Source organism: Nymphaea colorata, chromosome 11 (assembly GCF_008831285.2).
Source record: "Nymphaea colorata isolate Beijing-Zhang1983 chromosome 11, ASM883128v2, whole genome shotgun sequence".
NCBI lineage: Eukaryota > Viridiplantae > Streptophyta > Magnoliopsida > Nymphaeales > Nymphaeaceae > Nymphaea > Nymphaea colorata.
This window is the reverse complement of record NC_045148.1, coordinates 2745936-2818024: the sequence shown is the minus strand read 5'-3', so window position 1 is coordinate 2818024 and position 72089 is coordinate 2745936. Positions and strand designations below refer to the sequence as shown.

Here is a 72089-nt window from a genome sequence, read left to right as displayed (position 1 = left end):
TAATATTTTGTAACTAGGTTCAGGTACAGTAGAATTAGACATTCTAAGTATGTTGCCAGAATTCGGCTGGCATGCATCAAAATTTGGCAAGGACAATAATTGGGAAAAAATTGAGGGTTTTGTGTTTGTGAGGATATTTCATGTAATTAATATATCAATCAAAAGTATTAAGCTCAACAAACATCATTAGAAAGTGTCACAGCCAAATACTACTGAAAATGTACACTAAAAAATTTGGGTATGTACCCTAAAAGAATGTCGTAATCTAAAATCATTCACAAATAAAGAAAATAAACGTTAAGATTGAAGAACCTACCTTTTTTGTTGTTCAGAGGTCCAACATCAATGAAGAATGCTAGAGTCATTGAAAAATGCAGTGACCACCAATGGGAAGAAAAGGGAGGAGAAAGGAAAAGAGGAAAAAAGAAGAAGGAGAAGAAGGGCTCAAGCGGGCTTAAAAGTCAGGGAAGCCTTTACAAACACTAAGAAATGTTGGTAAATGTTCTACTTAAAAATGTCAAAGAAAATATTGCAATAACTTTTACTGATGTGTAATGGATATTGGTAAAAGACTTCGACGTTATAAGAAAATGCAACGATGAATGTGAAGCTTATACCAATGAGGCATATGGACATCAGTAATTATTCATTGGAAAACACTTTCACCTATGCAAGCATGAATAAGTGTCGGTGAAAAGTAAACTTTTACCAATGTTCATACATTGGCCATCAATAAAAGCTAATTTTCATTGACATTTTCTCATTACACGCCGTTAAAGATTCATTTGTAGTGACATTTGCCTTCAGACATCGGTAAAATGCCTTGTTCACCAACAAGGCTACCTGAACATCGGTAAAAATAAGATTTCACTGACATGTCAGTGAATCTAATGTTCTTTTTAGTGCATGTTTACTGTGGAAGAAAAATTGATCGATTGCCCTAGTAGAAAGTCAGCCTCAACCTTCATTGGTGAAAAGAAGACATAGTTTGAAGAAGACCTCAAACCATCTACTCATCTTCGTCTTCAGCAATCACAATGGTAGGTAGTTATGAAAAGGATGATAATAGTACCATAGGATGTCAAGTTGAAAATAAGGACAAAAAAAAAAAAGAAACTAAAAGAGCCATTGCAAAGTCATGAGTCAATAAGAAGCATTGAGTGGGTCTCCAAATTGTTGTATTATTTACAATGTCGTACTATTATTGCATATTTAGAATTTTATTTTGATACTTGGAATTCAAAAACATTCAATGAACATTTCCATTTATCAACATACTCTCTTGGTAATGGACACAACAAGGGAAAGCTACAACAATGGGTTTGCTCCAGTCATATCGTGTAATTTAACTTAGATCCCACATTAAAGTAAATTCACCTACTTGGTTTCACCCACCAATCTTGAAAGCTTGTTTTCACTAAGTCATGCCCTTTGCTTCACCTATGCAGTTAGATAACTTGCTAAAACTAAACTGCATATTCTTTTTCACTAACATCACAAATTATGACTAAACCATCTATTGAAGATTGAATTGGTAATTGAAAATGAATCACCTATTATTCTTTGATTGAATTGCTCATGAAACCAAATCAACTTTTGGCATCTATTTCAAACAAAATATCACATTTATTTTTTACTATAACTAATGAAACAACCCCTCCATGGAACTAAAATGCCAACACTTTTTTGTGTTCATTTAAGTCAGTTACAAACTAAATTGTCTATCTATTTTCTTTCACCTTTTTCTTTTTTACCATCTGGCTTAAGCTAATTCTACCAATATTCTAAATTGCCCATGTGTTGGCCATCAACCAATGATGATTTGTTGCATGTAAAATTGAATGAATAAAAACTAAGACAAGCGTATACTGGTGGCCACAAATTTATATGCACAAAATCAGGTAACCAAAATAAGAATTCATGTCAGTTGTGTACATTATCACAAACAACATAGATGGCAAAGAAATGTACACAAGGCCACCACAAATGTATACACAAATTGTGTAACAAAAGTAAGAATCAAGGTCAGTTGTGTACATTAGCACAAACATCACAACTCCAAAAGAAAAAACATAACTCTGTCTAAAAGAGATTCAATGCACGACCAGTGCTTGATATTCTCCCTACTCACCATGATGATGCAAAAACTAACCAAAAACTCACAACTTTCTCAAGCACCATAGGTTACAAAGAAGATTATCTAGAAAAACTATCTTAGTCCTCTCATTTACATCCATTTACATTAAAAGTTCATCGATTTTTAGGGCTGCACAACGAGTCGAGCCAACTCGGGCTCGACTCGAACTCGCTCGAAAAAGCTCGGCTCGAGCTCGACTCATTTATAAACGAGTCGAGTTCGAGCTGAAAGTTAAACTCAAATCAATAAACGAGTCGAGTTCGAGTTGCAAGAACTCGACTTGACTCAATCGATAAACTGGTTTGAGAAACCGGTTCACCGGTTTAGGGTAAAATTTTTTCTCTTCCCATTCCGTCTTCACTTTTCCTTCTTCCCGTTCACTCTTCCTTCTTCCTGTCTGCTCTCTCTCTTGCTGTCTTCCCTCTTCCGTCGACCACGACGGCCAGACCACATCGACCAGACCTGAGGGCACTTGCTGCCTTCTCTCACCGACCGCCACTGCTGCCTCATATGCATCCATCGCCTTTCCCCTTTTCTCGCTGCTGCTGCCTCAGATGCATCTGTCGTCCCTCTTGCTCTTGCTGCAGCTCCTTCTTCCGCCTTCACACAAGGTACGCCTTTGGCCTTCCTTTCTTCTTCTCCTTCTTGTTCTTATTCTTCCTCCTCCTACAGAGAAGGAATAGTTCTGGATTGAACCTTGGCAGGAAAGGTCATGGGAAGCAGGGCAAATGCTTCTTGGAGGGCTGCCTTGGCGATGGAGGAAGAAGTTGAAGAAAACGATTCAAAATTACCCAAGGAAAGGAATGGCATATTCTGTTGTGCAGGCTGCCATGGACAGACTTAGGTTCAGTAACCCTAGATCTTCTAGGGAAGCTCTTAATCTCACATTTCTAATTCGGATACTTTAGCCTGACCTCTTAGGCTTCTGTTGAGCCTTCTTTTGCTTTGGTGTTCCTTGTTTTTTTTCTTTTTCTATTCTGATGTTTCTCGACAGTTCCATTCTTTATTCTTTGCTTGGGAGCCACCTCCCAGCAGATTTGCAATATAAATGAACAATCTGCTTTGCATCCCAAATGAACAAAGGACATCCCCAACGCCAAGGTTTCTCGCTCAATAGTAGGTTGCTGGTTCAGTGGTAATTGAAAAACACGCAGATGCAAGGAACAAGTTAATCGAGTTAAAAGAATGAGCAAGAAGAGTTTTGTGGCGCAGATGCAGTAAACGAGTTGATCGAGTTAATTGAGTCGAGCTCGAACTCGACTTTGTATAATCGAGTCAAGCTCGAGTGTGTTAGGCAGCTCGACTCGAGTTCCAGTCGAGCTCAAGCTGGGCAAGCTCGAGCTCGACTCGGCTCGTGTGCAGCCTATCGATTTTCCTAAACTTAACAGTTTTTACTACCTACATCCAAGGATGGGTATATATTGATGGAGTAGAGTGAAAATCAGTTCAATGTTCTTCAATCCCTAAACTAATATTTGCCTTCTAGACAACTACATGAGATGAACCACAAACATCCACCACTTTATCTAATGCTCCATCTCTATGAGGGACGGACGAAGGGGGCTTTGTGAACAAACTCCAATTGGGTGACATTCAGAAGTCTTGATGAATTGGAGTATTGTGAATGTTGCTCGTTATAGCATTCATGCAGATTCAATATGAAAGTCCTTCATAGTAGAACCAATTCAAAGTCCTTCATTGCAACCACATGCCTATTTGGTGGGCCCCTGATATTAGATCCACAAGCCCAATTGGGTAAGGAAGAAGAAGGCTGACTAGCAGCCTATTCCCACAGAAAATATGCAATAATTATTGTTGAAATTAAGATGCAGAAAATGAAATAGGGAAACAAAATGGATTGTGTGAAATGCTATGCATGAAACTTTGGACTAGAAAATTACCACTCTTCTTATCTTTCCATAAGCAAAACCATCTGGCCATGCAAAGAAGTTAGACATGAGTTATCATGGTTACTCATTGGTTCTCCTATAATGAAATGGATCAAACATCAGAATTAGCACCAAAAGAAAGAAAGGTTGTCCTAAATTAGCTCAACCTAAAAAACTAGATTGTGGCAAAAACAATTACTAAGAGAAAGAGAAAACAAATACTGGGCATGGATGGAAAAATTATGGGTTTTGTGTTTGTGCTGATATTTTGTGCAATTAATATATCAGATCAATAATCCTAAGCTCAACAAATGTTGTTAGAATTTTTTATGGTCAAATACTACTGGAAGATGGCAAAACCTTGCCAGAAAAACATGGGTACATACCATGGAACAATATCATAACCTAAAATCATTCACAAATAAAAAAAACTTAACATTAAGTTCGAGTAACATATCTTTTTATCACTTAGAAGTCAAAAATTGATGAAGAATACCTGGAATCGCCCGAAAACTTTGGTAAACATTGGTCAAAAGAAGAGGAAGGAGAAAAGACAAGAGGGAAGAAGAATAAAAGAGAAGAAGGGTTCATGCGGAGTTATAAAGTTAGAGAATCCTTTATTGACATGTGGGAGATGTTAGTAATGGCCATACTTAAAAGCGTTGGTGAAAGCTACTTTAGCGACGTCCCAAGCAAACACATTGATAAAGGTGAAGTTATACTGACATATGGGCAGACGTTGGTAATTCTTTGTTGGAAAACAATTACATCAATGCAAGCATGACCATGTCAGTAAAACTAACTTCTTTTTTATCGATATATGCAAAATGGATATTGGTAAAAGGGTTTTTACCAACATTCTCTTCTGGATATTTGTAAAGGTGACATGTTTAGCAATATTTTCGAGCTAGATGTCAATAAAAGCCCAACTTCAACGACATCCTAGAAGCATGCATCGGGGAAGGCTACTTTGCATTGACATCTTGTTCTAGCCGTCAGTAAAATTAACATGTTTAGTGATGTTTGCTCACTAGATGTTAGTAAAAGCTCAACTTCAATGACATCCTAGCAGCAAGGGGCGAGAAAGACTACTTTCGCTGATGTCTTGTTCTGGACATCAGCAAATATTAATCTTCACCGACAATTAAAGCCAAATGTTAGTAAAAGTAGCCTTTCACCGCTGTCCTGTTTTCCCATGCTTCAGTGAATCTGTCTTTTTTTGTAGTGCAACCTTGAACTACAATATTTGAAGGATGACCCTATCCTTCTCAAGCAAAACCTTCTCAAGGTTGATTATGTTCCCAACCAAAACCAACCAAGGTATTACAAGTATTGAAGGATGATTCTACTCTTGACCTTTTGAATCATTGCAACTCTTATGTTTCCTACCTCACTTAGACAAGATGTAAAACACCACTAGCATGTAGAACACCACTAGCAATGAGACAAGCATACTATAAGTAATGAAAAGAGTTTCTAGTATACACAATGAAGAGGAGTTACTGATGAATATAATGAAGATGCTTCTATTGATAACTACGTGAGGTTTTCCTTTCATCTACTCACATACATTGTTGATTTCTTAGGTTGCTTGTTCAATGTGGCGATGAGAACGAGAGTAAAAGGTATTTTGAGGCAGGCCAAAGCAAAGAAAAAACTTTCAAAATCAAAATTGAAGAGGAAACTAAAAAAGGTGGAAAATGTTGGCATGGTTGATGAATAGGATGGCTATAGGTTTGATGATATTACAAAAAAAGCTATCATACAAGTTAGGTACTATTACCCCTATTAGATATGATAGGCATGTTGTTGGTGACTGAGGCATCCACATCTTCTTATGTAGATAAAAATCAACAGTTGCTGTCGTTTCTCATTCCTCAACCAAGGAGGTAAAGTGCATTGTGGTAAGCGATGAAAATGCTACTACAGATGTGTTGATGGCAAAGCAGATATATGAGGAAATGTGTGCCACAAATCTTGTTAGTGGGGGGTCGAGAAGCTGGTAAAAGAGAAGGCATTTGTTAAAAACATTGTTAATAAGGCTCGAAAGCTTCCATAAGTGTACAAGTATTCATTGAATCTTGTTGATAAGGCTTAGAAGTAGGCAAAGGAGCATAGGTGCCCCTCATCACCAATGGTTATAAACTCAGCTATCAACTGAGTAGGAGAACAATTGCAACTAGAAATAGCTATGAAGCCCCTACCCATTGAATCTATGGTGACACATGTAAAAAATTTTGTGATAGAGGATGGAAGTTTGGAGGAGAAAAATGCTCTATGTAGGTAACAAGTAGGAAGTTGAAATTCCATGAGCAAGACATATGGTTGGACACTAACATACAGCTGGTGGATGCTTGATGTTAGAAGGTGTCAGCCACGTCTGGTATTGGCAAGCAAAAATCAAAGTCACCATTTGCGGTGAAAAACTTTCAACGAGTTGTGGAATTAGTGAAGAGAGCTACAACAACAAGAAAGCTCTATGTGAAAAAAAAAACAAAACAAAGGTTATAGGAATAGAAAGTTCTATGAATTTATGATTTCAAAAGAGGATAGTAGGAAGAGTCATGAGGTCAGCAGCAGTCACAGGTGAGAACAATAGGAGGAAAAACATGTATAAGATTGTGGTTGTTGTCTCAAACAATTTTCACCAACATAAGTCATTGGCAAATACAAGGTATTGTTATCAGCGTGTTATATGTCTATTTTTTCTACTGAAATCATCTATTTGTAAGAATTCAACAATACATTCTCTTCACTATCTTGTGGCTGCAGTTGTAGGTCCCTTTTCGTTATCTAATGTAGCTGGCCGACAATCGATCAGTGCTATTCAAAACTATGGAGTTCTATAAGTTATAGTTGAGAGTCATGCATTTTGGCTGTGCTTTCAATAAATACCAATAATTGCATTGCTATGTACTTTTTGAATACTAGAATTTATACACTAATACAATCTAATTCGGTGACTTTGAAATGACGATCATGTTGAAGGGTATGTAATGTATCATTGGACTGACGTGTCATGGACCACCTTTGGTTAGGAGAATGCAGTATGATCATATGACCCATACACCAAATGTTTTAGGTGTTCAAGAGGAAGAATAGACAATGCTGTGAAAGGAAACACTACCAACAACATTAACATTTGGTTATTAAGAAGTTTTTGTTCCAAATTCCACAACAAACTTAAAGTAAAGTGGTCGATAAGAAGTTATATTATTGTATGATGTTCTTTTTTGGTCATTATCTATTTAGTAACATTTCTAGAGGGATGATATGTCTATGGATTATGCAATCCTTAAATATCTTGAAGTAGTGGACAATTATATATGCTGCATGACTGTATTAGTTAATCTTTATTACCAAATGAATGGCATAGAACAACAGAATCACATGTCGATTCTAGCCAACTATGCAGATAAACTGCTATTTGCATTGTTTTGTTTTTTGTTTGATTTGGTGCTACTTTGTTAAGTTGTCATTGGTGTAGATTTAAATGTAAGAGCACATCTGTTATCACCCCAAATTTTTTTTAAAAAAGATTATTATTTTATTATTTAGATTTAAATTTTAGACTCAAAACAAATTTGCAACTATTCGATCTAAAATGAATTTCTTAATAGTTATCCAAACCCAAACACAAAATTCAAATTCAAAACCCAACCTTAGACATGAGATTCAAATCCAAAATCTAATTATCAGATCTGAATTAGATCCAAAATATGAGTTTAGATCCAAATTGAGAATTCCAAACTCAAATTCCAAGGCCGAAATCAAAACAACAAAATTTGAATTTATGAGCACCGCGCGTGCTTGCACGGGCCTTCCCTTTGTTTTATGTTTCGTTCTCGCGCCAAGATGCGATTTGAGCCTAAATCGCTCGATAGAATGCGTTGACGACCAATTGAACTCAATCCGAATTTAAAACAAACCCAGAGTCACTCAAAACGGAGTCAGCCCACCCATTTGTAACAACAAACATTTTTTTTATACACATTTTAAATAAACAATAGTTTTATACTAAAAAACCCTTTTTATTTTTAAATTTTGAATTTTAGCTCCAAAACTCTTATATCTTGAATTTAAATTTTGGATTTTGACTCCAAAACTCTCTATAAATACCCCACAATCTTTCCTCTTGGGCATGAGTCAACCATGGAGGAACCTCTCATGCTTCCTCACTTAAATTTGTGATTTTTCCTTAGCTATCTCTTTCCATTTCCATCTTCTTCTGCAACCTTGGGAGCAATCCTCACCAAGCCCAAACTCTTCAAGAGAACACAAGAGGATCTCTTGGAGGATCATTTTCATCATCTTGGAGTTTCATCCGAAGTGATCATAAGATCACTTAAAGGAGGAGGCTCATCTATATTCGAGGTATTTAATCTTCCATTTTAATTCTCATTTCCTCTTGCCACCTTCCCATGGCCGTGCAAGAAACATCAAATGTTTTTCTATCTGGAATCGAGAGCTATGTCTTGAGTGCACCAATAAGATGAACAATGTGAAACAAATGCAATTTCTTCATTTATTCCTCAAAAATATGCTTGCTATGATGCTTTATTTATTGTTTATGGTTGAAATGATGTTTATGTATGGTGGATTACTTTTCATTCAATTAATGAGCAAATGCACTGTGAGAATGAGTATTTGGTTTGGGATTTCCTCGTTTTTATGTTGATTTTTGAGGTTGGGACTTGTCCAACCCGAGAAAGCCCCTCACGAGTTTGTACTTGTTAATATGTATTTTCATGTCATTCTCACGTTTATTTTATTTTTTAATCACTCGATTAGGGGTCCAAATGAGTGTTTTCTTACGTTGCTTTTCATTTCATGAATGTTTGATTTTCTTCCATACCCAATGGTAGGAGAACTAAATTTTCTTGTGATAAACATAATTTTATGTTCACACATCAAATATTTGAAATCATATTTTGCAAAAGATTTTCAAAAGCAAATAGAAATAGCCTCTTTAATGCGGCTTTGGAGACTTAGCCTAGGCTCTTGCATGAGTCAAAGTTCATCTTCGGCGTACATAAAAGTTGAAGTCGGATATTATTAAATCATCTCTTGATTTCATTTTTATGAAGACAAATACGTGTATACATGTTATATATGTATACATGTACATGAGTACCTTTCTCTTTATGATTTAACATGTTCTTTTTCAATTTCTTATGCACATGCATATATAAATGAATACATGTATGTGTGTTCCATTTTCTCTTTTTGTTTTTCTCTTTAAAACCTCTCTCTTTCTCTCTCTCTCCTTCTAAAATCTCATTCTCTTTCTCTATTCGATTTAAACTTCATATATATATATATATATATATATATATATATATATATATATATATATATATATATATATATATATATATATATATATATATATATATATATATATATATATATATATATATATATATATATATATATGTATGTTTGTGTATACGTATCTTTCTTTCTTTTAAATCCTTTGTTTTGTGATTTTCAAAATTTTCTTCTCTCTCTTTTTCTCCACATTCCTCTTATATTCAAGTCTTTCTTCTTTTTCATTCTCTTGAATATTTTCTTTCAAGATCTTTTTATTTACTGACTTCACCAACACCAAAACTGAAGTAATGACTCAATATTGGATTCATGCTTGATGGTCTACAACCTCATTCCATTTTGAAAAACTTTCCTTGTTTCGTAAAAAAAAAATTATGACAATTATAAAAACTTAAATGTATATGGTGGTAGGAAAGCTTTTAGATGCATGTCATGGTAGGAATGAATGATTTCATATTAATCATGTGGGATCAATGCATTTATACATTCACATTCACTTAATATCATAAATGATCACAAGCACATCTTTAAAGGAACTTAAGCAAGATGAGATAAAGCTCTAATTAAGTAATAACTAAATTAGAGCAAAACCTCAAACCTACTTAAAGTCTTAAGAGAACGCCAAAGTGATTTCTAAAAGATGATTTTCAAATGTTTCCAAAAAATATTTGTAAATATTTCTCAATTCAAAATTTCTCAAATCAAAATGTTTTACACTCCCAAGTGATTCTTCAAAAACTTTCTCAAAGATTTGAAATATCAAATTTTCAATATTTTGTCAAATACTACACCTCATTTAGAGTAAAAGATGTTTAAGCCAAAATGAAAGACATCAAAGATAAGCATAGCCCTTGAATTGATTACCCTTGTTAAAGGTGGCGGGAACAGTCGATCCTCGTACCGACGAGCGAGTCTCTTTCTCTCTCATTTTCAAATAAAATCTCTTTTTTTTGGTGCACTCTAAAAACTAAAAATAAATAAATTTTTGGAGATGCGAACAACATCCCAACACTTTGCTTGCAGCATATGTCTGCCATTGGTGCATGCAAAGCTTGCAAATGGGAAGCAATGAAAAAAAAAAAAGCTATGTAAAGCACATCCTAAAAAGGGGGATTCTTTGTAGATCATAAGTTAACGAGGTACATTTGGTTTGTTGTCCTATTCTTTTATCTTGTTGTTTTATTATTATGTTGTTGTAAGATATGTTGATACTATTGTTTTATCATGTATGTCACTCCCAAAGTCTTTTATCTAAAAATTCTGCTTTTACGTTGCCATCAAATTTATTGATCATTTTTTAAACTGATATTTAGAATCATAAGTTTACATATGTGGCTTAAGTATCCACCTTTTCATTCTACACGAATGCACAAACGATACCATTGCTTGAAGGACTAATATAAATAGCAAAACTACAATTACCAAAAGTGCAATCATCGACCTGTTCTTCAATTTTTGAACAGTGCACACACTTAAGCCAAACATGCTTCATGTCCTTCTATAGCTATCTATCATCCCTTATGTAGCCATCTATCATTGGCTTCGCAAGAATTATAGTCTCCTAAAATATCTCGCTTGACCCAAAGAAGTACAATTCTTGAACTTAATCTTCCACACTTCCACCTCAATTGATCCATGAACACTCATTTTGTAGAAATAATATACCATGTAAACATCACCTGGTCCAACTAGCACTCACAGCAAGGAACTTGGCATAAAATTGATGCAATAAAAGATTGTCAAGCACCATGGTCCACAGACGCAACTTTGTGTCGTCTAAATCTTGAGAATAAATCAAGATTTCATCAATAAAGGTAGTTACAAAGAATAGGGTTAAAAATCTCTTTTCATTCAGGAACTTGACACAGAACTGATGTCCTAAAAGATTCTCAAGCTTAATAATCCACATATGCAACTTTTGTTCATCTACATCTTGAGAATAAATGATGATGTTACTAAATAAAGGCAGTCACAAGGACAATAAACGAGGGATCTAGCGTTATGGTGAAAGAAAATCCCTCCCACCCTATGCTTCTTTCTCGGCCTCTTTCCCAATCTATGTATAGCCGATTGAAAGAGGATTCTAGAAGGCATTGGAGGAACCCCCTTTGGTGAAAGGAAGGGGCGTCTCAGTTTCCAACTTCTGTCGAGGTGCAGGTTCAGAACATTCACCATTGTGTTAGCGGTACCCATCCCGCTCTTTCTCAATTCAACATTGCCTGTCCCGATTTCTCAAATTGCCAAATGACCCAACTCTAGAGCACTCCCCTTTCTCAATTCAACATTGCCTGTCCCGGTTTCTCAAATTGCCAAATGACCCAACTCTAGAGCACTCCCCTCCATCCTGGATCTTTTCCAAGCGGAGAGTGCAGAGAAAAGGGTCAAAGCTTTTCATACATTTTTGACATTCTTCGAAACCAGAAGGAGTAAAGTCGAAAAGAGGTACTGTTCCCTCCCGAGGATTCTATTGATACAAACAAAGAATAAGAAATCAATGTTTGATATATATTTGATTGCTTGACGGGAAGTCCTATAACACTGGTGGCTGGAGTAGCAAACTCGGATTCAGCAAGAATCTCATTTGTGGATGACTTTTCATTTCTCCTTTTTTTACCAAGATGGATCTGTTTTTTATTAGGTAGCTGAGAACCTTTTTTTATTTAATGAATACACCCGATCTGCCGTACCCTCAAGTGTGACTCCACTCCTCTAATGATGAGGAGGTGGCGCTTTGTGTTCAATTAAACTCTTTTGTGAATGCATGCAATGTGAGTTCATTTTAGAGAGAGACTGACATAATGGGATCTATTTCCATCGGTTGTATCCGTTCTTCATCGCTGGTGGGGTGTTGAGGAGAAAGCTGTATATTCTAAGCTCTGAGGTGGATACGTATATCTCTCGAGATTAACTATGCTTATAGGGGCTTCTAGACATCAAACAGGTACCATTTTGAGCTCGGAGGTTTATAGACTGACAATGTTTCTGGGGGCCTTTAGACATCAAACGGGTATAATTATGAGCTTCATGTTGTTGTCCTGCCCCTTGATTTTAGATCTATAGAGATATAGGTATATTCAGTATGTGCTTGCTGCAATAAGCCGCCTCTCCGCTATGTTTTTTTCTTCCATGCTACTTTGTTCGCGAGCACCTTTGTTGCTGCTACGAGTCAGGGCATAAACACGAGAGCACCTTTGTTGCTGCTGAATATTCCATTTGATAACTTGCTACTAATTCCGCCTCGAGTTCTGTTAAATCAAAGGGCAATCTCTCACATTTTGCTAGTGAAAAAATGAGAAAAACTATAATAGAAGGGTCCAGTTCTTGAGGTCTCTTCCATCCTACAGGCCTTCCGAAAAGCGCTCGCCTCAGCCTCTCTCAAACTTGTTCTTGCTGCTCGGGTATAGCAAGGTCTGGCTTGTAGTGCACGGCTTACGAAAAGGAATGGCCTGAAGTGCATGGTTAGGAAAAGGCCAATGAATCCCAAAATCTGCATTTCCTTAGAACCATTAATTAAACCATGGTACGTTCTGTTTTGGACTTCTTCCCGAATGGGAATATGAATGCTCTCGCAGGAAGCTCTAGCATAATCAATCCTGCTATCCCAATAGGCTGAGTATCCTGCTGGAGGGGAATCTTGCCTATTGAATAAATGATTGAAGACTTTTCCATTTTCATTTTTCCACATGCCTTTTAGCTTGTAGTGCAGTAAACCATATCGCTCTGAGTCATTAAGAATGGGGGCATTTCTTATCGATTGGATCGGGTCCTTCGTGCAAGCAAGCAACCTACGCTGGCTGAGAGATTCGCTATCGCGAAGCTTCATAGCTCGACAAGTCACTTCTAGTCTTTAGGCATTCTGGGCGAAAGCCCACCAAGGTCACCTAGTGAATTGTGTATTTTGTCTTCATAATGTCATTCAATTCCAGTTTTGGTAAGCACTCTTAATGATTTGTCTGATATGACATGACCTTTAGTATCAATAACCATTCAATAAAAATTCGAATACCATGGTGTTTAGTGAAACGCCCCAGCCCATTGCCCTTTTTCGGTGGGACAAATCTCAAAATTCTTCGATTCTAGTTAAGTTAGTAAGAAGGATTAATAACTAAGAAATATACCAACATCTTGAGAAACTATAAGCTTAAAAAAGGGTGTATGATAAACATTCATGGTAAAGTAGATGTTACTACACATATAAACACAAAGCACTTGCAAAGCATAGAGCTTATCAAGACAAAATTCACTTTATAGCTGTAAAGACCTAACCTACTCTTGAACTCGGATCTCTGGTTAGATAGATCCCAATCCGTTCCCTAGTAGTTTCGGTTCCAACCTAAAAAAGGTTAGGAATCAACTATTAATAACCCTCTTTATAAACCCTTAAAGATTATTCACAATTTTCAATACAATACTAAATTTTTAGGGTGCTACAATCTATCCCCTTTAAGGCACACATTTGCACGTGTGGGACCCTATATTCAATTGTTGAATCGTGCTCTAATACCACTATAAGGACTCGACCCACTCCTGAACTGAGCCCCTGGTTCGGTGAATCCCAACTTATCCCCTAGTTGTTTCAGTTCTAACTCAAAAGAAGCTAAGAACCATGTCAACTAACTACTTAACATTCCCTCTTTATAATCCCTTGAAAATATCTCACAATCTTCAATACATGATTAAATTTTTTGAGTGTTACAATAATGGTTTAAAGAAGGGTAAAGGTCATAGTAAATTTTGTATTTTGTCTTTATAATGACATTCAATTCCACTTTTGGTAAACTCTTAATGATTTGTCTGACATGACATGACCTTCAGCATCAATAACCATTCAATGAAATTCAAACCTTTCCAATCGAACCTTGATTTCGTAAGAGATTGATGAGTTCTTTTCTTTCAAAAAAAGCACTCGCAACTTCAAATTATTTAAGCTTCTGAATTGAACTGCTTAATTGAATTGTTTAAGCTTCTTTAGTCAGTTTCACATAGAGGTAGCATCCTCTTTGCAACAATGCCGTCAACTGAATAGAGCGGTCGGACCTCAAATTCAAGAACTCTCTGTGATGCTGAAAGCAGAGGAATGATCCATTTCTTCTTCTTTGGTTTATCAAACATGGTAAGGTTTGTCGAGAGGACCATTTCATGCCCGTGTCAGCCCATTGTGGCATGCTCTAAAGTTAGTGGTACAGTTGAAAGAATTTTACTTACAAGGCTTCCCCCACACACACACACCAAGCGTTCTCGTCAGCCTATTGCCATGTCATCACCCTAGAACTTGCCGAGTTATTTATCTTTCTTCTCTCCTCGCGTGAGCACACACACCAGCCAACTATTAAATATTTTAAGTTATTTCCTGAAGGAAAACGCGATGCACTTTCATGGTATATTTGTCACGAAAGGTGTGATGTAAATTAAGTAGGGAAGATGTCATATGAACAAAAGAATCTCACGGCTGAACAAGCACGATCGCTGTAAACCGAAACAACTGGAACAAAAGAAAGTGAGGATGCCTCGTCCATGATTCTTATAAAGCAACTTGCGCTACATTGCAGGGTAACCTCGTGAAGCTAAAGAAGGTCTTTCTGATAAAACATCTCTAGGTAATCCACAGCAACACAATGAAAGAAAAGAAAAGATTATCAAGAATGTCGATTTTTTCCTAGTGCTTTATCAGTTGAAAGTGATTCAAAAGAAAAACGTCCACAGCTTTTTAGTAGCCAAACAGACCTAAGCTGCCAGGCTGCCTGAATTATTTACCAGCTCTAACAAGAAAACTTCGCCCTTTTTCTTTTTCCAGCAATCTGTTTAGATAGCTCACCTAGTCAGCTACATCATTTTCGGCAGAACTAATTAACCGAGACTTCTGACGTTCAGTTGGTTTCTTGCTGTAAATATGCAGCACATTAGTAGTATATCATCGTCAACTTAACTACAGTTCACAAAGGCCCATGTGGTGCCTGATGTTCCATCAAATTGGCAAGCTGTGAAACAAAAAAAGGAGAGCTGGGCACAAGTTAAACCAATGTATAGGTGCAATCTCATGCACAAGGAAGCACCCACTGATACATATAAGACAACAGTACGCCCACAGCAGCCACTGGTCTACATATACTCAGAGGCCCACAAACTTTGCACAACCAAGCAACACCAAGCAAAACTGGATTGTACTACACTCACCATCCCCAAAAGAAGATTTAATTACCACCATAGTGATAGTAGTATCCAACCTCCAAAAGGACATCTTTTCAGAAGATAACTTGAAGATATGACAGGAAAAACACCATAAACAGAACAGGAACAAGAAATTACCATCCACTTGAACATCTACAAATGCCTGTAGCTCCATAATAGGTTAGCAGACATGATACAAATTGAACTCTTACACTAAATGAAAAAAAACGAATCCCCATCACAGGATTGGGATTCCTACAGAATTTGCTTGGCATCTCGAAGACTGAAAATACCATCAAAAGATTCCAAAAATCACTCAGAAATACAGATGAAAAGTGCCTTACCAAACAAAGTAAAACAGTTGCCACATAATAAGGCTGCCAAGTAAACTTTATACAGTCTCCAAGTCATACAATATCTAACAAAAGGTAGAAACAAAACACATTTAGATCCTCAGACAAATACCAAGATCATGAACCAGATAATCAGTTTTTCTCTACCAGAGGCATGTAAAACACAATCAAGATCTCCACAAAATTTCCAGAAGCAATGTGCCTGTGTGTCTAACTATATATGCAGTTCAATGTTAGCAGTACAACAAATCACCGAAGCACGCTTCCAGCACTTGATCTGGTTACTGCTTCAAGGAACCTATACATCCATCGGTCAAGCATTCCTGTTCACAGGCAGAAAATTGAGATTGGTATAAAAGCACCAGGTAGGAAAAAAAGAAAAAAAAAAGAAAAAAAAAACACAGTTACAAGGTTATTAATAAAAGCAATACCCAAAACATTGACCAAATAATTTTCAGGCCCAGTTGTTTAACTTTGACGAGAAAACAAATGTAGAGGGTCTGGTTAGTGGGCCAAGCTACAGAGTAAAAAAAATGAGTGAAGAAAGTATTGATTAATGAGCCTCACAGATAATTGCACACCTGTCATAGCGAATGTACCACCAAGAACTGCACAAAGCCGTGTTATGAAGTGAAGAAAACTATGCCGCACTTCTGTAATTGTTACAGTGATTGGTGACAGATCATACAAAAAGTAAACAGCTGCAATCAAATGCATGTAAAATGATCAAACAATGTAAAACAAGTTCAAGATGATTCAATTGATCAACAAAGATTAAGAACCTGGCCATGTTCGAGCGGGTTCAAGCATTGGAGCAAAATATTCTGAAACAGAGAACTGATTTGTCGGGATAACTTCTTTTGAAAGGTAACGGTATTCAGTAGGAACAATCTACATAAAAGAGAATGAAGCTTTATTAATAAGACAGTAAAGAAAAATAGCCATACACAACCTAGCCTCAATTTCTAACCTAGTTAAAATGGATGGCATAAGATTTGCTCATAAATACCTCTTTTGTAATGGGCTGTCAAAATAAATTAATTTTGGTACAAGTTATCATTAATTTTACAGTTTTATTTATTATGATAAATAAAATGTTTTGGAAATGTACATGCAAGTGTGGATAAGATGGTTATGTACATGTGTTGATAAACAACATTGACAGATTTCAGCCTGCCAAGACGTAACATAGATATGGATACACATATAGATGTCAAACCGTAAAAGCTTTTAAATTCAGAGAGAAGGACACAATTTAACATTTAATTTACAAAAAACATAGTTTGGTATGAGAAAATACATTAGAAGCACATCATGTAAGGATCAGTTCCTCAGTTAAGATTTAATTCATATTGCTAAGATATTTAAAGGAAAATAGAAGTGTAAAAAAAATAAGATAATGATTTTTATATTAAGACATGCTCGACACACACTATGCATGGTCAACAGATTTTATTACAGACCATATGCTTCTCTTACACACATCTGTCAAAGAAACAATCTGTCTCTCCCAAGTTGCAGATTGTAGTCTCAATTTATAACATGAACCTAGTCATTGGCACTGACGTACCCATTTTCCTACTGACCAAACTATACTATAGGGACTAAAAATAGGTATGACCTTTTCTTTCTCCCCTTTAGTTCTGAAGCACAATTTCATCCTGAGAGATGCAAGCGTAGCACAAGACCTGAAAAGTTGCTCTCTTGCTTCATAGCATCACATCTCATTGTTCCTCCTCAACAAGCTCCTCTTTCTATTTCTTACTTTTCTACCATAATCTAGCCGAAACTCCAAAAGAGTTGGTTCAAAACTCACTGATTTGTGATCCATTTGTTTTGCTGTCCACCTCTTTTTCTTAGGTCGAGTTGGTGTTTACTAGCCAGACAAGGTAAGGGTCCATTCAAAACAATCAGTGACCAATTTACAGGAGAAGTCATGCCACAAGGGCCAGACAAAGCCAGTATTGTGCTGAATTATATATATATATATATATATATATATATATATAAAATAGAAGGAAAAGATATCGCTTGAACTATTATTATACCTTCGGTAGCAGTCTTTTTTGGGCTAAAAATAAAGTAAAGAGGGTCAAGCTTGTCTTCTTTATTGGCATTTAACCAATCGCTTGAGATGGCTCCTTGTTTCAAATGGAGCAAAGCTGCAACTCTAAGCATAGCTCAAATCATTCCTGGGCAAGAGATTTAAGACAGACCTTGACAAACTAGGTAGCTTTTTTAGAGCTAAAGTTGACAAATCAGGAGATAAGATAACCGTTACCAACTAAGTCACATGGGTACTTCAATAAGGTCCACGTACCCGTGTCGCCGTACCTGTATCCAAAATGGATACTTGGGTACCTATAGATCCAAACTGCTTAATTTTACTTTGATTTAATTTTTTCCACCTTCCTTTTTATTTTATTCTTTGGATGTGAAAATTCAATTGATATTCATATTTGACTAGAGGGCTGCTTGGTTGTCCATATGTTTAAAGTTTTTCATAGGTTTCTTAAACACAGTGCTGCAAAAGCCGTTGATATATATTTTCAATGTTATTTATTTGTTTATGTTGATGTATATTCTTTATTTTGATACATATTTTCTAAGTATTTCTTATTGTTTATATATATATACAGCCGTACACCCGCACCCGAGTTTTTTTAAAAATGGTCAGTACCTGTACCCGCACCGGCACCCGTACCCGTACCTATAGGTTACCAAGCACACCTAGTAGGATAGAGCAGGCATGAAAGATTGTATGCCTTTGGCCACTCCAAGCATTCTGGATCACAAACTTGCAGCCCATGACAGAGAAATATATGATGACCCTACAGAGTATCGAACTTTTGTATGCATGCCACGTACCTGATTCTAAACATCCTGACATCATGTATTCAATTAAATCAAGTGCCTCAATTCATCCACAATCCACAGACCAGACATATGGAGGTTGTCAAGCATATATTAAGGTCTTTAAAAGGGACACTTGGAGATAGTCTGCTGCAAACATTGTTGGGAAGAGGGAAGCATGAACTTATTTTTTATGCAACTAGGTGAGAGACCCTGATACCGGTAATCTGTCTCAAGACATAGCGTATTTATTGGACAAACTTGGTGTTGTGGAGCAGTAGGAATCAGAAGGTTGTGCCCAGATCTATAGAGATGGAATACAAGTGAATAGCTGCTACCACAAATGAAGCCACATGGGTTCAATACCTGCTAACAAAAGTTGGAGAGAGGATTTCTCGATGCTTTCTATCATATGTTAGTCAGAGTTCTATAAACATGTGTTTTAATCCACTTTGTCTTGGTTGTCCAAAATATATGGAGATTGACTAACATTTTGTGAGGAAGAAAGTTGAAAAGAAGGAAATAGAGCCTAAGTGTGTCCAAATTGAAGAACAAATAGCTAATATATTTAGTAAAGGATTAACCAAGGATAAATTTTGGATGTTGAAAGATAAGTTATTCAGAGTTCAAGACCATGTACAACTTGAGGGAGGTGAAAAGAAGAAGACATCTATATTGTTCATTACTCTGGATCTAGGTCGGATCCATATGTAGCTCAGTCCCATCAATTACATAGAGGCATACTTGTTATTTTGTACGTGCTTGTATGGTGCTATGTCTTGTAAAATACCTCATGTTTAAAATAGACTAGGACACACCCAAACATTTTGAGGCTCTTATGTATTTAAGTATCACCAGGCGAGATATGCCTCATGTCATGTAGTAAGACAGTTTCAACCACTGTCATAAATATCACATGGTATTCGAAAAAAACGCGATAAATACATTAAATATGACTCAGCCAAAAAAAAAAGGTTAACAAAATATGTCATTTTGAAAAAGACACCAGAAAATAAAACACAGAAAAAAAACGAGTTTTTCCACGCTTTTTGGCATTTTTTTTTCTGCATGTGAGAATCTTTTTTCAAGTGTTCAACCAGACCATTAGTTTCTATTTTCTAAATGTATTAAAGAAGAGAGAGAGATGGTTAACCAGAAAATATTAAGTGTAATAAAGAAGAGAGAGAGCAGAAAGGTGGATGTACTAAAGAAGATTCATCAGTAATTGATGTCATAAAAAAGAGAGAGATGGTTAACAGAAAATTAGATGCAGTATATATATATATATATATATATATATATATATAGAGAGAGAGAGAGAGAGAGAGAAAGAGAGCCCAGCTTCTCCTTAATTAATGTAACCCTAATCCCTTGGCATTAACTCCTTCATTAGCTCAGCCTTTATATCATGCAGCTGAGTAAATTCGGTCTAGCTTGGGGACCAACAAAATTTATTGCATCATAATTCTACACATGGCTATTGTTTATTTTTAATTTACTATTTTTGACCCACATCCTATCATGTTTATTATTTTATCTAATCATTTTGCAATGTCTTCTTATTATTTTTTTATTTATTTTACTTTTACCTAATCTTTAGGATTTTTTAAATTTTTTATTTTAAAAAAAATTCCGAGATTTCCCCTAGACATATAATTTTTTTGTATTATACTCGAGAAATAACTCGCCATACAATACCCGTAAATGATATATGTGACAATGGTTTCAACATAATTCTACATTTGTGCACATTGAATGTTGTTATGTGAATAATAAGATACGTTAAAGGAACTCTGTCAAGAGGTTTATGTTTACATCATCTTCTTCCTTAAGTTTGACTGCCTATAGTAACTGGGGAGGTGATCCAAATAATCGGCACTTCAGCACTAGATTTTGTATCTTTCTAGGTGATTCTCTGATATCATGGAGGTACAAGAAGCAACAAAAAGTTTCATTGTCCTCAACCTAAGAAAAATACCGAGCTATGGTGATAACAACAATAGAAATTGTATGGTTGAAGCAGTTAATTCAAGATGGGAGCTCTTCACCAACAGCTGATACATCTTTGTTGTGATAACAAGAGTGCCATTTACATAACCAGTAATCCTACCTTTCATGAAAGAACCAAACACAAAAGAGATGGATTGTCACTATGTTTGGGAGGAATATCTGAAGAGAACCGTGGACTTACCATATTCAATTCATAGAATCAACTACCAGACTGCTTTACCAAGGCACTACACGCTCCTAGATAATACACACACATCTAACAATTTCTTATTGAACAAACTTTCATTACACAGTAAGTTTGAGAAGAGGTGTTAGAAAAACCATGTGTGTGCGTATGTGTGTGTGTGTATATATATATATATGAAAGTGCATGTTTATTTTTTTCTATTTTATTATGATTTTTATTTTCTACTTTTAGAGAGCTGTTGACTGGCCAATGTGGATTTTGACCAGACTGACAAGCTGTTGGACAGTTCCAATGGCTCTATTTTGAGCTGTTGGAACTGTTCTGACAGCTAGTTCTTTCTCCCTCTTTTGTAGTCTATATATAGGGGATTTCTCCCCTCTTGTATACATCTTTGGTGGATTCTTATTCATTTTTCTCTCAAGAATATTCAGTTGTATATGCCTTAATATACTTTTCAGGTTGTGAGTGATCTCTCTTGAATTTATCTTCTTGTGAGTTACTTCTTGACGATATTTATCAAGTCATTTGAACTTGATTTGTGAGGCCAAATGACTTTTACAACCCGATCATAGCTTGGACTTGATCTTGAACTGCATCAGGTGCATAGTTGTCCAGGTGCAGCTGACCACACCAAAGATGGTTTACTGTGCTTTTCACTGCCTTGCAACAGCTTCTCGGTAGCATGGTCACAGCAACCCACTAGGGGAATCTACATAACATAGGTTGCTCAATGACATATAGATTAACTAGACTTCTAATTGTTTCACTCTCATCTCTTTTCTGTCTCTTATTTTCAAATCAAACTCACACTATGTTGATGGCTCACCTCGTCAATGGAGCCAAGCCACATGTTGATATATTCCATCGCATCATGATCTTCAAAAAATAGCTCATAAGATCCAGAAATGAGGCCTTCACCTTCTTTCTATAGTTGATCCCTCAGTGACTACAAAACGTCATGTTCTATACATTCTTCTTCTCTTTTTCTCCAATTCAGAGACAAAATCCTAATGTAGAAGCAGTCCCTTGTTAGCATGTCTCTCTGTCTGACTTTGACATGCCAGGAACGAGCATCAAATGATTTGCTCTTCCTAAAAACATAGATTCCTCCAAGCCAAATTCTCACCCCACCTAATCCTCTGTCCCAGAAAACAAAACGTTCAATTTCCAAATGAAGATCTTGATATCAAATTCTGCAAGTTTACAGAACCATTAGACCCACAACATTTTCCTCTTAAAATTTTCCCAATGCCCAAAACATTCCTCAAAAATTCAATGTATGACATGTCAACATGGGCGTGGCACCCTTGCAAAGAGTTTTTGCAATGTAGGTGCATGCGCACATCAACTCATCAAGTGCTTTTCAGGTGCAGCTGTTAATAATTGACGATTATATATATATATATATATATATATATATATATTGGACACAGCCAACTGAGCCAAGTTTTTTTCCTAAAAATTAGAGCATCCACACCCAGACTCATGTGAGATAAGTTGCGCCTAGTTTCAATTTGGTGAGAGAGCCAAGTCTTTCCTTTGGTGCAGTGTCCACATATTTATTTGCTCATAAAAAATATTTTACGCTTTTACAGGTACCCTAAACATGCACATATCAAACAACCAGGGTTACACCTTGCCTGGTGGCCATTTATTACAAAATATCATCTTGGGAAGTGATATCCTACAGAAGTAAATGTGGCCTCCTATCATGCTACTTTGATCAAATAAATGGAAGGGTCATCTATAATTGCAACAGTTGTACAAAAATATATTTTTAGTGGCACCAATTAAAGACAATGCTTTATGATCGCTCAGGAGCTATAAACATATGTAGATCTTTGCTAAATTGCAACTATATCTGCATGATGTTGCCCCAATAGCATCCTTTCAATGTTCGCCAGTTGATAGCTTTTGCTGCATGAGAGAGAAAACACAAACAAGGAAAGAGAAGGCTAGCAGGTGAAGCACATAATAACAAAGATGAACACCACTAACCTTAATATAATATCTGAACGTGCCACTTGTATCAACAAGAACGCGTTTAGTACCATCAAGAGGGTTCTGAATCCCAGGATACTTTGGACCAAAAGACAGATCGTGAATTACATGGCTTACATTGACACGACTTGATCCCTCAAATATCTGTAATGGATAGAGTAGAGACAAGTGAACTGCCAAAATAAGATCATTGTAAGCCATTATTGCAAAAGCACTAAAAGCTTGACTCTGAGTTTGGAGGACTTCAGGTAAGGTTGCAAATGGGCTGGATAAGGTTGAGGATCTTGCCATTTTCTATTGTACTGTATTTAAGTATCTAGCTATCCAAAATACGACCCAATTGCAACCATAACTTCAGGGATCGGATAATTCCAAAATTCATTAACCTAATAATAGAATACATTGTAATGGAGTATAAATTCCATTAACAGGATTCAGGTGGACAACATGAACTAAACAAAATAATTTGGGGCAAAAATTTTGTTGGGGAAAGGAATGGTAGCTACACATGCACAGAACAACACATATGTGGTGTCAATAAGTAGAACAGAGGAAGTCAGATCCAGAGGATATAACCTGTCAGTGCGTCAAGTCAAAACATATGAAGATTCCTTTGGTATTGAATTAGGAAATGATAATTTAATGTGTCTAGGTCTTAGATTCTGCACCTCTCCTAAAACAAGTCTCTATGCTATGTTGCTAGTTTGGCAGCTTTAACTCACAATCTCAATCCTTCTACAATAATTTCTCTATCAAATGACTACTTAAGAGATTAAATGCTTAGAGTACTTTTTTATGATCACAATGTACTATAAATAAACATACCCAGCACCCTCTCTCACTCTCCTTCCCCATCCTCCCCTCCAGCCCCCCACAAACAACAAAAAGTTTTCATTCCCTAGCAAACCACATGCCATTATGTGATAGTAGTTTGACCATAGGTAGATATTTCCAGAAAATAAGATTATCAAGGTGGCTAGCGAACTAAAAAAAAATGTGATATAAAATGACAGATGTTTTAAAATGCAAAGTACACTTGACCAGGGACACCCAGTATTTGATCTGACTATCCAAGGCACTTCCAGTTCCATGAAATCCCTGTTTGCTTAAATTCTTTAACTGGAGATTCAAAATAAATTATCCATAACCTCAGCAGCTTCATTTTCAGAGCATAATGAATCACATGTAGGGTAATCACACAATCAGAATCATATTTCACATGCTATCATAAGCTTCCAACATTCACAGAAGTAATTATTCATGATACAGGTTTGTCTGCTTAATAGAAAAGGCCATTTTGACACGTTACGAAACTCAAATCTCCATCCACCCAAATGGACAGAGGAGAAAGAGAGAGAAATATGTAGGCCATTGCCTTGCCATGTGAGGGAGGGCAACAACCTGCAGTCTCCTGCTTCCCCAAACGAAAGCCATGTGCTTGTTAAAGTTTGAAACTAGTCTAGAAAACCCGCTGGTAACGTTTTGAACAGTACAATTGGTGGGTCATCAGAGATTGACAAGAGAAATGATGAATATCAGAGGGTCAAAATTAACCCCACATTAAACCATAGGTAGGCAGCAAAAACAACCTCTGACAATTACTTCTGAAAGCAATCAGATGTAATTAGTGAAAGTATATATTGGCAGTTACAATTTTTTGAGTAGTTTTGCACCATACATAACTTTCTCTAGAAAACAAGGAGAATAAGTAAACCATAGCCACAGATATTGCGGTATTAATGAAAAAATGAAAAAAAAGGAAAAAGGGGAAAAACACACGACATTTTGGAAAAACATACAAATGAATTCACAGTGTTGTTTTTATCACTATTTTTTTCATTTATTTATTTTTTTCATTTTTTCAACTTTTGTTTCACTGTTTCATTTCCTCTTGTTTTAGTATGCAGTATGATGCTTATTACAACATTTTCACTATATATTTTTTAAACATTTTTAAATTAGATATTTATTATGTGTTCTTATTAGTTTCTGATTTTAAAAAATCCCCAAGATTTTCCAAAAAAACAACTATGCCAAAAAATATCAAAAAAAACCTTGCCGATGAAAGCCCGAGAATGATATTTGTGGTTATACATATACCCTAAAAATATGTAGAGTTGATTCATAATAAAGTGAACTTTTATAATCTACATTCACATTTTGTTTAATCAATCTCATCCATCCATCCATACACACACACACATATATTGCACAGAGGCATGCACACACACACACACACACAAAGACTCTGCTTCAGTTTTAAAGGCTTAAAGTATCAACGAGTTGGCACATGGTACTTGTGAAAAGAATAACCTTGACATGCCAATCCTTTAACTCTCAAAATCGGAATATAAAGCCTCAATTGCAAAAGGGAATACAAGAAAGCAAGTTTTCACTTTCTGTGTAAAACATAAAAATAACATTTAAAAATAAAAAAAATTATTCTCCGCAAAAGGATTTATATATATACATATATATATATTAGGTATGAGACCCTTAGGTGCTAGACCTAGTAGAAATGATCTTGATCATTGATTAAGTTTAGGTGGACAGTTGGGAAGAAAAAGAGAAAAATAGGATAGGGCATTTTAGTCATCTAACACTAATTCACAACCTTTTTCTCATTTTCTCCCAACTATTAATATTGGAAAAAATCAAAGGTTGAGAGACAGAGAGAGAAAGAGAGAGAGAGAGAGAGAGAGAGAGAGAGAGAGAGAGAGAGAGAGAGAGAGGCAGAGACAAAATAAGAACATGCTAACACGTTTATGAATACTAATTAAATATAAAACATGCTTTAATTTAAGTTGCTTCTTTGAAAAAAATTGATTTTTCTAGTGTCAAAAATTTGATGTTGCCCTTTAATCTTGTGATGATTAAAGAGACACATCAAACACGAAAAAATTCACTTAATATACGTTTCCTGTCAAATCACTCTTAAAATCGTTATCTATAATGCCAAATAATCTTTTTTAAGTAGTTTTATCCCGATTTAAGTGGAAATATATATATATATATATATACTGCCACCCATTGACCTTTTCGTCTAAATTTCTTTAAATTTTTCAAAAAACGAACCGTATGGATGGACAGGGCATCTCCGACACAATAGGATTCCCAAACAAAAAAAATGTCTAACACATAGATGAAATTTATAAATGAACAGTCTTAACTTTCTTGACTTCTAAAAGCCAATGTTGACATTAGAAAACGCGACCCTTTTGTCACTTACTGGACATTGTAAATCCATCCATGTGGTCAGATATTTAACATAAAACTTAAATGCACTGCAGCACTAGACAGGTGAGTTGGAAGACGGAGGGATAACGCGCGCACACACACACACATATAATGTAACGCAATATTGCTCTTGAAGTACCTAAAACTATATTTTGTCAGCCATAGATTGAGGTTGTGTTATTGCAATAGACCTTCACATATACATTTAACATGATTACTTTGACAAAAACGATGTCTTAAATCACAATATTTGAACACAAAACAAACGTGAAGCTTTCAAGTCCTAAAAATTAACACATTGTGGGCCACTGACTTTTTAAGGCATTAAGATACTCATATTTACGTTAGAATTACATTATCTAAAGATGTTTTCTACTGAATAGATGTGTAGACCATATGCATAAAAACGAATTCACAAAAATATACATATTATTTATGAAAAATGAACTTTTAAGTCAGTGTAGCTGCTTCGTATATATATATATATATATATATATATATATATATATATATATATATATATATATATATATATATATATATATATATAACGAGCAAGAGAGAGATACACACACACACCTACTCAGAGGATTAAGGCTACACTTGATACCGCAAATGTTCAGCAAAATTGCATGTGGTGGACTATCATTTCATGTCCATTGGTGTTTGGTGTCAAAACAGATCCGTGTGTAAGAAAAGGATCTCTTTTTCAACATGTAAGCTTACAATTGCTATTTTCATTTTTCCATCCAAGCACTGAGACGGAACTTCATTTTCTAGAGTTTCAGGCCCTCCCATAGATTGGTGTACTGCCACAATTTCTTATCCTATGAAAGCAATACCAATTAACATAATATTGTGCCAAAGGCCCAACATTAACAGCAGCAACTAGCTACAGCTTGTAGCATCAGATGGAACAATTTGAAAAGAGTAACAAAAGAACCCTCAAAAAACAAGGAAAGTATGCTAATAGTGGCAAAGAAAGGAAAATAATGATTTACAAACTTGAGTCTTTCACAGAAAACAGTCACAGACCTGCTGTGCGACAAAAAGACTCAATCCATGAACAGAAATATGAAAGTTTCCCGCCACTCTTTGGACGTCAAGGACTCCATATACCTGTCCAAATCCAGATGTTTCAGTTATTTAATCATGAACTCAAAACAAAATAAAAGATACTCTTCTGCAGAAATGGTAACGGGGAAAGGTTATGTCCATAAATACCCGACATCCTTCACCATTTTCCAGTGCCCGCTTCACATCCTTGACCACTTTATCACTGTCCTTGAAAAAAGCATGATCGTGCATGTGATGAGAAGAATTTTGGTGCTCCCCACTATCATCTTCAAGCAGAAACGTTTTTTTGTGAAATGCAATTATTTGTAATATATGCAGCAACAACAAGAACAAAACAAGAGATGAAATGAAAAATCAGAAGCAAACTCAAACAAGTCATAGACTATCACCCAGGTGCAAGCATGGATATTGATGCTGGTATGATATCTCGAGAACTGGTAAAAGTTAGGTGTATTTTATTATAATTGAATCTTTGGACGTGCTTTAGAACTTTCACAAATTTTATTGAACATAAAGCATTTTTAAAAAAAAATGGCAGTATCCCATTGCTAATCCCTTCCCCCAAGAAGATCAAACTAAAAAGGGACAGAAAACTGAAAGAAACATAGTCCTTGCTTGCTTGCTTTCTTTCTCTTCTTTTTTTTTAAAAAAAAAAAAAAGATAAGGAGGTGGTACAGGAGAAAGGGGATTCATTCCTTCTTTTTGCCCCTATCTGTGACTTTGTGTTAGAGAGATGGTAGAAAGCACCCTATTCCTTTCTCTTAAGAAATAAACATTTTTCCTTAAAAAACATACTTTAAATAATAAAGCTAATCTTTTCAACAAAAATACTGTATCTGCATCAGGATTGATGTTTGACCTGTTCGGGCCAAAACCCTAAAAAGGAAAACATCGGGAAAAGGAAGAGGAGGGGAGAAGAAGGAAGAAGAAGAGGGAAAGAACATGTGCCTGATGGTGCGAGAGGAGAATACAGCCACAAGATTAGGGTTTTATAGACCCATTCTTGTCTAAAACCTCCTATTTATTATCATTTCAGAAAAGAAATGCCTTTGTTCTTAATTTCTAACCATCTTATTCTCTTTTTGTTACAATAAGGGACTTATTATAAAAAAAAAAAATCTTAAGTTTTTACACATACACACACACACACACCCATACATATATTGTCACACTTGTACCCGGACCTGCACCCATATGACTTGGAAGGCAAATCACCAGTTCGATATTACACAGCTGAGACTAGACTAAATCAAACTTGATTAATTACCAAGGAAATGTGGATGATCATTAACGAATAACATAAAGTTAACTAAGCAATCAAAATCAGAGAGAACCAAACTAGTGCTTAATGGAATGATAACCACAGACCTTCACAATTTTTAAATAAATGATATAAAAGGAAAATATGACAATTGAAAATACAAGAAATTAACTATTCAACAATAGTATCTTGATAATGATAATCATGATATTATCATCATATATTATAAAAGATAATTTATTTGATTAGTGAAAGCCTTTTTCTCATCATTTACAATTTTTTATTACTTAAATTTGATGATGTTTGTCAAGAAATGCTAATATTGCGAGATTTTGAATCACCAAAATAGAGCCAAGACCAATGTGTGTGACTATGGAAGCACTAAGACGCATAGAAAGGTGGCAATTATGACGAGAAAAAATTTCAGTCTTAGCACGAGATGAAATGTTCCACATTTGAGCTTTCTTGAGAACAAGGCTGTGTAGTTTTACCATGCTTGTGAGTTTCATGTTCCTTTTCCACTAGATCAGACAAGTACTCTGTCCCAATAATTTGACCATCTTTATTTAAGCGAAGCTGCAGAGAGAACATCAAGAATGGAACAAATATTAGGGAAAATGTAAAGGAGCAAGATAGTGGGAACCTAACATTCAAAATGGCGGGATGAAGCATCAAGATTGTAAATTTGGGCATATAAGCATTCAAAACAAGGAATATATCATCTTATGTAAAAGGGTAACTGATTCCATCAAATGAAAAATAAAACATTATAAATGTATATTCCAACGTCATTACCATTTTTCTTTGTTTCGTAATGTTAAAGGCATTGTCACCTATATAGTTTACGGGTATCATAAGGTGAGGTATTTCTCAGGTATAATACGGCAAAATTGTACTTCTCAAGAAAATCTCGGCAAATTTAAAAAATTAAAAATAAAAAAATCATAAATTATCTAAAATTAAATTAAATAAAAAATTAATAACAAGACATTGAAAAATGACTAGATAAACATGATAGGATGTGGGTAAAAAATAGTAGGTTAAAAGTAAACAATAACCATGGGTAGGGTCACAAAGTAATAAATTTTGTTTGTCCCCATGATAGACCTACTTTACTCAACCGCATATATAAAGGGCTGATATGGTGAGGGAGTTAATGCAATGGGTTAGGGTTTCATTAATTGAGGAGAAGCTAGGCTCTCTTTCGCTCCAATGTCACATAGGTACGGGTGCAGGTACGGACCATTTTCAAAAAACTTGGGTGCGGGGTACGGCCATACACACACATGCACATATATATATGTGTGTGTGTGTGTGTGTGTGTGTGTTAAAAAATTTCAAACAGAATAACACATTCACACATATATATATCAAAAAATTACAAACAGAATAACATATTTATAAATCATGATCCAAAATTTATCAGTCTTGATTCTCAAATACATCAACTTTCTTGATTCTCATTCTCTTCAGTCGCATAATTAACATACAAAATACATCAGCTTTCTTGAATCTCATTCTCCTCAGTCACATCATCAAGATTAGAAGGAGCAACAAGTTCTGTAAGGTCCAAATTAAGAGCATGCAAATCATGTTCCCCTTCAAGGTCCACGTCAATGTCCTCTGGGTTAACATCCCAATACTTGGATGATCCTGAACTGCAAGTCGCAACAAAATATGATTTAACTTTTAAGTTAATATTAACTTTAAACAACCAACATAATATACAAATGTAATTATGTATACATACCAAAGATACAAAAAGAAAGAAATACCTGTAAGCATCTGAAGTACGTGAAAGCAAGCGTAGGTTGGAGTGGACATAAACTAAATCTTCTGCTCGCTTACTGGTTAGCTTATTTCTCTTGATATTGTGAATTTGAGAATAAGTGCTCCAATTTCTTTCACAACATGAAGAGGTTGCAGGTTGAGATAATAACTTGAATGCAAGTTGCTGGAGATTTGGTGTCGCTGCTCCAAAACATAACCACCAATTAACAGGATCTTCCTCATCTCTTGCCATTGCAGCTTGTACTGAATCACTTCTTCCACCAGAGAAGCTCGCAAACTCACTATTTATTATCTTCAACCGATCATAATCAGAATATAGTCTTCCCAAACATATCTCCCTATTTTTTGATATTTCTGGATCTCGATTAGGAGGAACACGACCAGTGCCTCCTGCCAACCATGTTTGTCCATAATATTTGGAATTTAAGGAGTGTGCCATACAATGCAAAGGGTTATTGCTTCTAATCCATCTTCTTACTAAAATTTTATGCACACGATCGAAAAACTCAGAATCATCAAGTGCAACATTCTTCTTCTCCTGTCTAAAAATGATGTTTTGAATTTTTTCAATCATGTTATCCCACATATCATAAACTCTATGAAGCATGGGACCTTCTTTGTCAACTTCTCTCAACATCTGCCAAATAGGCTCTGTAAACTGCAGACAATATGAAATCTTATCCCACCATTCATCTTCTAAAATACATTTTTTAATTTGTTGAGCCTTCACAATGTCATCACTCCGATAAAACTCCCAATCATTGTCAGTCACCATAAGTGTTAATGCATGTTTCACCCGTTTTATTCTTTTTATCATTACAATAATGGATGCAAAACGAGTCTCTGCTACCTTCAACAATTTCAAATCAGAATGCCTATTAAATATAGCAAGAGCATTGTTGTGGTTTACAACAAAATTTCTGATGTTTCTGACATCATGCTCAAGCTCCTCAATCCAAGAACATAATATACCAGCATTTGTATCATCTTTCGATGGGTTGCAAATACTTTTAAGTGCTTGATTTATACTGTGTGCCACACAAGGAGTCCAAAATATGTGACTATACTTGGGATTACTTGCCAAATTCATCCCTGCTCGTTGGCAAGCTGGAGCATTATCAGTAATAATTTGCACAACATTATCTTCACCCACTTCTTTGATGACTTCTATAAATAACCCTTTTAAATACTCAGCATCTTTATACTCCCCAGATGCATCAACACATTTCAAGAAGATTGGTCCATCAGGCGAATAAGCAATAAAATTTATCAGTGGCCGTCTTTGTATATCAGTCCACCCGTCAGAAACAATGGATACTCCATATTGTCTCCATGAAAATTTCTTCTTCTCTAATAATTTTTCGATGTTTGCCTTCTCTTCTGCAAGAATTATTGTTCTCAACTTTTCTGAACTCAGGGGTACATATCCACTCAAACTGCAATTAGCCAAACCTGTAACAACATCTTTCCAATAAGGACTTCTAGCTATATTAAAAGGAAGTGAACTTGCAAAAAAAAACCTTCCGATTCTTCTATCCATCTCTGCCCTTCCCATAGTTTTGAATACTTGTTCTAATTTTTTGGTATCCCTGCTTGCCATGTTCATTTTTCTTTTCTTTGAAGCATCTTCACCTTCTTCAATAGCATAAAGAGGAACGGATAGTTCACTTGACTTGGCTGAAGATTTGTTCGTCTCAGCTGCATCGTGTTCTTTTTTGATCTGCTTCATCGATTCTTCGCTAACTTTTTCACATGGTCGAATTCCAAAACATGGGATATGCAATAAATGTGTCTTGCAACGTGTATAAGAGCCAGTGATCGTCTTATTACAGAAATTTCAAGAAAATATTATATTCCCACCACCACCTGGTGCTTTTCCAAGTTTTTTCACATACCACCAAAGAGGCTGAGATGGATTATCCAAGTCTAATGTTGTGGTATTAACACTACTACTGCTGCTTGCCATATTTCCACTTCCACTCGTAGGCATCGTTTCTTTTCCCTTATCAGCCATTACAACTTATATGAAAAGCACCTAACAAGAGCTGCAAAGACGCACACAAAAAAGAGGAACGGATAGTTCACTTGACTTGGCTGAAGATTTGTTCGTCTCAGCTGCATCGTGTTCTTTTTTGATCTGCTTCATCGATTCTTCGCTAACTTTTTCACATGGTCGAATTCCAAAACATGGGATATGCAATAAATGTGACTTGCAACGTGTATAAGAGCCAGTGATCGTCTTATTACAGAAATTTCAAGAAAATATTATATTCCCACCACCACCTGGTGCTTTTCCAAGTTTTTTCACATACCGCCAAAGAGGCTGAGATGGATTATCCAAGTCTAATGTTGTGGTATTAACACTACTACTGCTGCTTGCCATATTTCCACTTCCACTCGTAGGCATCGTTTCTTTTCCCTTATCAGCCATTACAACTTATATGAAAAGCACCTAACAAGAGCTGCAAAGACGCACACAAAAAAGAACACGATGACCATCAGTCACTAAACTTCCCCAAACTGTCAAGATTTTTACAGAATCAGTCACTAAACTTCCCCAAACAATCACGATTTTTACAGAATAACTTTGACAAAGACTTCCCCAAAATCGAACACGTTGTAAATAACGCACAAAAAAAAAACTAAATTTCTATTGAACATGCTGTAAATAACACGCACTGAAGAACAAACGATGTGAAAAACTGATGCATATGAGAACAAATGATGAAAAACTGATGAGGCGCACAACACATCTAAGAAATGAAAAGGCGCACAACATATAATCAACGATGAGGAGGAGACAGAGTCATAACCATCGAGAGGGAAGGAACGAAGAGGAGGTAGGGAGGAGGACAGGAAATAGAAGAAATCGGCAAAATCGAAACTAATACCGTCCACAGTCGCTGCCGTTCGTCCACCGGTCGTCGCTGGTCGCCGCCGTTCGTCCACCCAAGTCGTCGGTCACCGAACGCCGTCGCCGGTCGCCGCCGTTCGTCCACCCAAGTCGCCGGTCGCCCCAAATGCAGCGTTCGTGAAATGGGTAGGAGGAAGAAAATGTCGAGGGTTTAAGGCTTCAATCGATCAATTTAACGTTAGATTAGTTTTAAAAGTTAAAAACTTAAAATCGTTAATTTCAAAATTGGACATCTTTGGACTCGGTCAAGGTTGACCGAGTTCGAAAATGGACCAATTTGAACCCAGGTACGTTGACCGTACCTGGTACCGCGTTGACCGAATTAGTGCCGCACCGGTAGCCGTACCGGTACCGTGCGGGTACTCCTCCTTAGGAGGAGTACCCATGTGACATAGTTTCGCTCTCTCTTCTTTGTTACGAACTTACGCCTAATTTTTTGGTTAACCATCTCTCTTTTCTTTATTACATCTGTTACTAATTAATCTTCATTACTACACACACCTTTGATAGCATATGCTATAAAAACAACTAATCAAAATTAAAAGATAGAAACTAAAAGTCTGGCAATTTAAAAGAATTCTCACGTGCAGTAAAAAATTCTGAAAAAAACGTGTTTTTCGCTTTTTTTTTTTATGTCTTTTTCAAAAAGACGTGTTTTATTGATGTTTTTCGGTTGAGTCATATTTATCGTGTTTTTTTTTAATAAACGGGATATTTGTGCAGTGGTTAAAAGGTGAAATTCAACTAAGGTTAAAGAAAAACATGTTCATATGTTATTACCACTGGTTATTACTTATTATTGAGATATGTGCTTTGCAAAGTATAAACATGACTAAAAGATATGCAAATTTCCAAAATATAAAAAGGAAAGAAAGTATTTAAAATGGCAAAATCAAGAATTACGTGCATATATGCACGCACATATGCTTACACATATTTGAGTTTATAGGGTTCTTTCAATATGTGCACCAAGTCAATGAAGGTTATTTATATTAATTATGAGCCATCCAATCAACTTCATGGTTTACAAGGTGTTGCGTGCAAAACAACCTCCAAAAGGTAGATGACAGCTAGTATCTTGACTTCGAAGAAGTAGATATGTGGCAACTTACAAACCAATTAAGCTGACTGACCAATTCATAATTAGTGCATAGAGAAATTATACTTACTCACTACATATAATCGAAGAACATACACACACATAGATAGGGTCCCTAGTTTATGTCAAGTATTTAAATGGTGTTAACTTTCAACCATTGTCACAAATAGCATTTTCGGGTATAAATTAGCGAGGTTTTTCTCAGGTAATAAGGCAAAGTTGTTTTGTCGGGAAAATCTCCTTAAATTTTAAAAAATTAAAAAACTAAAAATAAATTGTGAAAATAAAAATTTGGTAACTAAAAAGTGTAAAAATGAGAAAAAAAGCAAAAAAGCGGAAAAAACAAAAGAAAAAATGCACAAAAAACACGTGTTTTTTCACATTTTTTTCATTTTGGCATTTTTTGTCAAAAAAACACATTTTTTCCTGTTTTTTCAACTAACTTGTTTTCAACTTTTTTCGCTTTTTTTCTGGAAAAAACGCATTTTCCGTGACATTGCTTTCAACCAATACTAGGCCAGTTAATAGAGAGAAATGTGTCGCTACAAGGTGATACGGGTCTCCCTAGGGATGCCCAAGCCCAGTTCAAGGATGCTAGGGGTGGAATTAGGAGTTGTTAGGCCAAGGAGTAGTTTTCTGAGGTCAGGAAGAGATAGCTGATGAGACCTAAGGCAAAAGACACTCCAACAGGCGATTACAAGGCCAACCACACACTGCATCCAGCTGCTGGAGTTTATAGTCAATCACAGCCGTTAGGAGAAAAAATCTCATTCATGGCCTAGGCTAGGGTCACACAAGTAGAACAAGATCATAACGATGGTTGAGGGAAAAGATCAGACAAAGAGAGCCATTACGAAAAAGTAGTGGGGTAAGAGCAGGTAGTAAGGCCAACAGTAGGATAATGGTGATCAGCTAGGCCAAAGGACTCAACCAAGGATCAATGGACCATTGCCAAAGGGCCAGGGCTAGGCTGTCACACTAGTGCTAATAATCCTAGCCATGGGCAAGCATGCAAGAGGGTGACATCCAGTTAGTTGGTAACAACCAAGCGACAACTGGAAATTGAAAATGCTTAGGAACGACCAGAGGAGAATTGGCCACACGGACAGAACCCATCCATAGAAGCCTGGAGCATCCATGCGGAAGGTCCTACAAGAGGCCCAACTTATCAAAACTCTGCAAGAAGCAAGTGTTTCAGTTATCTAACTACCCAGCAATTGCAGGAATAACTTGAGCAACTAATTTCCCAGGCATAGGCAGGCTGCTAAACTGATCGACATGAGGGAGTGCCAACTGCAACCGACCCAACTCTTTACTTCTCTAATGGCCTCATTGAGGCCATGGGCTGCACAGCCAGCCCTAGACCAGGTGACTTGCCAAGTAGATTGAAGACTAGTATAAATAGGCCACTTGGCCATTTTACGATGGAGCTTGGACTCTTCGAACCTATTGAATGTTTGTGATAGAAGCTTTGGGTTGTGTGTTAATCGTTATGACCCACTTCTCATGCTTGCAACAACAAGACCCATCTAATGACCAAGGATTGTCGAGCCATTTGTACCAGCACCCTTGCCTGACTTGTTGAGCTTGTGCTCTAACCACATGCTATCCTCCAACCTAGGCAGCAGCCAGCCCAATACACGTGGATAAGCAAACTCCACCCTACCCAACTTAACTAGATCATTTCCACCCTTTCTCCACCAACGACTGTGTTCCTTGATAGTCATCTACACCTAACCTACTTCCTCTTTCGCCTTAGCCCTATAAACTTCAATCGCTCTTGGTGGTGGTCACCACATCCAATACCTCAAAACTCGACCACCTGCTATTATAATTGCTAGCCCTTCCACTGCTGCAGCTTCAACCATTACTCCGTAATGCCCCAAGACATCAGCCTCAACTAACCATTGCCACATAATTAGTCATGTCCTCCCTAGAAGCCCCATGCAGCAGCCGTCGACAAGTCTCGATTTGGACCATTCTAGGGCCATAACCACCAAATAGCCATTCAGACAAACCTAAGTCCCTACTAGCTCCTAAATAAACTTGAAACGAACCCAAACCAATTTGTGGCCAAGAACATTGTTATAAGTGCAAGAGCTGGTTGAGGGAAAAAAAGGTTAACCGGCCTACCATGTCTTGGATGCGCTGCAACATCTTGGAAATGCCAAAGATCGTCGAGGACCATTGGTGTCGATCTTAGTTGTGGTGGATCGATTGACGAAGCACGCCCACTTTGCGCTGCTTTCCTGAAAGTACTCGACAATGCTTGTTGCCGAGACCTATAAGCAGAACGTTAGACAACTTCATGGGCTGCTGCGCACTATAGTGTGCGATCGGGACTCTATCTATGGCAGCGCCTTTTGGACAGAGTACATGAGGCTGGCCGGAGTTCAGATTAAGTTGATTAACTACAGTCTACAACATGTCACACCACTCGCAGACCAACGGTCATACTGAAGTGACCAACCAGATGATAGAGACATATTTGTGGGCATATGACTAGCAACAGCCCCACACTTGGGTGCAACATCTTGCATGGTGTGAGTGGAGCTACAACATCTCAGCGCATTTCACCATAGGTGCGACTCTTCAAGAGGCTGTGTATGGCTTTTCTCCTCCACCTATGGTGCCATTTGAGCTAGGTGCGATGCAAGATCCAAAGCTCAAGCGCCAACTTCGTACCCAGGATGACCACTACTTGCCACGGTCTCTTCCCCGGCGCCGACCAATGCCTGCACGGAGGCCTTCGAGAGTCCCGGCCACTCCCTAGTGAACGCCAGTCACGAAGGTGCAGACGGCAAAGACACCACCATAGGGCCACGTGCGGTCAAGAGAAGCCTCCGCCATGGCTAAGAGGCAGCCAGCCCCGGCCCAGCCCTACCTGGAGCAGCTTACACTGCAGCCGAGTCCAATCCTACCAAGGCCAACCATAGTTTAGCCACAACCGAGCCACACCTCAGCCACACCCGTCTCAGCATCGCCCAGCGCAACTATTGCAGAAAGCCCCACAACTTTAGTCGGCCATGGCTCCGCTACATCCTTCTTGGCCCCACTCAGAGCACCTGAAGCCGAGAGCTTCACAACCACTGCAGGCCATGGTCCAGCCAGCAACATGCACGCAAGAGACAGGGCCGACACTACATCCTTTGGCATGAGCAGCAGCGAGGTTACCTCGACCATCACTGGCCAATCCTCGATCAGTGTCGGCCATAGCTCGGCAACCACAAGCCAGCCAAACACCGGACATCCGGCAGATAGCTGCTAGCAGTCATTTACACTGCTTGGAGCTAGAGAGGGCCCAAGCCCTTCATGGATTCCTCGAGGCCTTGCTCACATCAACCTGCTAGCTGAGTCCAACCCACCTGGGTTCTGTGATTCTGTCTACACACTGAACGCACCATGGAGCTCAAGCCTAAGCCGCGTAGGTCCCCTCAGCTCAAAACCACTCAAGCTAAGACTCAATCCATTGCGTAGGTGGCACAAAACTCGAAGGAAGGGGTGAGGACTTTATAGCTGAGTGGACGCCACCAAGTTGCCACGTCAGCCACTCGAGACCAGCCTCCGCGAGCATGGTCGCTACCGAGAGGCCACGTCACCAACATAGGACCCGCACCTACCAACGAGGATGCCATGTCAGCGCTACAACCCGCCAGCTCAAAGGAGATTGGATGAACACTTGAGTAGGAGAAATGATTTAGGAAAGTGTTTGAAAATCGATGCATTTAGGAAATAAAGTGGCGCCTAGGGGTTTTTGTCATTTTCTTAGTTATTGTGTGCACCCCAAAGGGGCATGTTTTTTATTTATTTCCCATTTGAACTTCTGCCCCTAGGGTTAGTGTTTTGGGCACATTTGTTTAAGCCCTCGGGCCTCATTTGTTTAGATCTTTTGCCAATTTCAATTAAGCTTTGTTTCTAGTTGGAGATCAACTTTTCCGGCTTCTTCCCTTTCTTCTTCGGTGAGCTCGAGAGAACGAGAGAGAGAGACAGCTGACTGGGCATTGCTTGTCGTCCACAAACCGACCGCCGCCGGTCTGATCCACCACCTGCACGTCCGCCCAATCCAACGTCACCCAACCAAGCCTTTATCTAGTGAGTTAGGCACTTCCCCATCGCCGGAAACGTTAGTGACCTCACCCAATGCAGTTGTGGGTGCCGGTGCCGCAAGTTCCAAATAAAATTAGGTGTGGGTGCGGCGAAAACATATATATATATAGTTATATACATACATACATATATATATATATATATATAAGTAATTTTAATTGTCTATATTTTTAAATCTTTTTTTATCAAGGTTACCTTAATGTCACATAAAACTCAAAGTTTTATTAAATAAAGTAGGGGAGGAGAGAAAGAAGAGGGAAAAGGAAGAGGAAAATATAGGAGGAGACAAATGGAAAAAAAAAAAAAGAGAGAGAGAAAAGAAGAACGGGTGCGGTCAGCAACACTCGACTCAGTTTGACAGAGCCAGGTGCCGTGTCGGGCCACACCCACGTAGACGCAAGTGCTCCACCATATTTGGTGCAACTGTGTGACTAGTCTTTATGTATATGCATGAGAGAGAGAGAGAAGGAGAGAGCTATGTCTGGAAGAAGGTTGCACTCGTCAACACAGTTGGACATGAGTTCTTTAACAGTTTGATACTTATTTATTTAGTAAACTACATTTTCTAAATGTAAATAATGAATATAAATGTTTGCTTACTTAAATGTTATTGTTACTACACATACATATATACATATGTATGTGTGTGTGTGTGTGTGTTTATATGGCCATCCCCTCTCCCAAGTTTTCTGAAAATGTTTTGTGTAGGTGTCCACACCCATGTTACATAGGGGACATGATGATCTAAGCCAAGAACCACCCAAGTGATCTAAGGTATTCTATACCTCTACCATGTTTCATTTATAGGTAATAAAAAAATGCAACATTTTTTGAGAGGTGCAAGTCTTGTAAATGGCTCACATATTGATATTTGGAGTGGATTCACAACCTAGACATGCCAAGGCATATTGGTAAGGGCCTAGGCATGCTAGTTCTTCAATCATGTACAACCATAGCGACTAGGCTGTCAAAATAGCCAGAAGAGCCTACAAAAAATTCTACAAGAGCACTTGACTACATATACAAATAAAGCATACCTTCCAAATATTTGTATCAAGGTCTACTTCATGTTTTCCAGACAAGTCAATGGCATCAACACTCAAAACTGCAAAATGTTTCAACATCTAGAAATTACAATTCAAAAAGTACACAGTCATAATGATACATAGTAATGGTAAGTAAAGAGAAAATGTTGAAACAAAAGCGAAATAGAATCAGTGAACGAACCATCACAAGGCAATGAAGGAAATGTCATGTTTATATTGATTGGAAGTGTCTCTCCGCGCTTTACATCCACAGACATCTAGGGCAGATAGACACAGAACAGGCAAACAGGTTATACAAAATCAAATATCCAAAGTATATAATATCAATGATGAATTTCCAAAAATACACCAATGTTTAACAACAAACATGCTTAATACCTGATGCACTTTTTCAACTGTCAGATAGTACTTCAACTCATGAATAAACAACAGGGCCATGACAGCTAGACCAATCATTGAAACTACAAAGACAAAAATACCATCTCACATCAGTTTATTCGTATACAAGATTCACAATGAACTGAAACCATCAAGGATTCACAATGAACCGAAACCATCAAAAGTGAACTGAGACAGAATCAGAGAAATCTTCACTTAGCCAAAAGGTTAAGCTGTAATGCATGTTACATATTGGCAATAACAACCACTAGGTCAGACCTCTGATGAAAAGTAAAACGTTCCAAATTGCAGAGTCTAGGAATCTCAAATATAAAACGACACCTCTGATATTTCATTACTAACAAAATCCATGATAGAGAAATTCTAACTCAACATAATAAAGGTTATTTTACATATTGGCAATAACAACCACTAGGTCAGGCTTCTGATGAAAAGTAAAACGTTCCAAATTGCAGAGTCTAGGAATCTCAAATATAAAACTACACCTCTGATATTTCATTACTAACAAAATCCATGATAGAGAAATTCTAACTCAAGATAATAAAGGTTATTTTGTTCTCCAAATTGCATTGAGTAGTAAAACTTGGATGTGTTCATTGATTAATGGACTACTTAAACCAATCTTCGAATAATCTTAATGTGATGAGAAGTATATCCCGCTATCAGATTGTATGGAAGGATTTCTTTTTTATCAAAGAAAAGCATACTGCAGTTGAGCTTAAACCAAGTCGAGAAAGTCTGAGCTCAACAAGCTAGGAGAAACCACAATGGTAAGAGCCTCACCAATGCTAAAAAAGGATTACAATTGTAGATGCATTCACTTAGCAAGAAAAGAAGAACCATTTTTAAGTGTCCTTCTGAAAACAGCTGGTTGTGTGGGTCTCATGATCAGAAGAAGAAAAAAAACATAAAAAAAAGAAAAGCTTTCAGATCAATTTACTTTTATGTGTGGATTGGATTTGTACAGACTGGAAATCTGCAGCCAAAAGATTGTTAGAACTTTTTCCTATTTGCACATCCAAAAATTCCAACCATGGCATTCAGGAGGGTCAGAGTCTGGACTTTTAATTAGGATCATTTATTTTGCTAGGACGTGCTTTCTTAAGGAAGCAGGATGGGCAACCTCCTTGAAACAGACATACACAAGTACAAGCAAGTATGACATATACTCCATATGTGTGTTATAATATGAAGCAAGGAAGATGCAACCAACAAAAGGTGCAACATCCATAAATTGCAACTCACGATGACCAAAGCATTTTTATCTTAAATGATAGAGTAGCCACTAGCCATCATTCACACACACATTTATATATAAGAGAGAATTGAATGATGTTCCCCATGCTGTGGTGTGCCCTTCTGCTCTAAGTCAAAGAAATGGTAGTTTCACTTTCACCCATTGTCACAAATATCATTCTCGGGAAAATGTCAGCAGGGTTGTCTAGGGTATTTTCTCGGCAAAGTTATTTTTCTTCAAAAAATCTTGAGAAAATGTCAGCAATTTTGAAAAAGTTGCTGAGTTTCCAAAAATCCTAAACATCCTGAAAAATAAAAAATCTCAAACCCTTGGGAAAAAAACAAAAAAAAAACTTGTGATTTTTGTTGTGATGATATTTTCAAAATATTGTTAAATTCTCCTGTTTATCTTGTTTTGCCTGTTTTTTCTCATAAATTTTATCGTGAGATTTTTGAAAATCTCATGTTATTTGTTACAATGGACTTTCACCTATAGTATGGACAGATACATAACAGTTTTCTAAGTTCCAGAACCTGGAACATATTTTCTAGAAACAAAATCATGACTTTTTTAACCCATTAACTTTTGATGCATTATGAGTAGAGTTGTTTTTTTATGCCCTTGATCTTCCTTCTTCAAAACTCAAATAGTGTTGATACAAAAAATTTGTTTGTTAAATAAATTATTTAGAAAATATGACATCCATCAAATATAATTGATCACTTGATCATTTTATACATACATACATACACACACACACATATATACATACATGTGAAGAAAAAGATTGTCAAAGCCTGAACCAAAGATACGATTTTATGCCCCCTTCTTTTCAGAAAAAAAAAAAAGAATCAACCTTTTTATCACTTATGAAATTGATCTCTGCATCCTTGTTTTTTCTTGAGATTTTTCTGGAGATAGGTTTTAAGACTTCGCATTCATCCATAAAGTTGGATTTAAAAAAAAAAAAAAAAAAAAACAGCTAGAGTTCAGTTGAATCAACTAGACAGTGCCAGACAATGGATAAAGTTGGAAAGATGGAATTCATGGACCATGCATATACATATTATAGTTGTCAAAATCCCCGACTAGTCCAACCAGTTCATTGAGTCGGTTATGAACCGAACTATGCTTTAAACCAGTGACTAGTTTGTCAAACTAATCAATTAGTCAACCAAGTCCTTGGTCAGCCAACTAATTTCTGACCTACAAATATATGTGCATTTGTTATGTAGATAAATATTTTATATATTTGTATATATCTAAATTCTAAACTATATTTGTTATTTGTAGTCAATTGACTAGGACAGGTGGACCAACTAGTCCTTGATCTTACTTCTTCAAAACTCAAATAGTGTGACCCAAAAAATTTTCTTTGCTAAATAAACTCTTCAGATCACATCCATCAAATTTATTTGGTCACTAGATCATTTATCGCAAGGTTTCAAAACAGGGGACGATTTTGATCATTTGATCAGATGATTTCAATGCCATAAAGGATTGTCAGTCATTACTTAATTTAACGACATATAAAATAAAGGATTCTCATTGATTACCTAATTACAACGACATAAATGTGTTCAGGCAATATTTGTATGCCACAAATTTTACTCATCCCTCATGTTTATATCTAATATACACAGATATTTTCATGTCAGAAGCTTTCAAAATCAGTGGTTAAACTTGTTCACAACCATCATAGAGAATGTAAGGAGTAGAGCACGAATAGAGTAACAATTCACTAGTTTATTCGCAAAAAGAAGAATATTCTGAAGTGTCGGCATCTACCAACTCCACCCGATTGTGTTTTCTTGAGTAAATGCTCCTCCGCACGAGGAAATGCATCAAGGTTTCTCAAAGCTTGGAGCTTCATTTCCAGCAATGCAAGCTAACTTCAGAATTCGCCTCGATATCCTGCCAATAAAAAATGCAATCACAATCACAATGACTACAATAGAAACAAAACCGATGCAAATAGAACAAGATCATGTCTCCAGAATATGTTCAGGCCACAGATCATTTTTGTGTTCAAAAACGAGGGCGTCGTACTTGCTAACAAAAGAGACGTATTTGTCGACCCCCAAATCAAGGACAGAACAGAGAAAGGAGCTGAAGAGAAGAAGGCCAAATAGGAGATAAAAGCCCTAATTCCTTCCGGCATGACGGGCTGTTAAAGAGAGAGAGACAGAGACAGGACAGATTACCTCGCCGGTAACGGAGGCGACGTGATTGTACTGAAGCTCGCTGGAGCAAAATCGGGAGAGTGGAAACGGCAATCTATATATCAGGGCTTAGTAGAACGGGAAAAAAGAAGGGATGCTGTTTAAATTTCGAGTTGAGGGGCTTGAGAACGAAATAGGAAAAAAGGATTGTGGCCGGCAAGCTGGTTTATTTGTTGGACCGCCGCTCACGAATTGTAGTGTTCGGAGGCCTCGACGCGGCCACGTGTGCGTCGTTGTGAAGCTCTGCCGGGGGTTAGGCCCCGATGTTTTACCAAATGATAATTACAGGGCAGATCTTAACAATAGGGGCTCCAACAAAGTGGAATTTGGTTGCATGGATTTTGTCGTGGGCATCACCTGGCCTCATAATAGTTGGATCCGGGTTGACCCGATACCTAAAACCTGAGTTTGGTTCGATTAAAAAAATATTTTTTAAATATAAAATAAAAGTTTTTAAATATAAAATACTTTTTTAATAATATATATATTATTATTAAATAAAAAAATAAATCAAGTCGAATCAGGTCCCAGTCAAACCGATTTGATATATTATCGGGCTGGTCTAGAAACGTTTTTTTGGAGCTATGGTTTGGGACCGATCGGGTAGGCTATGGTACATGTTATTGATAATTTTTCCTTTCTTGTGCCGAGTTTTGCTTGTTGAAGGACTGAGTCAGTCCTTTTCCATCTATTTCCTTTGGCTGTGTTTGATTGCGGGGGGAAATTGGAGGGGCGGGTGAAAAGTATACGATCGGTTGAAATTTCAACTGCCATGACATGAGAGCATCAAACGCATGAAAAATTCACGCGAATTATTCGTATGAATTCGGTAAATTTAACGCGGAAAAAAGTCAGAGGTCGGACCTCCATCGAAGCTGTCCCATCTCCACCCTTCCGCCTGAAGCTCTCGCGTCTCCACCCTTCCGCCTGAAGCTCTCGCGTCTCCACCCTTCCGCCTGAACCCTCGCGATCTACCTCTGTCGCTGCCTGAAGCTCTCTTCCCCTCTGTTGCCTGAAGCTCCCTTCTCCTCTGTCTCTGCCTGAAGCCCCCTTCTCCTCCTTCGCAATCTACCTCTGTCGCTGCCTCAAGCTCCCTTCTCCTCTGTCGCTGCCTAAAGCCCCCTTCTCCTCCTTCGTGCAAGTATAGATTTGACCCAAAAAGCAAGGACAAAGCTCTCACGTCGAGGTTTTCAAGGATTTCACTAGCGTTCGCTTCATGTAAGGGTTCTTCGGAAAGACTTATGCACGTTCCTCAGTTCAGTGGGAAGTTGAGAGTCGTTGGTTGCTCCTAGAATCACAGACCACAACAGGATCTCTCTCATATATGGTATAACGTTGTCGCTTCCTCCCATTTTTTTAAAAATTTTTGCTCTACAGCTTGTCTTGAACTTGTATAAAGCATTCTTTGCCGCTTGAACTTGTATAAAGCATTCTTTGCTGGAGGTTCGTGCATTCACTGATATTTTGTTTGGTTGGACATTGCAAAATCTCAAATCTTTGTAGGTATTTTGCTCTGGTTGTGTGCTTTGATGGGAAATGAAACATAGGCCGTGTGTGCTCTGTAGTCACTTTTTTCATTGGTCCTGATTTATTTTCTTTAATTTGGCATTGCAGTCTTGATTGCCACAAGGCTTCCCTTTAGGTCATGTTCCTGAATGATTATGTCCATGCTAAGTTGTTATATGTTTCAAAATATGTGATTAGGTTGTTGCAAAGGAGGAAAGGAAGTAGTATAGTGATTATCTAGCATTTTGGAGTTCCAATTTGGGGGTTTTGATGTCTCTTACCTTTCCTTAACATAGGTTCTGTAATGTACTTGTTTTGCAGGTCATGAAGGTTTCATTACTGAATCATCCGATTTTGGTAAGTGTTTTCAGCACTAGAAGATGTTAACTATGGCCTTCGCTGTTAGCTCTTTCACTAAGTTCATGTTCATGTGCATTATGCTTTACATGAAAGTTTGCATAGAATCTGTATCTTTTGTTCATTCTTGGGTTGAATTTCTGATGTTCTGTTGTTACCATTTTCAACCTACGAACAAAAAATCACTAACCTATCTGCAGTTTAAGACAAAAGGTTGCAGAAATAGAAACTACTAGATCGACAATAATCATGGGTTCAACTACTGAAAATCACTAACCTACTTGTTGATCAGTAATTGAAATTATTCCTTTTTCTTCTGTTTGATCATGTCTTGGTAGCATGGTGTTTTACACAATTTAAGACATTATATTTCTAGATAATGCCATCCAATGTTTATGATTAATGTCATTGGTCCATAATTTTGTTGTTATGTTTCTGTTATTTAGTGAGGTTGCAGTCACTAGACTGACCACATGCTACTTTCTAAAAGGGAATGGTATTGTTAAGCAGTTTATAACCTTGCTGTCAAGAGTGAGGTGTCTACAGTGTTCTTGAGATTTTTGTTTGAGCGTGCACTATTTCTTGTTTGGTAATTGTGCAGTGCTACTTGTATATCTTGACTTTTGTTTGTTGTAATATTGATCTTTCCATATTACCTGTTATGCAAGATTGTTCGAACTCAAATATCTAGTAGTGAAGAAATATTATCCAAAACATTAGCATGGAGGACAGCAGTCCATCGAGGGAGAATCTGACATGGACTGAAGCACAAATGGACTATTTAGTCTAGCTTCTTGTGGAGCAATCACGCATTCCTGGTATGAAATCTGGTGGAGGATTGAAGTCTAAAGCATATATAGCAATTGAAAAAAGTATGATGGAAAGATTCAGTCCAGAATTCAGTAAAGACAAAATAAAAAACAAATTGAAGTACTCAAAACCCAACTTAACAATCATGAAAGAAATTATGATTATAAGCGGGTTTGGGTATGACCCAATTAACAAATGTATTGAAATCGACCCCCAAGTATGGAGTAACTACATTGAGGCATGTTATCGAGATGTTACTGTTAGGTTATATGTCTGACATGTCTTTACTACATGTTTATTTGAACACATAAAATTTTTCAGAAATATCCGAATAGAAAAAAGTACAGAGGTCCCAAGTTATGGAGATACTTTGACTAGTTCGCCGAGGTCTTTGGTGATTCTCATGCCACTGGAAAACAGTCAAACACATTAAACAGCTTGATACATGAGGACGATGAACCAGTACCATATACACATGCATCTCAATCCACTCCAATGTACATGAATCCTGAATCTTCACAATCCTTTACACAAATGCTTCATGAAGATAGTCCTCCATCACAATCGCCAGAACCTCCAACTCCTACCACTGAAATTCTGTTGATGGCAACTAATAGGACTAGAAGTAGGTCTACAAGGCACAGGTCAACCAATTATGAAGAGTACTATAATTTGTTAAACGGTATTACTGACAATGTAGATATAATGACACGTACATGTAGAGGGGTACAATTTGTCACATGTTACAAAATACTGCAAGAGTTGGTTGAAACTGGGCATATAGATGAACAAACACAAGTAAGGAGTATCGACATGTTAGCAGAGGGCACCAATTACATGATATTTGTCAACCTTCCACCTTCACAGCGGTGTCATGGTTGAGGGTAAACTTTCCGATTCGTAGATAAGGAATGATTGTCTTATATTCAATGTTTCAACATTTGTATATTTCATGTTTGTACCCGCTTCTTGTGTGTTGTTAGTGTAATCCCAACTTTTTATATGTGTTCTTTAATCTGGTTGTTCTTTATGTACTTCGTTTTAGTGCAATAAAATGCACACCTTCTTCAAATTGAACGTGCTTTAATAAGTGTTGTTATACATTCTTGCAGTCGTTTCAAAATGATAGATATTGACATGTTTACTGACGATGAAGAACAAGTGTTTTATTTCATTCGGCTAGTTTTTGTCTTCGTCTTCTTTTGGTTAGAACAACTTCCTCCATCTATGAGAATTGTTCATCCATTTAGATCTGCGGGTACAACGTTTGTTCAACTTATGCTTGAAGGTCATCCTAGAAATTTTATGGACTTACTCCGTATGGATCAACAAACATATCGAACATCATGCAACACACTAAGAACTAAAAAATTATTGGAGGATGATCATGACATTAGCATAGAAGAACAAGTAGCTATTTTTAAATTGACAATTAGACACAATGAACGAAATCGTGCCACAGAATACTTTTCAGCATTCAGGACAAACAATAAGTAAGTACTTCAGTTGTGTACTACGAGAAATATGTATAATGGGTAAGGATTATGTCCGGCGGCCCAATGATGACATGCCAACTAATATTCGCCATTTCAAACGATTCTTTCCATATTTTCAGGTAATTTCATAATGTCTGATAAACTCAACAAAACGCGTAGAACATCCAACATACAACATGACTAACTTGCACATATGAATATAGGATTGTTTAGGAGCAATTGATGGCACCTATGTACCTGCATGGGTCCCAACATCAGATCAACAAAGATTTCACAATAGAAAATGATTTCTTTCGTAAAATGTCATGGTTGTAGTTGGATTCGACACTCGTTTCCACTACGTTTTGGCAGGATGGGAAGGAAGTGCAACAGACTCAAGGGTTTTATACAATGCACTTGATCATCCAACTGACCCATTTGTGGTCCTAGAAGGTATGTACTTCCACCAACCAATATATTCCTTTTTACAAAAAAGTGCGGATGTTTAAATAATTTGTGTTCAATTGTAGGCAAATACTATCTTGCTGAAGGGGGTTATCCAAACATTGTTGGTTTGCTAACACCTTATCGAGGACATCGTTATCATATGTCTGAATTTAACACCTCGGGGGCACGCACACCTAGAACTGCAGAAGAATTATTCAACCATAGGCATTCATCACTCTGAAATGCAGTAAAAAGAACTTTCGACATGTTGAAAGCTTGTTTACTAATATTGAAAATGCAAGTGCAGTATTCATTCAAAAAATAAGTTCAAATTGTTCTACCTACATGTGCATTGCACAACTTCATAATTGAACAAAATCCAAATGCCGAACAATTTAATGATGAGGATGCACCTTTAAATGATAATTTTGTCGTAAGCAAACCGAAAATTGCATGCCAAACACACCAGCGAGGAAACAACAATTCCATGAGAAGAACTATAGCAGATCAAATGTTTACTGATTATCAATTGAATAGTAAGTTTATTTTATCGATTGATTATTGTTGCATGTGGTTGTTTGACATTTGTTTTGTTTTGAATATGACAACGATCACATGCAAGGCATGCTTAAACATTTCACTTGCATTTGTAAGCACAACGATCACATGCATCTCAATCACGTACAATCAATCATATACAATACATTTTCATTAACTTCAGTGTATTAACAGTTCCTGTGGGTGCAACACAGGCACGTGCACACCGCGGGCGACCTACAGCAGAGAGACAACCCCCGTGGTGGCCCAGAACAATATGGATCCATTTCATCCACTACAGCGGTAGAGCACTCATCCATGGATGTGTGAAGTCCAAGGAGAGATACTTAGACTTCCCTAGGACACCTAGGATGGGAAGGCGGGAGCCCAACGCTCTAAGCACAACACACAACAGAACCCTGGGGCCTTGCACCGCCTGCACTCCGAACAGGCAAGACCAGTGGCAAAAGCGAGACGTCTCCCAAACACATAGCCACATCCCACTGGCCTTTCATCTCTTATTCATTCATTCTTATCATTAGATTAACACATTCACAAACTGACTGGCTAGCTCATGAGGTTGGTGCACTTCACGAGTGCACCTACACCTCCAATTGCCTCCACACGAGGTCTACACATAACAATAACAGTCATAGCTAGCCGTCATATAATACGAGTACGATTGCCCTCCAATTCCATTATTTGCATAATTGCCCACAACAATGTGTATGCAACAGAACAAAACATTCACATCATTCATCACATCAATCACATCTTCAAAAACTTAGCCAAACCACAGAGAGTAGTCTCGATCTGTGATTGGCTCGTAGCTGTCCTATGCAATTATCATTCTAAGATGCTTTCTAAGGCACAATTGGGGTTGAGGAGACACTCAACTCGATAACCGCCTCATCTGTCCTAAATAGTTATCAATTCTAGCATGCATATGCAAATGCGTAACATTTTCAAAACAACTTCTCATAGTCTTTCCAAAACAATTCATATCTTATATCAAAACATTTACATGCATACCGACATTCATTCACTAAACAGTCAATCAATTGCATCACAATCCTAGGATCCCACGACCCTAGGAACACACATTCATACATTTTCCCCAAGCAAGGGATTTGCCTGGAATGCTGCCATACCTGTGGCACACTCACAAACTCTTCAAAATGCCTCAAGCTTCGAAACTGGTTGCTCAAGGTCGACGAGACGTGCCTAGTGTACCTGCAAACATACACAAGTGGTAAATGACTAAACTCTACACTAGTTTAGATTCACAATCAAAACAAATATAAAACAAAATCATTGAGGCACACCATTGCCTCAAGAGGGTATCGAAGGGTAGTGTCGACCCACAAAGCCCTCAAAAGGGTCTCTCTTCAGCCCTAGAGGTTACCTCCAAAGGTTTAAGCTTCGCACCATCGATTTGAATCGATCACTAATCCATTTCTCTCTTGCTTCCTTAGTGAAGGTGTCTTCCCAATAGGTACCCCTCTTCCTTCCCACACATGCTACCCACGTCTACGAAGAAGCTCCCAAGCGTTCACAAAGACGGTCGTACACTTCTCCACAACACCACAATCCTAACCATGCTTCCCTATTGCTTCAAAAATTGACCCATCATGCGCAAATGATCATTATAGCCATGAATCAACACTTCTCCAACATAATCCTACTCTTCCCCCAAAAAGCAAAATCGCTAACATGCGTCCCAACATCAATTCTAGATTCTAGAATGCTTAAACAATAATTATACATGCCCTTATAGATAATATTCAATAATGTAAGCTCAAATAGGCCTTGCTCACCCCAATCTAAGTGTCCAAACTGCTATGACGCCTCCGACAGCCACCTCAAGCGTACAATCGGTTCCCAAATGGCAGAAATTGTGCCAAGCCGCCACCACCAACACCACCTAAACGCTGATACGAGGGGAAGAACGCGTTCCCCAAACTGGAATCCTAACAAACAGTGATGAAATCCATGAGAAAGAGTGCTCGGTTGGAGAAAAAGGGGAAAAACAAACAGAAAAAATGGGGAGAGAGCTCACGTAAGGAGTGTGCAGGCAAGGGGAGGCACTGACAGAAAGGGGCAGACAGAAGAGAGAGCGAGGGAAGGAGGGTTCAGACAAAAATGGGGAAGAAGGGCAATGAGGAGGAGAGGACGTGAGAGAAGAGAGAGAGCCGGTGGGAGAGTGAGGGTGAGTGAGGAGAGGGACCGTGCGGGAGGGAGCTAGTGGAAAGGGGAAAGAGAGTGGCGAGAGAGAGGAAGAGAGAACGTGCAGCAGAGAGGGCAAGGGAGCATGAGAGTGGCGGAGAAAAGAAAACAAAGCACAAGAGAGAGAAAAAGAGTTTACCCAAGTGCCGCCGCCTCAGTCGCCGTCGTCACCGCCACCTCAGTCGCCGTCGTCACCGCCGCCTCAGTCGCCGTCGTCACCGCCGCCTCAGTCGCCGTCGTCACCACCGCCACCGGCACCACCGCCTCAGTCGCCGTCGTCACCGCCGCCACCGGCACCACCTTTGTCTTCTTCTTCTTCTCTGCGTGGAGCTCCCTAGCAGCAAGTGAGGCAACGAAAGGGGGAGAGCGAAAGGAGGACGAGGGAAAACAGCCCTCGTCGGGCTCTTACGCGGGTAAGCTATGGGTCCAGGTTTGGGTCCCGAACCGACCCGACCTGCCCAAAAATATAACGGGCATTACATCCCTGGTTTGAGCCTCACAGAAGCAAACCCGGCTAACCGTCTTGCTTTGGTCTTTGTTTCTCTTCTTCTTATTTCAGTTTTTTTAGTTGTTGTTGCTGCTACCTGCCATTTGTGTGCTGACCTTGGAGCCTCCATTGGTGACTTGCTGAGGCAACAAATGTGTAGGAGTCTTCCGCTACTTCAATTACAACTGTGTTGATGATGATCTCCCAATGGGTGTTGTGGACTTCTCTTCCACACAATTGAATGGGTAGGGTGGTTCTAGAGCTAATTGAAGATCCTATCACGGGATGAAGATGAAGATGAAGAAGAGAGAAAGAGTTGTGTGGTGTCAGTCTTAATGGGCAACAAAACTATCCATGGATTATAATTGCACCCTCCAAGTGGGATTATAATCCATGGAAATGAATCATGGTTTTGCCTCTCAAAACTTGGATGCTTTTCCAGTGTTTAGAAACACCAAGCAGTTTTTTAAGAACTTCTCATCTCTCCATGACTTATCTTCACAACACACCTCCCCTGCATAATGAAAAGGGAAACCAAATGCAAGAGAGAAATCAGAGCATCCAAACAACTATTTGTTGTTGTTGTTGTTATTGACAGGTGTAGTGAAAGTGGATTATTCTTCATATAAGTAGGCTCCTTTTCGTCAGTTGTAACCTTTGCAATCCTAGAAGAACTGTTGGAACAATTGTCCACAAACATTTCTTTGTTGCCACTGTCTTCAGGGTGAACTGGAGACTTTGAATAGAACATTCATTTCCAGCTGCCATGTATGTGTAAGGTGTCTGCTGTTTTTGTTATCGAATGGCTGGTGTTTGATGTGTCTCAAAAAATTGTACAATGTATGTTGTGAAATATCAAACATGATCAATATAGATATTTTAGAGGACTTAGCAGAGGGACAACTTAGTTTTGTGAATAGTTTTTTGTAAGATAAATGAAGAACAACTTAGTTAATTAGGTGCCATTTAGTTTTTAGACCAAAGCATGTGTAGTTTGTTTAAAATAGGTCGAAGGCAACTTGCTTTATTTCTAGCTATCTCAACTAGTCTAAGCCTAGTACCCTAAGGTTTTTCTGTAATCTAGTTGTTTTATTAGTACCTTCTAGCGACCTTAGTGTTAATTTCTTATATACTTATGCTTAATTCTTAGCTGTAAACTAATAACTCACGATCACCTATGGATGAGGCTTGTTGTTGAGAATATGACTAAAACTTGACCTTGCAGAGTAAGAGAAAAAGTGTGTGTGTGTGTGCGTGAGAGAGAGAGGTTTGTTTCAAGAGACTTGTACTAAAAGATGTGTTTTTTGAATGAGAGTGCTGGCAAATTTATAGAGTGAACGTGTCTCTTGAGCTGCCCGCTTCTAGTCTTGGGATTCAAATGTCAAGAGGGAGAGTAGGCCCACAACATGAGTTGGCCCTTCTCATTCGATATGAATGTTGGTACATACCACTTTTTAGCATTGGAAACACAATATGCATTATAGTTTTAGCCTTAAAGATTTCTGAACCTTGTTATGTTTTATGTGTGAGTATGCGAAGACATTTAGAAAGTACATGACTTAGTTTCGCTCGTGTTTTGAACCATACGGAAAAATGATTTTCCAATAGTTGCGAAACTTGCAGTCAAACTAAGGAGGCCTAAACAGTTCAAGGACCTGTGAGACTGGGGTATTATGGTCATTGATCAGTGGTAAGCTTGTAATTATCAACCATGACCATGGATAGATTAGTGATTAACTAATCAAGATTAAGTTGTGCTAATCATGTTTAAGGGTAGCTAATGTTAGTTTAAGAGCTTAAACACCCAGTTAATGATGGATTATAGCTCTTAAGATAGGATTAAGCACTAAGCTAAACTGGAATTCAAGCTGAAAATGAGGGCCTTATTGAACATGAACATGAGATCACCACTAAGGATGTCAAAACGACCTCAGTCTTCTTAGAAGTTCAAAAAGAATAAGGCGTGCACCTATACATCTGGCTGACTATGGAACAAACTCTATCAACAAGTATATATCTTATGACAAGATCTCATCTAGGCATGTCAGGATCATTCGGAATCTTGACAAAATCCAAGAGCCCAAACTTTTCAAAAGGCTCAAAAATATCATAAAGGGGGAAAGGCAATGAATGAGAAACTAGAAGTTAGCACACATAGAGAAGAGGAGAAAACATAGGAGCAAAGGATATTCACGTGTGTATTCAATTAACAATAGGTGAGTGCTTGATTTGATACAATGGGAAATGATACCCTGTGGCTCTTTGACATATGCATAGAGTACTATTCAGTATGTGTTTTTTGTTGAAATATCAATTGCTAGGACAAATCGTGTCATGTGCTAATTATGCAAGCATGCTATCTGTGCACAATAGACGGATAAGGCCTACGCCAACTACGTAGGTGTGTGATTGTTTCACTTCCACTAAGTCAGAGTGACCCTACGAAAAAAATCTCTCTCAATTTCCTTTTTGTGTTTAGCTGTCTATGACATTGGAGCATCACATTTAATGGTATCAGAGCAACCCCACTCTCTTCTCAAATCAGCCCTAATCACAACATCATTCGATAGGTGAGTACCTAGTAAAAGTTTTACCTAGATACTAAAAAATTCATGATGATTTACTTTAAGCAAAATAAGTTGAAAATGTATCTAACAAGAAATAAACTTTGTGAAATGTAGAAAGTAAAGCCTTGTTTCGCTAAATAATGTCTCAATATACTAGACAACGATCTCGGCAAGATAACACTGGAACTGGTGGTCAGGAAAGAGATGAGTGCCATTGGAGAGGAGACTAGGTTGATATCATGGAGATCCTGCAGACTATTTTTTGGGTCTGTCCAGATCTTGAACTAAGCAAGTACTCAAACCTTATACCATAAAAATGGCACATCAGACCATTACTAGCAATCAACATAAGCAGTTCATGAGCATGAACCCACCAAAATTTATAGGAGGTGCAAACACAATGGATGTTGAAGAATGGTTGGATGAAAGTGAAGAGGCTTTTGAATTGGCTGTTGTACTAGCTAACCTGAAACCTTAGTTTGGCACCTACATGGTGGGTGGAGATGCCAAAAATTGGTGGAAAACCATTAAACAAATAAAGTTCGATAGTTAGGCAGTAACATGGAAGCAATTCAGGCAGAATTTCATAGAGAAATACATTCCTAATCATGTTAAGGAAAGATGAATGCAACAATTCCTTGACTTGGCTCAGTGTGGTAAAACTCTTGAAGAGTATATTAATGAGTTCCATCTTCTGGAAAAGTATTGCCTGAATACATATAGTACTGATGAGGCCAAAGTAAATAAACTTATCAAAGGACTAAATAACAACTTGAGGTTGAGAATGGTGGGAAGAAGTCCTACAGATATGACATAGACAACTGAGAAAGTGACTCAGATAGATGAGACTCTGAGTCAGATTCAAGCTCACAAAAAAAGGAATTTTTATGGGCCAGGATCATAACCTCAAGCCCCCGATAAGAAACCTTTTATGTATAAGCACAAACCCTTTCCATCACCTCCAATTCTTAAACTTGTTCTCCAAGACAAGCCTAATGAAGGCTGTCATTTTTGCCACCAATTGCACCATGGGAGACCTTGTCCTAGACTCACAGGGGCATATTTAAATTATGGTGAAAAAGGATATTTTGCGAGGGAATGTCTTAAGAAGCAAGGATTTCCACCATGAGGACTACCTCAAGCCAAACCTACTCAGCCACCAGAACCTGCAAATTAACCTCTGAACAAAAAAGTACTAGGAAGAGCTTATGCCACAACGATTGAAAGTCATCAAGTTCCAGATATTGTTGAAGGTATCCTACTTATATACTCATTCTTGGTCCGTGTTTTTTATTTTTATTTTTTTATTTTAATTTTGGAACTTCCCATTCTTTTATATCTTGATCTTTGTCTCATGCTTCAATATGTCAACACTACATGCACCATATGAACTTAGTGTCTCAAGTGCCATTGGATTTCATGATTGTTGTACATAGTATTTACCTAATGTCAAGATAAAATTTTTAAAAAATACATTTCCTACAAATCTTATAGACATTGATTTAAAGGGATTTGATATAATCTTAGGGATAGGTTGGATGAGTGAGCATGATGCATTCAGTGATTGTCATAGAAAGATGATTACTATATGGGCCAATAGCGCTAACCCTATAGTAGTCCAAGCTGAAACTCGTGAACAGATATCAGAAATAACTGTAGCCAGCTTGTGGATGCAAGAAAACAATAAGGGTTATGACATAGTCTATCTTATCCATATGACCATAGAGAAAACTAAAACACTAAAGATAGACTTGATTCCAGTGGTACGTGAGTTTGTAGATTTATTTCTAGAAGATCTCTCAAGATTTCCACCACCACGAGAGATTGAGTTTACCATTGATTTGGTACCAGATACTGCTCCGATTTCAAAAGCACCTTATAGAATGGCATCGGCTGAACTAGAAGAGCTAAAGAGGCAATTGCAATAACTTAATAATGAAGGATTTATCATATCAAGTGTGTCACCTTGGGGCACACCTGTCCTATTTGTTAAGAAAAAGGATGGGTCATTGCAATTAGGCTTTGATTATCGAATGCTAAATCTTGTGACCAGCAAGAACATGTACCCGCTTCCCAGAATTGAAGATTTGATGGATCAATTGAAGAACACCCATGTATTCTCTATGATTGATCTTAGATTGAGTTATCACCAATTAATAATTAAGAAAAAAGATATCCCTAAGACTATTTTCAAACATGATATGGACATTATGAGTTTCATGTTCTTCCCTTTGGGTTGACTAATGTGCTATGTTCATGGATTTAATGAACAATGTTCAGAGAATTTCTTGATTAGTTTGTTATTGTGTTTATTGATGATGTGTTAATTTATTGATCCATCCAAGAGGAATGTAGGGAACACTTGACAATATTGAGTATTCTCTGACAACACAAATTGTATGCAAAGTTTTCAAAGTGTGACTTTTGGTTGTCTGAGATAAGCTTCTTCGGACACATTATTTCTGGTAAAGGCATTGCAATAGGTCCAACTAAAGTTGAGGCAAATCAAAAATGGAAAACTCCTATTAATGTTATTGAGGTAAGAACCTTTCTTGAATTGGCTGGTTATTATAGGAGATTTATACAAGGATTTCTCAAACAACACCACTCATGACAACACTTTTAAAAAAGAGAAGAAAATTTGAATGGGAAGAGAAATGTGAGCAAAGTTTTCAGACTTTGAAACAGAAACTAACTATGACACCAGATTTGACAATTCCATCTGGAAACGAAGGGCTTGTTGTTTATGTTGATGCTTTTAAGTATGGTTATGGAGCAGTTTTGATGCAGAATGGGTGACTTATTGCTTATGTGTCATGACAACTACATCCCCATGAGCATAATTACAAGACCTATGACTTGGAAATTGGTGCAGTGGTTCAAAACTTAAGGATGTGGCGACACTACTTATATGGTGTACAATTTAAAGTATTCACAGATCATAAGTCCCTTATCTGTTTTCACAGAAAGACTTGAACTTTCAACCATATCGTTGGGTGGAATATTTAATGGATGATTTTAAAGTGTCATCCACCCTGGTAAGGCAAATATAGTAGCATGTGATCTTAGTCTGAAAAACACTTAGACTAAAAGAAGTTTAATAGTTCAAACATAGAAACTGATTGAGGAATTGGCTTCCTCACGCCCTTTTCAACCTACTCCTAGAAGTTACCTATGCACAATAACACCAAGTGATCTGACTGAAATGAAAGGATGATCTTGATTATAATCAGATGGTTGCTTAGTGTCAGAAGAATGAATCAGATTTTTCTTTGGACAGTAACAACAATACTTGTTTCAAGGACCGTTTATGGATACCAAACAATGCAAATATAAGAAAGAAACTAATGGATGAACTGCATTGTTCTAAGTATACAATTCATCCCAAAACAAATAAAATGCATCATGGTGTTCAAAAAAAAAACTGGTGGCCAGGAATGAAACATGATATTACCGAACATGTGGCATGAAGTTTTATCTTTCAGCAAGTTAAAGCAACACATCAAAAGCCAGGAGAATTATTACAACCAATTGAAATTCCTTTGTATTAATGGGAGGATATAGCGATGGACTTCATAATGGGATTGCCAAGGACTCAAAAACAGTAAGATACCATTTGGGCCATTGGCAATCGGCTAACAAAATCTGCTCACTTCCTTCCAATAAGTACTAACCAGTCATTATAATCTTTAGCTGAATTGTACATTGATGAGATAGTTCGATTACATGGTGTACCATGTACAAGATCAAAGATTCACCTGTTATTTTTGGAAAGCTCTCAACTTGCTTTGGGAATTAAATTACATATGAATTTTTCATTTCACCCTCAAACTAATGGACAAATAGAAAAGACAATTTTGACCTTTGGAGGATACGTTACGAGTAAGGGTGGGCATCCGGACTGGTTGGCCCGATTCAAGGTTGGGCATGGGCAAGGTCGGGACCCATTTTGATGTGCTCTATTTAGCTTAGGCCCTACCCGAGCCCCAATTTATTAAAACAATTAAAAAATATATTATATAATTTTTATATAGAAATATATACATAATATAATTAAAAAGTAAAAAAATTTAACAGTCTTGGGCTAGTGCCTGGCCTATTTTTTTTGTGGGTCTAGGCCAGCCTATGGCCAATTTTTTGTCCCGGGTTCAGCCTGAAAACCCAACGGGCCCAATGCCCACCCTTAGTTACAAGCATGTTCTCTACAATGGAAACACGAAAGGGATAAACATGTAAAACTAGCTGGATTCACCTGCAACAATATCTATCACTCTCATATTGGCATGAGACCTTTTCAAACTTTATATGGAAGTTTATGCCGATCATCCATATATTGGGATGAAGTTAGTGATAGAAAAATGGAGCATCCTTTGATTTTACAACACTATGTTGACCAAATCGAACTGATACAAAATAATTAACAACTCCTCAAGATCATTAGAAAAGTTACGCTGATAAGAGGCAATGACTATTGAGTTTTGATGTAGATGACCATGTATTTTTAGGTGTGTCCCAATTAAAGGGTTTTTTAGATTTGGAAAGAGGGGAAAATTGAATCCCATATTTATTGGACCATTTGAAATATTAGAAAACATTGGTGAGATAGGTATTGACTAGCAATGCCACCACAATACAAGTTCATAATGCTTTTCATGTGTCAATGTTGTGAAAGTATGTACCAGATCCCAGTCATGTAATCAGCTTTCATGATTTGAAAACTCGAGAAGATTTGACATATACAAAACACATTCACATAGTTGATGAACATGAACAGGTGTTGACAACAAAAAAGATACTAGTAGTAAAGGTTGAATGGCAGCACCCCAATTGAGAGAAAATTAGGGTTTTAGGTAGACTTAACACTAAAGGTTGGATCTCAATCATGACAGGATCTAGGTTTTAGGAAAACAAGTTTGAAGTGGGCCGATTTGAAAATGTGTTTGTGAAAACTATAATTGTGAAGACTGTATTTTCACATAATCAACTTAAGTCAAGTATATATAAATGAGATTTTATTGCATGTGTATAGTTCATCATCCTAACTTGATCAATATAAAACCTAATTTTATGTACATTTCTTGAAATAGATGAATGCATTATAAAAGCAAACTATATGACTAGGAAAAGGTGTCAGCTTCCACCTGGGCAGAGAGCCAAGTATCAACTCCTTAGTGAATATACTGCCCTTCAACTATCTCTTTCTCATCTAATAGAGGTTGTGCTATCACATCCCCCAATCTAAAACTGTCCAATACATGAGCAGCCCAATACATAGTTCTTTTTGCTCTTTTCCCTTTTGTCATTGTCTTTGCCACATGCATCTTCACAACTTATGTCTTTGTCCCTTTCATTTTATCAACCTCTTGTCTATTCCCCACCACCTTAACTCAGGCAACTTGGTCCCCATTTGCAACACATTGGAATGCCTTTGTTCCTTCCTTCTATGCAAGTTTTTGTGACTGATTCACTACATGTCAAGCTTCAACTCTTATTTACTCTTCAAGTGCAACCAGATGCATAGAAGACAACACTCTCATATTTCAGCCATTTAAGTCCTCCTACAATGAAAATGAAAGCAAGAGGAACTTGTAAAATAACACGAAAACCAATGAGAATTTCTCACAAAACTTAAGGAATTGGGCTAGGAAAAGTTTCCAATGAGGAAAGGTGCCTTGCATGACATCCAATGTAGAAATTTATAGAGAAGAAAGCTCTTTTCAAATTTCAAATAATTCAAAGGACTCCTCCCCATTATTCCTAATTTCACATAAGATCAGATTCTAAAATGGCTTCTAAAACATGAGACGTGCAGAAGGAGGGGAATTCTTAATTTTTGGGTGTATATTGATAGTTTTTGTTCCCAGGACCCCATTTTCATTGTTTATTCTCTATTTTGCTTATTTTAACTCCACTTTGGTTGAAATTCGAACCAAAACTTTGTAAGACCAATTCTAGTATAAACTTGGGTGTTCAAACAATAAGGGGGTGTTTCGTTGCTTGGTGAAACACTGTAGAGGAGGGGAAATGGTACAAATTTCTCCTCCTCCACCAAACACCAAAAACTTTACCTAGGGAAAAGGAAGGGTTTCCATTGAAACTTACCACAGTAAATATCCGTACCCCAGGGGGTCCGACTATATACCGTGGTATACTTCACCGACTGCATCACTTTGCTGCTCAAGAAGCAAATCATAAAGCATCAAAAACTTATGTGCAAGAAGCTGCTTCCCTTTCCCTCATCCATCCCTCGCTTTTGAACAACATTGCAGCCTCTTGCAGAACTCATGAAGCGGCACAAGTGGTTCTTCATGCTGTGCAGATTCCGACCTCAGTGACCTTCCATCCTCATAAGGCAGAAACCCCATTCTTTCACTCACACACACACACACTCTCCTTCCCCCTTCTCTGTGCTGCAACTTGATCTTGTATAGTGTTTTGGAGGCTTTTGTGTGAAGTTTTGTTAAGGTCTGAGACATGTGCTTGTTCTTTGTGTGTCGGTGCTTTGTGTGCACGTTTTCCCCATTTACATGTTATAGGTTCATGCACAGAATACCTTTTAACTGTTTGTTAAAATGATTATGAGGGAGATAATGCACTGCATGACCTCCCCAATGTTTTTCTTCATTTTGAGGGCAGCTCCATCATGACGCATATCGTGCATAACATATTTTTTCTTATACCTCTCAAGCCTCTCTACGAACCAATAGATGACAAATGCTTAGGAAGTTGTAGAAGCTTGGCCACCTCTCTAACAGCAACTTCCTTAGCTTCTTTACCTAGATCTTGCATCATCGTGTTCAAATGTATGCATTCCATTGAAATGTATTCATGCACTTGATTTTCTTTCGTGCTTAGTTTGTAATTCTAAAAAAGAGGAAGGACTAGTTGCACGTGTAATTGTAGAAGGCCGTTTAATTGCATTTAAAAATAAAAGGTTTATGATTTATTATTGTTATCATGATTCAAAATTTTAACTATAGGGTTGTGATTAACATATTCCAAGATCTAGAGCAACATCTTTAGGTCGGTGCTTTTGAACCCATAAGAAAATTTTCACTCATTGATCAACATGTAGTAGTTAGTTATTTAACTGTTTTTCTCATTCACTCACTTAGCCATCAAACACCAATAAATTTCTCTAGGTGAACTTCAAGTTCGTCACATACACCTCAGTGTAGGATGCCCTTTACCGAGGGAACTTTCTCCTAGTGAAATTTCACTTCCAAATCATCAAACACACCTCATTTTAGAATGCATGAAATGCATGACAAATGTGATAATAATTCATGAATTTCATGCATTATCACTAGTGCAAATAACAGTACCATGGGTCCAATGCTCCCATCTGAGTTTGAGATTTGATCATTGAATCAGAGTCGATAGACACTGAATCACTTTAAAACATAAAAATGTAACTGGCCTACCGTCTTCAAATTCATGGGAAAATGAAAACCATGGTCATACATTAAGATAATTCTAAAACTATCCTCCATGAATGGGTATACTCTATAGGCATGTTAAGAGCATCATTTCATTTCACATCGACTAAGTGGAGGAAGCATTAAGCTAAGCAGAGCACAAATTCTTGCACTATCACCCTAACCTAAGAAGAGCATAGGCACCTCCCTAAAGCCATTGAACTCATTCTCAAAGTTTATCTGCTCCAGAAAAGGTACTTCCCTTGCTCAAATCGTGGTTCTCTGTTTCGGGTCGTCACCTAAACCCTATGATATTTGGAAGATGAGCATTTGAGTGTTACTTACCGATGGGGTACTGTCTTGTCTTGTGACATGCACACAATTTGCAAGCAATATCACACAAACAATCCATCATGTGTTGTGCTTTAAGGGTTTTCATGAATATCTTAGGTGATTACACGTAATCATATATAGTATTATGCATAATATTCATGCATGATATGTGTTTGACATCAGCATTGTACAATAATTTGTTTGGTTCTGTTTCAAATCAACCATTTCTCCTGCCAGCGTTTCTGGATCGAAGGAATGCATGCATATGTGCTCCAAGATAGGATGGTGCAGTTCTTCGGTGCATGTTGAAAAATTTAGATGCAACACAACATCTCAAAATTGTTTTTTTTTAAGACATCGTCGTGGAGAGCGTGGACACATTGTTGTTGCAGGATGAGGGGTCAGCATATATGAGATGAAAAGACAAGAAGAGTGTCTGTGGCAATATATTGTAAATGACAACAAAAGGTAGAAGTGGAAATGGAATTTGTACATAAGAATCTAGTAGTTGAAGAAGGAGCGAAAGATGAGAAGAAAGGAACGAAAGTAGCAGATGTCAATGAAGGAGGAATAGAGGTGGTGAGGAACGATGAAAGTAGGGACAATTTGGATGAATGGATCGAGGAGATGCTTGTCTTTTTGAGCTATCTATCATAAAAAGGGAGAGAGAAAGAAGAAACTGATTGTGCTTTCAAGGGAAGAGAGGTAGATGAAGTACAAGAGGGAGAGGAAGAAGTTCAACAGGAAGGAGTTCGGTAGAGAAAAGAAGACAAAGAAGTACAAGAGAAAGACAAAGGTGTTCAGGAGGAATATAGAGCAGAGGAAGAGGTACACAAGGAAGAAGAAGAAGAGGCAGAGAGGGATACATCCACGTACCAGAGGAGGAGGAGGTTGGAGAGATAGAGGAAGAGGCTGATGCCCAACTATCAAACGATGAAGATGACTTTTGGTCGAGGCTGGAGGAAAAGAGAGCAACAACAGTGCTAGAGGATGGAGAGGACAAGGACTGTCACTGGGATATACACCTGCTTACAGAGAAGAAAAGTGGTGGAGTATAGCGAAATACAATGAAGCAGGCAAATAATGGCCAGAGACAATGCCTCGTTGAGGTACAATAGTTAGTTTTGCTTTGTAACTTAAGCAATGTTGTGTGTGATCATGCACGATGTACAATAGTGTGATCAGTATGATGGTGTGTGAGATAGAAAGTGTAATTTGTGAGATAATATAAACAATATCTTTTGTTTGTGACATAGGATGAATGGTTAAATGTACAATAATGTATTTTTGATGCAATAGAAATGTAGGCACATTCAATAGCATAACATCCTGGTTTGGTGCGACGTGCTCAACAACCAATAGAAGGACAGATTGTAGAGCATACACCTTAGTAGGGTCATGGATAACGGCTGGTTTGCACTTGTATGTTGTGTGATGGATCAAAGAGGTACAACCACACATGTATGTTGTGTGATAGATGGGATGCAATAGTTACTAAATTTGTAGGACTTGTTTATGTGCAGGTTATTTGAAGACCTTACAGGGAAGGAAAACTTGAGGATATGCCATAAGTTCTAGAGGCTATGACGATGTTGTGCAAAGATATGTGGATGTTATGCATGAACGGTTGAGATGTTACATTGCAGTCAAATTTTCCTATAGGCTGTAAAAGGTTAGTTGGTTCCAAAGCTATCAGGAGAATGCAACATAATAAGGAATATCAGTGGGTTTTAGTATAAAGAAGAATTAAAACTTATACTTGCCAAAGAATTGGAGGATTGGGAGAGCAGAGGTGTCGAGGCATGTCCATATGCTGGGTAGGAGTGCACACCAAGGTACAACAAAGTTTACTAGTAGAGAGTGCACTCACATACTGCTGGGTGCTATTGGATGGAGTACACTATCGAAAGGAGTAAACACTAGCCACTACATTCAATGGTCGATGTCGAACCAATAGAGCCCCCAAGTACACTGATTTCTCCTAGGTTTTGGACATTGTTGCAGCTCAATCTAGTGGTGGTTTCTTCACCAAGCACCCTAGATTCGTCATCCTCCATCGCCTGTGCATGTTCCATCCTCAATCCAGCCTCATCTCTCAATGCACAACAGGAAGAGATCAATAACTCAAGAGACATCTTATTAAATTTTGTTGCAAGAAAAAATGAAATAGAATAAAATTAAAGAAGATATGCATGGTAGCAATGCAGAGTTCAACCGTGGTTGATGAAATGATGAAAGAATACTAAATAAATGAAAATTACTTTCATACATTCAATTTATTATTATGTAATATTTGAATAACTAGTTACCAAAATATTGTCTTTGCTTTCGACTTGTCCAAAATAGATTGATCTCAACTTGGTTTGAAATGTAATGCACTGCAATCATACGCACAATATGGCTGACTCAGACTAAAAATTAAAGAGTTTGACATGCATAGTTGGTGTCACACATTGTATGGCACAATATATCACACTAAAATCAAAGGGTTTGATTTGTATAGTGGTGCCACATAGTATCGCTTAACGAATCACATAGAATCAAATGGTTTGACATATACAGTGTTACCACACATAGTATCACACAACGAATAGCACGAAAGACAAAGGGTTGGACATGTATAGTGAAGTCACATATAGTACCATTCAACAAATTGCACAAAATCAAAAGGTTTGATGTGTATACTGCTGCCACACATTACAATGGATAATAGCAAAATCAAAGGTTTTGCATGTATAATGGTGTCACATATAGTATTGCTCAATGAATTGCACATAATCAAAGTGTTCGACATATATAGTTTTGCCACACATAGTATCACTCAATCAATAGCAAAAAAATGAAAGGGTTTTATGTGTATATTGGTGTCACATGTAGTATCACACAATGAATTGTACAAAATCAAATGGTTTGACATGTATAATAGTAATACATATAGTGTCACACAACGAATCACACCAAAATAAAAGGGTTTGACCTGTATAATGGTGTCACACATAGTATCGCACAACTAATCACACAAAATCAAATGTTTTGACGTGTATAATGTTGCCACACATAGTATCACACAATGAATTAGTAAAGGGCTTAATGTGTATAATGGTGTCGAGCATAGTATCGCATAACCAATTGCACTTTATGTCACACTATGTATCTATCATTACGTCACATATTGTAGGACATCTGCTCATATACATGTCTACTTTTTCTCACATTTGCCATATGATCCCTTCTTCATACACATTTGCGGTGAATCTTGCTTTTAGTCCATGGGAAAACAAAGCTGAAGGGGGACTGGTGGATTGTACTCTATACAATGCAATAACTGATGAGATATACATGAATTGACTAGCAATCACACAAAATGATTCCACTTCCTCAATAAAGTGCAAATTCACAAGCCCCATACCATGATGAATGGACTGAGTATGCAGCATGTATAATTCTCTCTGATTGTTCCTTCAACTCTATTGTTTCATGTATGTTGATGGGTTTGGTTGTTTCGGGTCTGGGTCTAGATCTGATCTGCTATGTAATGTTGTTGGGTTCTATTTATACCCTTGTAGTCTCTCTTTTCAGTGAAAAAATGCAAATCTAAGAGAGAGTGTGTCTGGCTGCTTGTGGGCAACAGTCCTCCTCACCCGTGGTATTTTCTCTCTAGTTGAGGGGTTTTCCACGTTACATTGTGTTCTTCTCTTGTTTTTGTTTCTACATGGTATCAGAGCTAAGTTGGTTCTGATTTTTTTCTATGCTCATGTTGGAGGAAGGTTCATATTTTTTTTTCACTATTCAGATTGGACTGCATATCACTCATCACTGTTTGGGTGAGGATTCCTTGTTGCCTATCCCTGCTGACCGCCGTGCAATTCTGGCGACGTTTTGTGCTGCCCTCTCCTCTCTGCTGACCGCCGTGATGTTTCGGCGTCTCTTAGTTTTTTGCCCGATGTGCTGCTCGTCTGATGCCCTCATGCCCGACGTTCTCCATCGCCCGACACTGTCGGCCCTATCCTCTGCTCCATCGCCCAATGCTGTCGCCCATGTTCTCTGTTCAACTGACGCTCTCACACCCGACAGTTCCATCACTATCGGTGTTGTCCTGTGGAGCCCTGCTGTCGACCGCCTGAGGGGTTACCCGACTCTGTAGTTGGGTATTTTACCGTGCGTCGCTCGGTGCCCACCTGAGGGGTCATCAAAAATTCACCTTCCTTTTGGAATTCTTAGACAGTTGTTTCCTGATTTATGTTTCAGGTTAGATATGACTATGGTGTCTGTCACCCGACTAAACATGTTAGGGCTTCATACCATGTTTCTATCCATCGTTCTAATGAGGTGTTTGCCTTGATTCATTCTGATGTGAGGGGGCATTCAGGAATTCCTTCTCATCATGGTTTTCAGTATTTTATCACCTTTATATATGATTGTTCTTGTAACACCTTTGTTTACTTGCTGAAAGACCGTAGTGAAGTATCTAATGTCATAGAGGCTTTCATTGCTCTTGTGGAAACTCAATTTGGGACCTCTGTTAAGACCTTTCAGTCTGACAATGCTCGTGAATATATGTGCCAGTCTGTTGATAACTTTTTTCGAAAAAGAGAAATTTTTGATGAGACTTTCTTTAGTTATATTGCTCCTCAAAATGGAGTTGCTGAATGAAAGAATCGTCAGTTATTGAATATGACTTGAGCTCCTCTTTTTCAACGTCATGTTCCAAAAAAGTATTGGGGAGATGCTGTGTTGATCAATGCATATCTAATTAACTATATGCCTAGTTGTGTTGAATGGGCAGACGCCTCATTCTATGTTACCGGGGAGTCCTGAACCTTTCTCTCTTCCACCTAGAGTTTTTGGCTGTGTCTATTTTATTCACAATCACAGCCTTAATATAAAAAACCTTGATCCAAGGTCGATTAAGGGCATTTGTCTAGGTTATTCCTCCACTCAAAAAGGATATATGTGTCGGGACCCTTCTACTAGTTGTGCCTATGTTACCAAAGATGTCACCTTCATGGAACATACTTCCTATTTTGGTGAGAATTCTCTTTAAGGGAAGAAGTTTACAATGAAAGAAGTGTATTCTCCCAATCAAGAGATTCAGTTTACAGATTTTTTGGAATACAAGAAGAGATTCAGGTTACTAACCCTCTAGAGCACAATAAGGATGATCGATGTTCAATTGTGGATATAGAGGGACAACTTCATGACCGTTTGTTTGGGTAGGTTTACTCTAGGCAAATGTTGCATGCAGCAGGACTCACTGATGCAGCTGACGAAGTGATGCCCTTTGGTTAAAGAATCCTACTCTCAATCCTAATGCTACTTCTTCCCTAGATGACCCAAGTCGTGCTCAAGAGATGTCAGTTGAAGGTACCCAGGCAGAAGCAGAAAGTGAAGAATTACCCATTGCTCTTAGAAAGAGTGTCAGGTGATGTACGCAACACCCTATTGGTAACTTCATGTCATATTTTAGACTGAGCAAGGAATACAATTATTTTGTTTTATCTCTTTCTTTGGCTGTGATTCCAAGACTATTGTTGAGGCTCAGAGTGATTCCAAGTGGACTTATGCTATGCAAGAAGAGATGGAAGCCTTGAACAAAAACAAGACATGGGAGGTGGTAAAGATTCCTGAAGCGGCTCATCTAGTAGGATCCAAGTGGGTTTACACCATTAAATGTAAGCCAGATGTGAGTGTAGATAGATATAAAGCTTGACTTTTTGCCAAGGGTTTCAGTCAGAAATATGAAATTGACTACTTGGAGACCTTTGCTCCTGTTGTGAACATGAAGACTGTCAGAGTCATTATCTCCTTAGTAGTGATAAAGGAGTGGAAGATGTACCAACTTGATGTCAAGAACGCTTTTCTCAATGGAGACCTTGAAGAGAAAATGTATATGTGTATGCCTCCAGGATATGAGGAACCTGAAAAATGTTGCAAGCTAAGGAAAGCTCTGTATGGGCTTAAGCAATCCCCTCGAGCATGGTTTGAACGACTTAGACTTGTAATGAGACAACATGGATGTCATCAAAGGAATGGGGATCTACACTCTTTGTGAAGAGAAATGAATAAAAAAGTTACTCTTTTGTTGGTATATGTTGATGATATGATTGTCACAGGTGATGATGAAGATGAAATAACTAAGTTAAAGAAACTATTGGCGTTCGAGTTCGATCTCAAGGACCTTGGTAAGCTAAAATATTTTCTTGGCATTAAAATTGCTAGGTCTGGTACTAGCCTTGTGCTAAATAAATGGAAGTACACTCTAGATTTCTTAAAGGAGACCAGAAAACTAGGGTGTAGACCTGCCTCTATTCCTCTTGATGCTAGGCACAAGTTGAGTCTTAAAGATGGAGAGCCTCTCTGTGAAGAAGCCAAGGGAAGATAGCAACGTTTAGTTGGGAAGTTGATTTATCTTACTCTCACTAGACCTGATATTTCCTTTGCTGTAAATGTGATGAGTCAATTCATGCATGCTCCCACAGATGCTCACTTGAAGGTTGTTGACAGGATCCTGTGCTACTTGAAAAGGAATCCTAGCAAGGGTCTCCTATATGTTAAGCAAGACACTCTTGAGATTGAAGGTTACTCAGATGCAGACTGGGCAGGCTATATTGACACTAAGAGATCCACTCAGGCTATTGTAACTATTTGGGAGGGAATTTCGTAGCGTGGAGGAGTAAGAGACAAGACGTTTGCTTTTGTTTTAGTGCTGAAGCAGAATACAGAGCAGTTGCTATGGGAGTTTCTGAGCTACTGTGGCTGAAAGTATTATTGACCGATATTGGTATAAAGATTGAAGGACCAATGAAGATGTATTGTGATAACAAGTCAGCAATCAACTTGGCCAACAATCTTGTCTTACATGACAAAACAAAGCATGTTGAGATCGACCGTCATTTCATTCGAGATAGAATTGATGCTAAAAACTTATTCTTCCTTATATGAAATCTGAAGACCAGACAACTGATGGTCTAACCAAAGCCTTGTCTTCAACTTCATTTGAAAGAAATGTCTGTATGCTCAACTCGAGGGGGAGTGTTGACAGGTTTGGTTGTTTTGGGTCTGGGTATAGACCCGATCCGCTTTGTAATGTTGTTGGGTTCTGTTTATACCCTTGTAATCCCTCTTTTCAGTGAAAAAATGCAAGTCTAAGAGAGAGTGTGTCTGGCAGCTTGTGGGCACTAGTCCTCCTCACTCGTGGTTTTTCCCTCTAGTTGAGGGGTTTTCCATGTTACATCGTGTTCTTCTCTTGTTTTTGTTTCTACAATGTACAACCTATAAGAAGATTTAAGATCATATAAATGAGTGAACGACATAGTGTGAGAAATAGTTGAGGACGAATATTTATGAGAGTGTGTACAAAATTACTAATCCATTTGTTTGGTCTCAACTCATTTACAGTTTACTATATATGTTCTCCTATCAAACTTTAATTAGACCTTTTCCATTTCTAATTACTGGCACTCTGCTTTACCATCACACCACTAAAAGGACCAACTTCATTTGTCCAAAATGGAGATGGGAGTTATTAAGCATTCTCTACATGTTAATTATAAATGGCATTAAATGCAACGTGAAATTCAAACCTATCTGACCTTGTAGATGGTGGTGATTTATGGGAGCAAAGGAGTTATTTCATACACATGTAGTAGGTTATTACCAATCAAATGATTTTACATATAAATGTACAATGGAGGCCAGCTTGCCCTAATTGGGCATCAAATGGCTTGAAATTAAGATGCAAGATTATATGCTTGATCACTGCTACTATTGAGCAATGCAGGGACTGATTATGTTTTCCAATATCTTTCCCTTGGGGGATGCATTGGACTACTTATGGCAAAGCAAATGGCCATCCTAAATTTGGTACATGTTCAACAGTGACCTGTGACCACACTTGGTCAAGTGGGGAACATTCTTGCACAAAGAAATCAATGATTATCTGTCTAATAACAACAATTGACGAGGAATCTTGAATCTATTCATGTTTTTTGGTGCATGATGCTCAAACTCCAAATATGTAGATGAAGGTCAAGCAAATGATCACTTAAAATATACCTTAAGGTGTCGATCAAACGTATGCTTCAAATATAACAAAGCACAATTGTAGGCTCGATAGCTACCAATGTTGAGCGATTCAGAGACCGATAATATTTCTTAGTGTCTTTCCCCTGGTGAACATGTTGGATTATTTACAGTTGAGCATACATTCTTCCTAAAACTGGTTCATTTTCAATAGTGACTTGTGAACATAACTAGTCAAGCAGAGCTCATCCTCACATAAAGAAGTTGGCCAAATGGTCGTACATGTGATCATGAACTAGGAAGTATGACAAAATGATAACTGAGAAACGACTACACATACCTTATGGTGTCAGCTAAATTTGTAGACTAAAGCTGTCTACAATGGGGGAGTGGATTATTGACAGTGGTGCTACCCACCACATGACTGGCGATTCTAAGGTCTTTCATGGGTATAAGCTTTGGTCAGGAAAGGAACAAGTGTCTCTTGCTGATAGTTCCTCTTTCTATGGCTAGAAAAGGGAGTCTCTCACTTTTGAACAAGTTCTTAGTCCACAATGCTCTACATGTTCCTTATCTTCTCTTGAACTTCTTGTCGGTTAGCAAGATTACAAAAGAGTTGAATTATGAACTTATTTTTTCTGCTGATCGCTGTGTTATACAGGACTTGGTGATAGGGAAAAGGATTGGGATTGGTTTGTTTTCTAAAGGGCTATATCGTTTACCTATGCGTGCCCCTACTGCCCTCATGACAGCTGCCAGCAAAACAATGAAGAATAGAAAGGACTCCCTTCAATCGATTCTGCATTGGCATGAGCACCTTGGACACCTTCCTTTTGGAATTCTAAGATAGTTATTTCCTGATTTGTGTACCAGGTTAGATATGACTATGGTGTCTTGTGATGTCTGTCACCTGACAAAACATGTTAGGGCTTCATACCCTGTGTCTATCCATCGTGCTAACGAAATGTTTGCGATGATTCATTCTGATGTGTGGGGGCCTTTTGGAATTTCTTTTGTCATGGTTTTTAGTATTTTATCACCTTTATAGATGATTGTTCTCGGAACACCATTGTTTACTTGCTGAAAGACCGTAGTGAAGTTCCTACTGTCATAGAAACTTTCATTACTTATGTGGAAACTCAATATGGAACATTTGTTAAGACATTTCAGTCTGACAATGCTCGTGAATATACGTGCTAGTATGTTGATAGCTTCTTTCAAAAAAAGAGAATTGTTCATGAGACTTTATGTAGTTATACTCCTTCTCAAAATGGAGTTGCTGAACGAAAGAATCGCCAGTTATTGAATATGACTCAGGCACTTGTTTCACCAGTTATTGAATATGACTCGGACTCTTCTTTTTCAACGTCATGTTCCAAAAAAGTATTGGGGGGATGCTGTGTTGACCACTGCATATCTTATCAACCATATGCCTAGTCGTGTGTTGAATGGGTAGACGCCTTATTCTATGTTACTGGGGAGTCGTGAGCCTTTCTCTCTTCCACCTAGAGTTTTTGGTTGTGTCTCCTTTATTTACAATCATAGTCCTCATATTAAAAAACTTGATCCAAGGTCTATTAAGGGCATATTTCTAGGTTACTCTCCTACTCAAAAAGGGTACAAGTGTCGGGACCCTTCCACTGGTCGTGCCTATGTTACCAAAAATGTCACTTTCCTTGAACATGCTTCCTATTTTGGTGATAATTCTCTTTAGGGGAGAAGTCTATGTCAAGGGAAGAGTATTCTTCGAGTCAAGATATTTAGTTCACAGATTTCCTGTACTATAGGAGGGAGGAGATCAAGCAGTTGATGAAAGGGATTCTACTGGGACTGAGGAGGAATGTAGTCACCTTTTTGGGCAAGTTTACTCTAGGCGAAGAGTCTGTACAGATGAGGTGACAGGTGGTGAGAATTATACTCCCAATCCAGTTAGTCCCTCCATGGATGATCCAAGTCATTCTCAGGAGAAACAAGTTGAAGAAGACATTCAAACTGTTACTACAAATGAAGAGCTTTCCATCGCCCTGTGAAAGGGTGTCAGGTCATGTACTCAACATCCTATTGGTAACTTTGTTTCATATTCTAGACTGAGCAAAGACTACAAATGCTTTGTATCTTCTCTTTCTTTGGAAGTGATTTATAGGAACGTTGCTGAGATTCAGAGTGATCCCAAGTGGACTTATGCAATGCAAGAAGAGATGGAAGCCTTGAACAGAAACAAGACATGGGAGATGGTAAAGATTCCTGAAGTCGCTTATATGCTAGGATCCAAGTGGGTTTACACCATTAAGTATAAGCCAGATGGGAATATAGACAGATATAAAGCTCGACTTGTTGCCAAGAGGTTCAATCAGAAATATGGAATCGACTACTTGGAGACCTTTGTTCCCATTGCAAAGATGAAGATTGTCAGAGTCCTTATATCCTTAGTTGTGATAAAGGAGTGGAAGATGTACCAACTTGATGTCAATAACACATTTCTCAATGGAGACCTTGAAGAGGAAGTATATATGTGTATGCCTCCAGGATATGAGGAACCTGGAAAATGTTGCAAGCTAAGGAAAGTTTTATATGGACTCAAACAA

General features: G+C 37.7%; 2 protein-coding genes across 2 annotated transcripts; both read right to left on the bottom strand.

Moving 5' to 3' along the window:
* Positions 1-15899: 15899 nt before the first annotated feature.
* LOC116264600 (uncharacterized) lies at positions 15900-43534 on the bottom strand. The gene is made up of 12 exons (XM_031644917.2): positions 43302-43534; positions 42886-43011; positions 39840-39922; positions 39643-39718; positions 39453-39520; positions 28996-29080; positions 27391-27509; positions 27202-27285; positions 22927-23073; positions 16661-16769; positions 16460-16579; positions 15900-16201 (listed from the first exon to the last, which is right to left on the bottom strand). Exons 2-12 carry the CDS (start codon positions 42968-42970, stop codon positions 16128-16130), a joined length of 1050 nt encoding a protein of 349 aa, XP_031500777.1. The 5' UTR covers positions 42971-43011; positions 43302-43534; the 3' UTR covers positions 15900-16127.
* On the bottom strand, positions 29976-32816 carry LOC126410548 (uncharacterized). Its single transcript, XM_050080602.1, has 2 exons — positions 30280-32816; positions 29976-30162 (listed from the first exon to the last, which is right to left on the bottom strand). Exons 1-2 carry the CDS (start codon positions 32022-32024, stop codon positions 30003-30005), a joined length of 1905 nt encoding a protein of 634 aa, XP_049936559.1. The 5' UTR covers positions 32025-32816; the 3' UTR covers positions 29976-30002.
* Positions 43535-72089: the final 28555 nt, after the last annotated feature.

Coding starts and splice junctions, on each gene's coding strand:
- LOC126410548 (XM_050080602.1), bottom strand. CDS start 32,024: ATGAAGCAGATCAAAAAAGAACACGATGCAGCTGAGACGAACAAATCT. Junction 30,163..30,279: donor CGTACTTCAGATGCTTACAG/GTATTTCTTTCT, acceptor TGCGACTTGCAG/TTCAGGATCATCCAAGTATT.
- LOC116264600 (XM_031644917.2), bottom strand. CDS start 42,970: ATGAAGCTCCAAGCTTTGAGAAACCTTGATGCATTTCCTCGTGCGGAG. Junction 27,510..28,995: donor ACATGAAACTCACAAGCATG/GTAAAACTACAC, acceptor TTCTGCTTGAAG/ATGATAGTGGGGAGCACCAA. Junction 16,770..22,926: donor CGTTCAGATATTATATTAAG/GTTAGTGGTGTT, acceptor TCTTTTATGTAG/ATTGTTCCTACTGAATACCG.